At 37.0% G+C, this 72089-nt stretch overlaps 6 protein-coding genes across 15 annotated transcripts in view; 3 read left to right on the top strand and 3 right to left on the bottom strand.

Annotated features, from left to right (window-relative positions):
- The window catches only part of LOC122310807 (DNA polymerase delta subunit 4), an 891-nt gene extending 129 nt beyond the window's left edge, over positions 1-762 (top strand). Inside the window, exons 1-2 of the mRNA XM_043124953.1 lie at positions 1-137; positions 352-762. The exon at positions 1-137 is cut by the window's left edge and continues 129 nt beyond it. Of these exons, the coding sequence (XP_042980887.1) occupies positions 1-137; positions 352-545 (331 nt within the window). The 3' untranslated portion in view covers positions 546-762. The remainder of the gene's footprint in view (positions 138-351) is intronic.
- Positions 763-1488: 726 nt separating this feature from the next.
- Positions 1489-4847, bottom strand: LOC122310806 (probable folate-biopterin transporter 7). The gene is made up of 2 exons (XM_043124952.1): positions 4474-4847; positions 1489-2784 (listed from the first exon to the last, which is right to left on the bottom strand). Exons 1-2 carry the CDS (start codon positions 4730-4732, stop codon positions 1724-1726), a joined length of 1320 nt encoding a protein of 439 aa, XP_042980886.1. The 5' UTR covers positions 4733-4847; the 3' UTR covers positions 1489-1723.
- Positions 4848-30208: 25361 nt separating this feature from the next.
- Positions 30209-38680, top strand: LOC122309869 (pentatricopeptide repeat-containing protein At5g14770, mitochondrial). Of its 10 annotated transcripts, XM_043123609.1 has the most exons (5): positions 30209-33890; positions 35350-35996; positions 36257-36307; positions 36815-36874; positions 38054-38680. In XM_043123609.1, exon 1 carries the CDS (start codon positions 30633-30635, stop codon positions 33759-33761), a length of 3129 nt encoding a protein of 1042 aa, XP_042979543.1. In that variant the 5' UTR covers positions 30209-30632; the 3' UTR covers positions 33762-33890; positions 35350-35996; positions 36257-36307; positions 36815-36874; positions 38054-38680. The 10 variants fall into 10 exon arrangements, with proteins under 10 accessions (XP_042979543.1, XP_042979545.1, XP_042979542.1 ...); XM_043123611.1 differs by lacking the exon at positions 35350-35996; XM_043123608.1 differs by lacking the exon at positions 36815-36874.
- A 472-nt stretch (positions 38681-39152) lies between these two features.
- On the bottom strand, positions 39153-51480 carry LOC122311837 (maltose excess protein 1-like, chloroplastic). Its single transcript, XM_043126558.1, has 9 exons — positions 51087-51480; positions 50030-50203; positions 49485-49775; positions 49254-49343; positions 41428-41529; positions 41215-41333; positions 39912-39974; positions 39743-39804; positions 39153-39606 (listed from the first exon to the last, which is right to left on the bottom strand). Exons 1-9 carry the CDS (start codon positions 51321-51323, stop codon positions 39524-39526), a joined length of 1221 nt encoding a protein of 406 aa, XP_042982492.1. The 5' UTR covers positions 51324-51480; the 3' UTR covers positions 39153-39523.
- Positions 51481-53242: 1762 nt separating this feature from the next.
- Positions 53243-56486, top strand: LOC122310651 (septin and tuftelin-interacting protein 1 homolog 1). Its single transcript, XM_043124741.1, has one exon. The coding sequence runs from the start codon at positions 53386-53388 to the stop codon at positions 56011-56013; it is 2628 nt and encodes an 875-aa protein (XP_042980675.1). The 5' UTR covers positions 53243-53385; the 3' UTR covers positions 56014-56486.
- An 8619-nt stretch (positions 56487-65105) lies between these two features.
- LOC122311135 (RNA polymerase sigma factor sigA-like) lies at positions 65106-71359 on the bottom strand. Its single transcript, XM_043125552.1, has 10 exons — positions 71135-71359; positions 69198-70031; positions 68428-68626; positions 68213-68305; positions 67458-67586; positions 67226-67279; positions 67057-67134; positions 66855-66917; positions 65898-66010; positions 65106-65495 (listed from the first exon to the last, which is right to left on the bottom strand). Exons 2-10 carry the CDS (start codon positions 69890-69892, stop codon positions 65387-65389), a joined length of 1533 nt encoding a protein of 510 aa, XP_042981486.1. The 5' UTR covers positions 69893-70031; positions 71135-71359; the 3' UTR covers positions 65106-65386.
- Between the last annotated feature and the right edge of the window lie 730 nt (positions 71360-72089).

The raw sequence follows: 72089 nt of genomic DNA, 5'->3' as shown, positions 1-72089 counted from the left end.
GAAGAAGAGCGGCGTCACGAAGAAGCCTCTTCAACCTTCTTCTTCAAGCAACAAATCGCCCAAACACTCTCCGACCTTCGGCTCCGATGTCACTCACGCCCCCGCTCTCCTTTCCCACGGCTCCCCTGACCTCAAAGGTCTTCTCTCTCCCTCTCTCTTGATCATAGTGGTTGGGCTTTATTTGGATTGTCGTGTATTGTCTTATGCTCTGTTTGTTAGGGTTTCATCAAATGCAATTGCGGTTTTTTGTTTTAAGATTATTTTATGTAATCAAGACTCGGAAAGTCTTATGGAATCATAGTGGTTTCGTTGTTTTGCTTTTTCAATGTGCGCTTTGTTTTGGTGTGATAGATGAGTATGATGAGAGTGAGGAGGTGTTGCGGCAATTCGACTTGAACATGGCGTACGGACCTTGCCTCGGGATGACCAGACAGGCTCGTTGGGAGCGTGCTCGTCGTCTGGGTTTGAACCCTCCCTACGAAATCGAGCGCCTTTTGAAGGCCGGTAAAGTTGAGCCCCAGTGCTTGTGGGATGGCCGTGTTTAGAAAATCTCGTGCCGCTCTTTATGGGATTTAGAATGCTATGTACTGACGGAGAAGTTTGTACTTTTATCTCTAGTGCGTGTTCAGCCTCTGGCTGTAATGAAGCGTACCGTTTTAGATGATGTTTGTATCTGCTCTGATCTGCTAGACTGTTTCGTAATCTTAACTAAGACCTTTTGTCTATCCAAAGTTGGTTAATATGAATATGATTATGGGTCTATCTGACTTTCTTTCACAAGTCATGTGCTGCATTGCGTGATTGAGAGTATAAGCAAAGCATAAGGATAGTTGTCTCAGGCTTTGGGGCTTCTAACTTTGGAAGATGCCAATGCTTTGCTTGTCTCAAACGTGTAATAAGCAAATTAAAGATGGTTTTGGTTGTCAAAGACTAGTTTATGGTGTTTTGGTTAATTTGCTAGTCTTTCTAGTTCTGGGCCATGGCCAATGATTCATAACGTTATGGATATGTTGCTAATTTCTTTAAAATGATACGAATCTATTGAACTTTTTTTAATGGTTAGCATCTAGCTTGCTTGTTGCTACTAGGAGAATAATAGATTTTGACATTGAAGGTATCGTGATCTGCTCTATAATCTTTGTGAAAAGGCAATGATGATGAAGTCCATCTTGTACTCCAAAAGAATACTTAGTAATTTCTTCCTTCCAATTTTGTATGGACATATTATGATCATGCAGATGTGAACATCCCCGTTAGCCAATAAGCACTTCATATATTTTTGGGTGCGTGTGTGTGCGCGTGTTGTAATATGCACAAGATTGCTAATTTGTTTAGTTTTGCTCTCCAATTCCTGCACTTGAATACACAAGATTTCGATGATATAACATCCGTTGTTATGCCATGGACTGACTATTGTGATGGACTTCTTTCAGCCGCACCCACTAATTTCATAGTTCTCTAAAACAAACGAATACCCCAAATCATTCATTGTCTGGAAACAGTATAATAAAGTTACCTTCAAAATTTTATACACAAATCGTTGCAATAAAATGTAGAATTCTAGTGTTGAACATATTACTTAACACGATTATTTGCTAATTGAAATACAAATGTATTAAGAACTAACATATATCTATATTAAAAGGGGAAAAAAAAGAAAGAAAAGTGAAGAAAAGGATGAACCAAATATGGGTCCCTCTCTTTGAAAAGAAGTGTCACAAAATTACTCCTTTTTAGTCCTGGATTTGGATTTCACATCATCAGGTATATGCGATGACCCATAAAGTGGTAAAATCGTGCATAATGCCTGTATTAGGAGGGCAAGCGGAAAACCTGAAAAGTTATCTTCTGTAACACCAACATATGATGCAAGTGCAACACCAAGATATCCACTCACTATGAATGCAAGGGCTATTGCAGACATAACAAATGCCATTAAAGATCCTTCACACCCTGGAGGGCAGAACTTCGCTATCAGAACACTAAACGGCAGAATCTTGAAAAAGAAGAGAACTTCCAATAAGCCTGAGAAAATCACAACATATACAGAGTCTGGCATACCCATCTTTCTGTAGAACCCCTTCACAAACAACACATCTGATAACATAAATATTGCCATCAATATCTGAATGGCTGAAATCAGTTTCCTTGGTGGGACCGACTTCAATTGACGATTGTAAATGACGCTCCATAACAGCATTGCTGCCTGACCAAACACCTTCGACAGACCCAATACTGATGAGTCCATCTTCAGATATTCTGTCTGGTAAAAGAACATGGTGCCTGTTAGTGCTGGGATTATGGCATAAGATGATGCAAACCATGTTATTGAGTAAGCAATCTCGGGTTTTGTTAATGCATTTGAGAGCTGTAAAAGTTGTCTTCTAATCCCCACATCAGCCTTGATCTTGGGAAGGTTAAGAGAGCTTTCACGAACATTAATGGTGATGAAAAACTGTAGAGCAAGGAGCAGGCCAAAAAAAATGAACATAGCTTGGGGGGAGAACCGATCAATTACAGTACCACCCAGAAGGTTTCCAAGGACCCCACCAGCAGCGGATGCCATCCAAACATATGATTGTAGCTCTCCTGAGGAAGATGGTGAAGAACTTTTGGAAGAGGAAGTGGGTTGTTTTCCTACCTCTGCAACAATGGCATCATTTGCAACCTCAGCTATTGAGGCACCAAGGTTACTAAGGAGGAGATATAGGGTAACAGTAAAGATCGAAACACTTGATGGTGATAGGACTGCTATAGTTAGCCATGAAACTGCTTGTAAGAAAGCTGCACCAACAAAGTTGCTGGACTAATTAGAAAAACAAACAAAATTATATTGCATGGGAAGGCAACATTAGGGAAATTAAAGGTAAATCGCGCGCAAGAGCACCCACACATCAAGGGCATTCTTCTCAAACTCATTAGTTTAGAATTATAAGCAATCACGGTGCTTAATCAGATCTACCTTTTACAAGCACGAGCAAATCAGTACAGGATAAAATTTAGATAATCACTTTTCAAGGTCTATCTCCAGTATAAACCCCTTTCTCTCAGTATCAAACTTCTAGTTGTAAATCAAATTCATGAAGATAACAATACAGTTCCCAAACACGCCAGCATTTGCTCCATGAGCAATGTCTTATTTCCTCTTGAAAAGAAAGGTGACCGAGAGATCAATCCCAAAATAGCTTTTGAGTGAATCAGAAATTGACTGACAGAGATCTCTAGATTGACCAAATTCTCGTCTTCCTTTGAAAAGAAAGGTGATTGATCACTTAATCCAAAAATAACTTCTGAGTGAGAACTTGCCCAAGTTTCTAGCTACTTTGTTTAGTCGGTAACCATGAAACCTAGATGAGGTAGCAATATTAAACATAAAATTTGAGTTTGTGGCACAGGCTAAACCATCTCTAAGAGATTGGGTGGGAACATTTGAATAATGCACATATGTATAGGGTGACCATGATGCAAGGAAGCAATGGTTTCGCTCATGATCTGAAATTGAATACCTGTGAACTTTAATTCAATGTCAAAATCATGAACTACAAAATGTTTACTAATTCACCACTGTGTATCATGGAGTGGTTTGGGCAAATTTTTGCTTTCATATTTTAAGAACAAAAAATGACTAGTTTTCTTATTTTATTTTATATTGGGGGATTTGGGGAGGGGATCGAACCAGGACCTCTCTTATGGAGGCTGGGTCTCATGCCATCTGAGTCACATGCTCTAAAAATGACTAGTTTTAAAAACTAATGAACAACACTAAAATTAAAGGTGGAACTAAAAACATCACTCAACAGGTTTAAGCTGCCAGAATCAACTTTATCATGCTTCTTGGTTCACAGACAAGGTTTAATTGTAGCCCATACTTGGTGTTTTCGAAGCCCTTAACACAATGAGGTATAATTGACCATTTTATCGTGAGGAAAATGCAGAGGCATTTAGGTCCAAATCAAAGATTTGGTTCATCACCAATCAGAAGGCATCCGAACAGAGATCTTCGGGTAGCGAAAAGCAACTAGAAGCCCCAAGCATCAGTAGAAACTAACACTTCAAGTGGAAGATCAAAATTATGCCATTTACGGAGCACTAGGGCACCAGTAAATCGGCTAGGTCTACTGCGCTACGTTATCTAAGTACGAAAAAATGATAAAAATGATAAGAGTAAAAGAGAAGAATCTGCTTTCCATAAAGAAAGGAATTATAAAAAGATTTCATGGATTGCATCTCCGCCACCTTCGCTTTTTCTCAGTGAAGAAAATACAAACCTTTAATCCAAATTAGCATAATAATTTCTATTTTCTTCAAAAACTGCAACAATTAGATTGAAACAGAACTCTAATAGTCATGTCAGAATTTAGAAAACAGAAGAACTTTAATTTCCCCGTAATGGAAATGGGATCATCCTTAATTCTCAAATATCGAAACTTAGAAATCAGAAGCCAAAAAGCGGTCATTTTCATTTTTCATTACCTCCGACAGCGATGTAGGGAATGCGATGCTGGTCAGCAATGTAGACGGCGTCAGAAACGAGACCGTAGAGGGGCTTGGCTACCATGGGAAGGTTGGCTGAGTTCTGGAGGAGCTGAAGCGTGGACGGGTCCACATTGAGGCCGTCCTTGAGAAAGAAGTTCACCGCCATCCAAGGGAAGCACCTAAAGCCCTGAACCCAGAACCCAAGCCCCAGCAGCTTCCGGACCGGGTTTGGGTCTCCACTCTCCGACGAAACCATTTCGGCGAGACCCCGATTTGCTTCCCGTACTCTTTCCTCCGACCAGTGAGAGTCAGTGCTTTCGATGGGGGATTTTTGGTTCGCGCTGTAAAGTTTTTATTTTTCTTTTTATGTACAAGGAAGGATGGTAGCTGTCGCGCGTTGGCTCTGTTATCAAATGACACCTGCCGGTGGTGAGGTGTCCATTTTCTTTTGTTTTCTTTTGAATCTTTGCAGTATCAATGGCATGCAGAATATTCTTCCTTTTGTGGAGGATGTTCTCTTCTCACAAGTATGATCCTCCATTTATATTATAATGCTATTTTGTTTTCTCTTAAATTTTATATTTTTAAAAGAAAATGCAATTTAAAATATTAATTATGTTAATATGTAGCATTTTAAATATAACTACCGTTACTTAAAATATATTATATAACATATATGATAAAATTATTTAAAATGTGTGACATTAGCAAATATAACTTTAGATAACAAGATCGTTACTCAAGATTGTATACTTATTTTCTAGAGAATGGAAGGAATAATCCATATTTTGTATATGCAATCCATGTTGATGAAAATGGATATATGAAAAAAGAAATACTATTTTGAACATATACCAAATCTCGAGCTACATATTAATTTTAGAGATATCGTAACCTTTGATGCTATACACAATAAATTGCTATAAAATAAATTTGTTCCATTAACTAGAGTTTATTAATATCATCAATCAATCATGTTTAGACATACTTTACTTGTAAATGAGATAACTAAATCTTATACATGATTATTGAAAATATAGCTAAGATAAAGTAATAATGTAGTTTTGTAATGGACTTCTCCCACAGAGAAATTTCTCTTTTTATTTTTTATGTTTTAAATAAACCAAAAGAACTTTTGCGAAAGTTAAAGAAAAGAGTCATAGGAGCACGATTAATGATTCCCATATCATTGTGCTCAGGTGGTTTTTTTTTTTTTTTCCTTTTTGGTTTAGGTTTCTAAATGACCTGATGTCATACGCGCGTGTGAATGCAAATTACATTTTCATTAGTACATGATAGTAGGATTATATATATATATATATATATATATTATATATGCGTGTGTGTGTAAAAGTTCCCATCATACACGTGGCCCTATTTCATTAGAGCAATAAAAAGCTTACTATGACAACAACATTCATCACTTTCTGTCGTAAAGGGAACAATAGATGCTCCTTAATCCGAAAGGCACTTCCCCTCCCTTGCAAGGATGGTATCAATCAAAGGTGAGACGGTGGATTCAAAGCTGCAAACCTACAAACAAAGGAAAAGAACATTTCTTTATTTCTTTTTTCTTTTTTCTAATCACAGTAAACAAACAATTAATCATGTAATATGTAAATTAAAAGAGTGAAACCTTATTAATTTCCCATTCAAGAAAATGTGACTAGGACATCCGTTGGAGTTTCAATCTCACAAATATGAACAGAACGACATGAAAATTCATAGACTAAACCACTTCAAATGCATTAATATATCGTAAAAATGCATTAAGAGCTGTGCCTTGAAGAAAGCCTTAACAGTGTTGTGAGGATTCATTGAGCCAACGACCTATGGCGGCAAGTCTGCATCCTCTTGTAGCAGAATCATTGGGTGCATATTTAGCTACACAAGGTTTTTTTTTTTTTATTTATTTATTTATTATTTTTTTTTTTTTTGAGTCGGAGATGAGAAAGTTAGAGTTGGAGGAGGATTCACAGATAGTAGTGAACAATATCCTGAATAGTAAAGAGGGTTGGATTAAGGTTGGATAAATGATCCATGATACTACATGCCATTACAAGAGAATTGGTTTTTTGAGACAAAAATTTTTGTCTTAAAAAATCAAAATTTCGTCCCTAAAAGTTTTTGGAGACAAAAATTTTTTGTTTCAGAAAGACCATCTCAGAAACTTTTCGGAGACAAAAATTGATTTTCATATCCTTAAAGTACTTTTACGAATGAAATTGGGCGGAGCCAGTCGAAACCGTTCTAACAGAAATTTTTTTTTAGACAAAAAAATGTCATCTCAGAATCAAGTTTAAATAAAAAAAATTATATTCGAACTTAAAATTTTGTTCGAACAAAATGAAATATTAATTCAAACCAATAACCATATCTGACCAAAGTCATTCAAACCAACACATTTTTAAGTGACTTTTGTTCAAAGAAAAATATTAACTGTTCAAACAGACAATCTATTTTCAGAAATCTTCTGTTCGAATTGAGTTTTGAAAAATAACGTTATTCGAATAAATATTTAATTGTTCGAACGAACGCACGGATTGTATTTCCCAATACGTTTGAATTGTTTTTTTTTTTTTGTTCGAATAGATCTGTTTTTGTTCGAATGTATGCATAAATGGTAATTTACCATTCAAACGGGTTATTTAAAGTTCGAACGGTATTAATCAAACAAAATGAAATTTAATTAGAAAGAATATACTAATACAAATTGTAATCTATATACATCAATTGTTCAAATGTTTAATAACATCATAAATAAAGGTAATTAAAAAAAATTAAATGAATTGTGATTGTGGTAGTAGTGGTGGCATAAAGTTTTGGGACATTATTGACTAGAATTATTCAAACATTTTTTAGTTATTTAATTGTAGTCTCTCTTCTAGTCTTACCTTTAAATCTGTTGCTTGATCTAATCGGGTCAGCAACTCTTTTTCCTTCAACCTCAATCGTTCTATCTCAAGTGCAATTTCCTCTAATTTCTTAGTCTTATCATCATTCGATTTGGTTTTAAAAGATGATGAAGATGTTGAGGATGGCTTCATGCAACATTCTAAACCCTTCAAATATTAGAACGTGATCCAAGAATTTGAGAAAAGATTTGAGCATCGTTGATAGATGATTCATCATATAGATCTGCAACAATTTCTTTAAGAGATATCATCTTGTCGTACAAAAAGAAAAACATTAAAATTAGTATATGTAACAAAAATATCTTTAGACAATAGAATTAAATAAACTTAAACTTACAAAATTTGCCTCTGCCTCATAATTGCTCCAAACACCATCACGATTTTTATGTACTTTAACATACAATTGGATCAGATCGTAATCAGCAGGACTTTCTTCTTGTTGAAAAATGAAAATCAATATCAGAATTTGAACCAGAAAAATGTATATATTAATATTTAATGTGGACTAAAATAACTAACCATTTTTTTTACAAGCGATGAAAAGATTGATAACCCGCATGATGGTGTATCGTTAAATTTGATCTATTTGCTTTGTTCATCGTACTCCATTGCTAAAAAAAAGTATTATAATTTTATGTTTAATACATCTATCATATATTATTAAAAAATGATAGCAGCGAAATTACCTTATAAGCAGAATCTTCAAACAGATCACAAACTTTCTCCCATTTGTTTGGTTGCATTGCTTGGAATGGATTTTGACGCACATCTGTCGTAGTACTGAACTTCTGATAGTGTGCATGGTATCGACCTTTGTACCTTCAGAATGCATTCAACATCAATTCCTCAATCGTTAGTCGATCCTCTCGCCAGCTAAAATTTAGTTCAAACTCGTCCTTCAAAAAATTATAAACAATTAGCATAATTTCAAATGTTATTTAAATAAAAATGTTATACAAAGTAACTTATTACCATACAACGATTTTTTATGTGGTCTTTCACATTTTGGAAAACTTTAGCCCAGTAGGATGTAGCCATCGGTGCATATGTGCGAGTAAGTGTACCAACGTAAGAAGCAAGCCAAGCTATCGAATCTCCAGAGCCACCGGTGTAATCATCAAGTATATCAATTTTAATTTTACCCACTTTCCTTACTTTCTCTATGCAGACACCCCTCGTAATGCCTCTAACTCGGCGCTGGTTTACAACAGCTATATATACAAAAATCAAAGCATATATTCTAATTAAATTATTTTATTTGAAAGATATACAGTGATAAAATACCTTTATTCTTGTTATGGTGATGTTGGCCCACCATTGTTGGCAAATAAATTACACGGGGAGTTAGTAAGTGGTGGGGATGGTTCATGTGTTCTTTTGCATTTAGGAGGCATATCTGTTTAAAATTATAATAAATTATTATTCGAACAAGATACATTTTATATTTTTATAAGAATTATACCTACACAAATATCTATTTGAAAATCATTCAGTATCAGTTTTCTTGGACCAATCACTCTCATCCTCAGTAGACACTTCAGTTGATTCATGTTCTTCCGACATGTCACCTTCAATTACTTCGGGTTGAACATCTTCTCTGCGCAATGGGACCATATCATATTGGCTTAGATCAATAAATAAATTGATGCCTGATTCATTTTCTTAATATGCTTCTTCATGATCTGGACTATCAACTTTTTCATATGGTTTGTCTACCTCTGGAATATAATCATATACATTTCTTGGTGCAAACTTCTCGACTACCCACCATGGATTTCCGAACTCCGAATCATCTAAATAAAAAACTTGATTTGCTTGACATGCGAGAACGAAAGGATCATTCTCATACCATTTGCGAGATGTATTGACACTTACAAAATATTCATCCTTACGCACTTCCAACTTAATATTTGAGACATCCCACCAATTACATTTAAATAACCAAACCATATATCCCCCACATACTTTAATGCTATGATATATTCCACAATTGCGTAAAAATTGATATTACCATCCTCATGGCTTCCTTCGACTACGACCCCACAATTTTGAGTTTTTCTATATCGTTCTCTGTCTGCTATGTGAAATCTATATCCACACACCAAATATCTTGAATATTGGATAGCCCGCTTAGACGGACCACATGCCAGAGCATATACTTCTTGTGAGATTTCACTTGAATGTTCACTATATTTCGATGCAACCTACATAAATAAATATTATTCTACTTATATCAATATCATATATAAATATGGTGACACTTACAAAATGTATAAAATTCAAAATAATTATGCATGTTTTTTTTAGTAATACCGTATGTTCAAACCACAAGGCAAATTCTTCTTCATGCATCTTTTCTCCGTCAGTCACACTATTTGTGCGAACTAGTTGTATATGTTCGTTGCATATGTTAATATGAGTTATTAATTTATATCAATATATACTATATTATTATAAATGCACTTAAAAATACTATTAAATTAGATGATCATCACTAACCTCAAATAGTGTTCAATCTCTTTACAATTATTCAAGACATATCATCGAACTCTTTCAAACTCTCACCCACATAGGTCATAGCCTCCTTGTGCACCTATGAGACTTACTTTTTGGGAAAATATAGTAAATGCTGATAAAACTCCTATTTGTCCACCTTCATAATTTCAATCCGGTCTCGTAAATCTAGTATCAACCCCACAAAAATACATTGAACAAAATGTATTCCACTCATTATGCATGTATGAGTCTGTGATCGATCCTTTCAGACGAGCCTTATTCCCCACATATCACTTTAGTTTTCCCAAAAACTGTTCAATAGGATACATCCATCTATACTGAACGAGGCCAGCAACTAAAGCCTCATGAGGTAAATGTACAGCCAAATGAACCATTATATCAAATAATGAAGGCGGGTACAAACTCTCCAAATTGCATAATATCAATGTAATGTCAACTTCCATTTTTAATAAGGCATCAACTTTTAACGTTCTATTACAAATACTCCTGAAAAATCACCCTAATTATGTAAGAGTTGTATGAACATCTTGAGTAAGCTTTCCACCAACTAGCAACAATCGCTACAAAAATATATGGCAGTCGTGACTTTTGAGACCAGTTATTTTCGAATCATAAGCTCAGACACATCTTGACATGTTCGAAACATAACCATTGGGTAATTTGATTGTCATGAACCAGTCACAGAATTTCTCTCTCATTACTTGAAAGTGTATACTATCCAAGGGGCATATAAGCCGACGACCCAGTATCTTACAAATGTAACTCCGATCTTATTCCCAACTCCTATCAAGAAACTATTACAATACACGTGTTTAATAACCATATATTTTTAAGGTAGTTGGTCATATCTCATTTGAGAAATTATCATCTATATCGCATATATACTCAGTCCAAAACTCTTTCGGCAATATTTCCCTACAATTCTTCAAATATGCTCGTCACGATAAGTCGTCGACCCTATTCATGGGTCAAAAAACTTATGAACTACATACTTGAAAAATGTAAGAAAATGCTAAACCAAAATTTTAATTGACTAATACATAAGTTTTAACTGAATATATATGTCATATAGATGATAGAATCCCAAACTATCCACTTTTGACAATTCAAGAGTTGTACCCAAACATTCTTTAAGAGAATATTTGGCCACAACTATTGAACGAGTCTAAGGTTTAACTGCATGTAAAATAACTAAAAAATCCAATAGCTCAGTAGTAAACATAAAAATTGTTATAATCACATTCCAAATCACAAATACATTGCAAAATTACATTACAAGTATACATAATGGGCCCTTAAAGATTTTGAAGTAGACCCTATAATTATGTACTTAAATATTTTATAAGTATAAAATGAATTATTAATCTATTTAATTAGAGTACTTAAATATTTTTAATTATAAATTATAATTCTTTGATTAAATATTTTATAAGAATATTTTAAGTGTTAATCATTTTAATTAGAGTTTTTAAATATTTTCAAATATTTAATTATAATTTTTTAATTAAATATTTTATAATTATATTTTAAGTATTAATCGATTTAATTAGAGTACTTAAAAATTTTTAATTATACATTATAATTCTTTAATTAAATATTGTATAAGTTTATTTTAAGTGTTAATCATTTTAATTAGAGTACTTAAATATTTTCAAATATTTAATTATAATTTTTTAATTAAATATTTTATAATTATATTTTAAGTATTAATCTATTTAGTTAGAGTAATTAAATATTTTTAATTATACATTATAATTCTTTAATTAAATATTGTATAAGTATATTTTAAGTGTTAATCATTTTAATTAGAGTACTTAAATATTTTCAAATATTTAATTATAATTTTTTAATTAAATATTTTATAATTATATTTTAAGTATTAATCTATTTAATTAGAGTACTTAAATATTTTCAATTATACATTATAATTCTTTAATTAAATATTTTATAAGAATATTTTAAGTATTAATATATTTAATTAGAGTACTTAAATATTTTCACTAATACATTATAATTCTTTAATTAAATATTTTATAAAAATATTTTAAGTATTAATCTATTTAATTAGAGCACTTAAATATTTTCAATTATACATTATAATTCTTTAATTAAATATTTTATAAGAATATTTTAAGTATTAATCTATTTAATTAGAGTACTTAAATATTTTCACTAATACATTATAGTTCTTTAATTAAATATTTTATAAGAACATTTTAAGTATTAATCTATTTAATTGCAGTACTTAAATATTTTCAATTATACATTATAAATATCTATTTAATTGATACTGTTCAAACAAACACTCCAAATGTTCGAATGGAATTCTGGTCGAGTCAGATTTCGTTCGAACTGAGTAAATTCAATTCGAATGGGATTCAAAGTGTTCGAATGGGACCAAGCCAGAAACCAGTCATTAAACAGAGCAAAAAAACTGAACCACAAAACACAATTTTTACATACATGATGGCATATTTTAATATAATATATTGAAAAATATATGATTATCCCTAAATATGATTATTAAATAACTTAGAAAACTATAAAAACTTACCTCTAATTTTTGCAATCCAATAAAAATATCAATCCACAATACATATATATGCATAAAACACATTAAACATCTGTTCTATCTCAAGAATAAATGTAACAAATATCAAGATACTTGTAAACAAAAATTGGAATGAAAAATAACAAAAAAATAACATATTACCTCTTGTGCTTGTCTTTTCTCTCTCAAGAATCTCCTCTCTCACACTTCTTTCAAGCTCTCTCTCTCCACAACACTCTCTCAAAGCCTTCTGCCATGTTCTCTCTCCCTCTCTCAAATTAACTTCAATCTAAGTGAAAATGAAGTGAAAGGACTGAGTTAATAATATGTGAATTTCCGTTCGAACGAATTTTTTATAAATTCGAACGCGAAAATAAAAAAAAAAACTGCGAAGTTTTCCCACAATATTTTTTTCCGTTCAAACTAATAATATTAGAGTTTGAATAAAAAAAAAGAATATTCTCCAGCATATACCGATAATTTGGCGTGAATTTTTCCTCTAAATAAAAAAAATTCGTTCAAACAGACTTTATTTCTATTCGAATTATAATTATATTCATTCGAACAGATAATTATAGCAATATATTAATATACACATAATACACCCAATATTATTATTAGTATACGTTAAAACTATATACACTATATAATACTGAGTGTCACTAATATTATAATAATAAGTTTTTTATCAATCTATAATATTAAGTATTACTAATAGCATAATATTTTATTTAGTATCACTAATAGTGTTATACTTATAATTAATATCATTATAAGTATAATACTATCACTAATAGTACATTACTAAGTGATATTATAGTACAAATAGCATAAGTATATGAAAACTTTTAGTACTATAATACTTTATAATATATTCTAAGTACTTAGTTTATTTCTAATATACAAACTAAATATATTAGATATATGTATTTTATACTTATATTTAATGCAATGTTTTACTATATACTTAGTATATTACTTTATAATGCAATGCTTTACACAATACTATTTTATACTCATCTAATGCATAATATATATAGTATTATATATATATACTAGTTACTTATAATATATATAGGTTTTTAATTAAATACTCTATACTATATAATATAGTTATCTAATATATATTATATATCTACTATATTATATATACTAGTCCAGAAATTTTTTATTAGTACTAATATTAGTATTATATACTAGTATTAGTAATATAAAACGTATTGTTTTACCTCTTGTAGTTATATGTATATTTTTTCTCATTATTATATAATTCATTCGAACTTATACCTTTTCCGTTCGAACGAAATTACATTATATAAGTCGCGATACAGTTTCTTCTCTGTTTATTTCATGCATCCTCTCATTCGAACCGTCGGATTGAATCCTTCGTCGTTTGCAGCCACAACACCACCACCAACTCCGACCAAGTCCTCAAATCTCCTAGAACAAGAGGTATGGGTTAAATGGTTGTTTCCTTGGTTCTGGGGGGTTGGATTTTGAATCAATCCGACCACATTTTGTTATTTTGGGACCAAATGACACAAAATTAATCGGTAGAAATGATGGAGCGTCACTCCTAAATCATTTCTACCGATTAAAATCTTGGATTATGGTGAAAAACTAGTTTGTAGATTCGGGACTGAGTCGACTTAGCCATGTCTGTTTGGCTCAGTCCCGTTCGAATGAGCCTAAATTCCATTCGAATGGAGTTTTATGAGGTCATTCGAATGAATTTTAAGGTCATTCGAATGACTTTAAATTCCATTCGAATGGACTTTAACATAATTCGAATGGAATTTTAGGCCATTCGAATTGAATTTTAATCATTCCAACTAAAGATGATATTTGGCAGCCCTTATTCGAACGGATTGGAATCCATTCGAATAAGCAGTTGTCAAACACTGCAGCACAACATCATCATTCCTCTAATTCAGTTTAATTAGATTACATAATGATTTTGTAGATCCACAGTATACTAATGGCAAGCAGCAGTGGAAGAAAACGTTCCTGACCCCAGACAGGCCAAAGTAGAGAAACAGCTCCTTCTCAATCAGCCGTGAGGCCTATACTAGTTGAGCAGGAGATCATTCTGGATGACTTCCGTAATCTCACTTGGGAGGGACAGAGCATACATGACATCATCACCGATCGTGGATAGACTCTGATATGTCAGTAGAGGAGCACAACATATCCTGAGATGTTCGGTGAGTTTTACCGTGCCATGAGAGAGCAGTCTGGTGATGCTCTGTGCTACAACTTAGTAGTCCGGGGAGTGAATATTATCTTCTCTACCCACGTTATTACTGAGTTTCTTGATCTACGACAGGAGCCCAGTGCATATCCTGTAGCAGCAGCGAGAGCAGCAACTGCACCATCTAGCTCGGATGATAGTGAGAGCGGCGATGAGGTACCTGATAATGGTCTCACAGAAAATCAGGCTCCATATGATGGCAGTAAAGTGATCTGACAGGCCGTTTGTATAGCATTTTTCAAAATTTTTAATTTGATTGTTGGGTATAATATTGATCCGAAAAAACACAAGACTGATTTCGAGATTGAGCGGGCCAGATTTTTGTTACGATTAGCACAGGGGGAGCCGATTGATCTAGCATTATATTTCTTCCTCCACATTCGAACACAGTCATGCTATTCGGGTAGAGGTCGTCTACCATTTGCACTATTGATATTTAACCTCCTACTCCAATCGAGGGTTACAGTGGCTTTGACTAAGCGGAGGTCGCCACAGATAGGGCTCGTTAACAAGATCACATTTAGCAAGAGCAAGGGTCACTTGCCGAAGACTCGTGCAGTACAGGATCAACCTCCGCCTACTGATCCAGCTTCTATTACTGCTCCCCCTATTGAGAGATAGCCTGCTGGGGCTATTCTAGATGAGGTACGAGTTATATTGGCGGAGCACCACCAAATTATATTCAGAAACTTCATTCATCCCATCATGGAGAAGTTTTAGGACCTGGAAGGACACTTGCATACCTTACAGGAGGATTTTGATTTACTTAATAAATATATATTGTTAGTTATTATTTTACTTTTTTTATGTTGTATAGAACGTCTAACACATTTTGGGATGTAATTAATGTATGGTTTTTATTTTTAGTGTTTTCTAACCTCTTTATTGTTAATTATATTTTCTTTTAATTATACTTAATGTTCACGATAATAGAAAAAATGACACTATCTTTAAAGTAATATTTATTTAACTAAAATATTTTTAAATTAATTACATAAAATTAATTTATGAATTCGTAAGTATTTTAATTCATTGTAAATCATAATATATAATATATAGACATTTTTATTTACTTTGAAAATGATAAAAAATTAATAGAAAAAATATTTATTATTATAATTTTAACAATATATTATTGCAATTAGATAATATCGTTCGAACAAGATAATACTTATTCGAACCAATTATATTACATTCGAATAGATTAATTATCTGTTTAAATTAGATTTTATTAGTTCGAATGGTTTAGGCTTTTGGAGACGATCTAATTCGTCTCAAAATCTCCGGTTCGAACTAATATTTATTAGTTCGAACGGATTTATAAGGTTCTCTATGTTTTGAGACGAAATTTAAATTTCGTCTCTAAAAAATATTTTTTGTGACGAAATAAATTTCATTCCTAAAAATTAAATTTCTTGTAGTGTGCTGTCAAAACTACAAAATGAGAAGATCAAGCATGTTTATAGGGCAGTTGGGCTACAAATGAACTTATTTAAGTCGAATTTGAACAAGGGTACTCGAGCTCGATGAGCATGTTTACTCATTTGAACTCTACTTGAACTTGGATATCTTTGTTCGAACTCAGCTCGTTAACCAATAATGTTGCTTGAATTTGGCTTGAACTTGACTAAAAATAAACAAATGACTCGAGCTTGAACTTTTTTTTTTTAAAAAAAAAAAAAAGAATTCTGAATCTTATGTTTTCATTAATAAAAAAATTTAAATTTTACTCTAACTATTCTAGGAAATAGTTTTGATTAAAAAGTTCTTATAGTATAATTTTTTATGAAATAAATTAACTTATAGTTATAAATTTAAGAAATAATAAATAAGATAAATATAGTAAACTATAGTATTTAATATATATATATATATATATATAATATAATAAATCAAAAGATCTAGTTGTATAATATATTATTATACAAATTATTCCATACACACTTTGGGAACATAATATATATATATATATTAAATAAGGTAAATTAGAAATAAATTAATAATATATAACTAAATATATAAAATATAACAAATATGTAATAAATATAACATATACATATATAACACATATTACGAGTTTCAAAACGAGCTCAAATGAGTCAAGTCGAGTATGAGTTTTGTTCACAAGCCTAAATCAAGTTGAGTTTATAAGAGTTTTACTCATTCAATATTTGAACCTATATTAATATTTACAAGCATGTCATTTATTAAATGATTCGAGGTCGAACTGAGTATACACGAGACGAGCTCGAGCTATTCACAAGATTCTCTGTTCATTTGGAGCGTTATAGGGTAGCTCATTACTTGGTATAGCAGTTATGCATGAGGGTTTTGAAGTTATTATGACAGAGGATTCAAGATATTGTATCTGTTGACTATTTGTTCTGAGACTTTTGAATGCAATTGTTTTATACTTTGATTAAACTTTTGTAAAAGAATTAATAAATAAGTTGTAATAGGGGCTACAATCGTACCTAGTTTTCTTTTTAAACGCCGATCCTGATCAATCAGGATCCTCGAACCGCTCTCTCTCTTTGAAGATGAGTTTTCTTCTCCTCTTAGTAGTTTATACTTTTATGATCCTCACCTAACCCACCCTTATCCCTTTCTATACCCCACCCTCCAGTATCTTCCACCAACCAATCTTTCCGCATCTCCCACCCACCATCATCCACCCATGTCAAAAGAAGAAGAAAAATCAAGTGTTGACCTGCTCGTTGAACAAACGAAAGCACTAACATGGGATGACATCATTCTTGTACCAATGTCCGAGACTATTATAAAGATCTCAAACCAGGCATTGATCGGTAAGTTATTCTAGGCCAAAGCTCTTAATAAACATACTTTTCACTCTACCATACGTGCGGTTTGGAGCTTTGTACCTGGTCTCACCATTGAAGATCTTGGAATCAATACCTTTCTTTTCACTTTCCCATCCCCACTTGAAAAAAAATAGTCTTCTACCAAAGATCCTGAAACTTTAAAGGTTACCACATTGTAATCAAAGAATGGCCTCTAGGCCTCAATCTCTAGGAAATAGACATGTCACACTCTGCTTTTTGGATCCATATTTACGATTACCCCTTGAAATGATGACAAAATATAATATTAAAACAATAGGCAAAGTCCTAGGGGCGTTTAATAGACATTGATCAATCCTATCTTCCCAATACTTGTGTAAATCAATTCCTTAGAATTAGGGTGGAGATTAACACGGCCAAGCCCCTATTCTAACATTTTACCCAAGATCAATAAGGGTCCAGTCAAAGTTAGCTTCAAATACAAGGGCTTATTTGAATTTTGTTATGGATGTGGAAGACTGGGCCACCTTCAATAGGCATACCCCATCTACATTAACTCAGTTGAGGAGCCATACCTTAGTAACTGGATGAGAGCAGACCTTCAGAAACCACAAAGACTGATGCAACCCAAAGAGCCACTAAGGGAGCCACCGTAGTTAGTTCTCCAGGAAGTCCCACAGCTTGAACAAATCCAACAAATCCCCCCTTCCTTCCCCCAGGTTGAACACCTAGTAAAGGGAAAGCTATCATCATCAGTACCAACGAGAGCCATAAGAAGGAATTTTGTATCAAAAAGCTTTTCTCTACAACAACAAGTAACAATAGGGTAAACCTACAAGATGGCACTGTTCATCTCACTAAAAGTCAACCTCTGAAAACTACGAAGTATGAACCATGCAAACCGAACCAATCTCCACGTGGCAACGATTTAGATCTCCATACAAGAATGACTATTCCATTTTTATAGAAAGCGGCAAATTAGTTGCCATCAACAAAAAGGTCTCATTTCTCCCAAAAATTCTGACACCAGATGAAACTTCTTCCTTCCAAGTGTCCCTTTCGAAATCAAAGGAGACAGCGTAACACTCTGAACTATTAAAGAACAGATCACCTCTGACCCCACCCACAATCAATTTGGAGTTCTCCATTCCGATCAACCTAAACGAACTAATCGGGCCCCTCCCAGATGAGTCCAGGCCCTCATTATTTAAACAGTTTTTTTCCCAACTCAAACAAAAGAAAGAGCCATTAGATTTTCACAAGCCCAACCATAATGTATCTCTCTTGGTCAGCCCATCAAGCAAGGCTTGCATAGCCTTCAATACCATCCAACTGAGCTCAACCCAAACTTTCTCTCAAATCCATCAGGCCTCTCCCACAGACTCAACCTCTCCTAAAGACCTTTCCCCAAAGGTACAAGTAGGGGTGTAAGAAAAAACTGGCAAACCGAAAAATCGGACCGAACCGACCCGGACCGGACTGGTTGTGCCGGTTTTAGACAGGTTCGATCCAAAACCGGTTTCCATAAATGGAAAACCGCCCGAAACCGGTCCGGTTTTGATTCCCGTTAGTTTTGGACCGGACCGAACCGGTACTGTTTATATATTAATATTATATATAATATGTTTTATATTATATATAGTTTTTATATAGAATATATATAATAATATAAATTATAATTATATATAAGATAATGTTATTATAATTTATAAAATAAATGTTTAATCTTAAACATGAAAATTTAATTCATCATATGCTTTAAATGTATAATATTACTTATTAATAACATTTTATCATAAGAAGTAAAAACCAAGAAGAAAAAAAAATTACTAATATATAGTTAATAGTTATTATAATCACTATAATGAATACTAATATTTATAATGATACTAATAGTCTAATACAATATTACTATTGGTAATATACTTTAAGTCTATTTATAAAGTAGTATATAAATCACTATACTAAATAATCACATATATACTACTACTAATATTTATAATAGACTATAGTTATACTCATTCTAATATAGTTATACTAAATCATCATAACTAATGCTAATATATAGCTATACTAATAGTCTAATATTAATATTATTATATTGTCTAATATATTATATAGTTATAACTAATACTAATATATATATATATACTAATACTAATAGTCTAGCAGATATTTTTTACACTAGATTTCTTATTTTAGTTTTTGTTTTACAACAGTTTTTTATATAGCAGAATTTTGTTTATATAGCAGATTTCTTTTATAAAGCAGATTTTTTATAACAGAATTTTGTTACATGTCAGATTTTTCTTATAAAGTAGATTTTTGATAGCAAAATTTTTTTACATAGCAGATTTTTGTAAATGGTAATGGAATTTTAATAAAAAAAAATTTTTAAATCAGTGTTTTTTTAATGAAAAATTTGTATTTTATTAAAACCGAAAAATCGGACCAAACGAGACCGAAAACCAGTAAAATCGGAATACCGGTTTAAGAAGGAAACCGGTGCGTAATCGATTTTAAAAATGCAAAACCGATGCCTACCGGTTTGGTCCTAAATTTTGTCCAAAACCGGACCAAACTGGATTGGTTACACCCCTAGGTACAAGCCCTAATCAAGGAAAAGATGCTTCCTCTTTCACCCCCCCGATCAACCTCTCAAATGAGACTATGAAGAAAAGGAAAATTTTGTCTGATGAGAAGAGCAATCCTCCCATCCCCCACGAAAAATGTCATCTCAGTACAACAATTCCAGTGGATGAAGCTTGACTACGGAGAGGACGACATTGGAGCTCATGAGGCAGGGGTTGTGAATGCTAACACGAGAGACACTCCAGCAAAAAACAAGTAATCACAGAAGCCAAAAAAGGAAAGAATGAAAAGGAAACACCCAAAGAATAGCTCAACCATAGTCACCCTAACAACACTAAGAATTGAAGGGATCGGGTAACAAAGTTTAGTCTCAAACTATGAATCTCTTCCCCATGAATCTAATGACTGAGGTGGAAGGGTCCTCATTGCCACCAAATGCTCCATGAGACTGCTAGCTTGGACCTTCTTACCAGTATCACTGATTCCTTTTTTGGTCCTTCCCTAGCTTTAAGAGATTTTAACTATATTCTCACTCAATCCAATAAGGTATGGGCTAATCCTATCGCACAATCTTCAAATTTAAAAGGCCTCAAATTGTTTATGGATAAGTTTGGCTTTGTTGATCTAGGTTCCTCTGGTCCTAAGTTTACCTGGACCAATAATAGGTTTGGTCATCATCTGATTAAAGAGAGACTTGACAGAGGTATAGCCAACCTCCCATAACTTGAACTTTTCCCTCAAGCTTCTCTTACCACTGTCACCCGTGTCTCTTCTGATTATGCCCCAATCCTCTTAGATACTTCGAATAGGAAGAATTGTCCCAAGTCCTTCAAATTCAAAGAATTATGTATTATAGATCCTTCCATTTTTAAAACCATCAAAGAGGTATGGAACTCTCGTTTTACTTGAACTCCATCATTCATTCTCTCAGAAAAACTCAAAATTACAAAAAAAGCTCTTTGGGAATGGAATCTCAATTGTTTTGGGCACATCCAAACTCAACTCAAATTCTTGACTTCAGTCATTTCCTCTTTCCAAGAACAAGACTCTCCTCCACCCTCTAGCAACTTGGAAATTGACTTAAAGGAAAACATCAACGAGTTGCTCTTAAGAGAGGAATCTCTTTAGAGGCAAAAATCCACAGTGACCTGACTCACCTCTACTGACCTAAACACCAAATTCTTTCATGCTTCCACTTCCATTACACGTAGAAGAAACAATATTGAGTGCCTCAAAATAAGTAGAAACAATTGGACAGTAGATCAACCCATCATCATTTCTAAGATCCAAAATCACTTTCAAAACATTTTCTCTACTTCGCACCCTGTCCCTCCTGAGGGAATTGAGAATCTTTTTCCAAGAAAGATAATGGATTTTGAGAATGATTTCCTATGTAAACTTCCACGAGGACATCACTCTCATTGTGAAAAAACTCACTCTCATAAAGGCACAAGGACTTGATGGCTTTACGAGTCCTTTTTATAAAACTTTATGGGAAGTCATCAAAATTGATATGATTGCTATTGTAAAGAGGTTTTTCATCCATGGAAAGCTTCTCAAGGAACTCAATCACACTAACCTGGTCTTAATTCCAAAAGTGGATAATCCAAATAGTCAATCAATTCAGACCCATTAGCCTGTCTAATGTTTGGTATAAAATTGTAACAAAAATCCTTGCTAATAGGCTCAAAGCCGTCCTTCCTTGTATCACCTCCCCTTGTCAATCTGCATTCATCCTTGGTCGACTCATCCAAGATAACACCATTTTGGTCCAAGAGGTTTTTCACAAAATGAAAAAAAGAAATGGCAGATTAGGTCAAATTGCCATCAAAATTGATATGGCAAAGGCCTTTGACTCCATGGAATGGCCCTTCCTTTCTCCTTTCCGTTCTTCATCAAGCTGGATTCAGATGACAATGGATCAACTAGATCGATGAGTGTATTTTAGCAATGTCCTACTCAATCATTATCAATGATGCGCCTCATGGATATTTCCATCCCACAAGGGGTCTCCAACAAGGTAATCCCTTATCCCCTTTCCTTTTCATTCTAGGTACAGAAGTTCTTTCTAGATTCATCACCAAAAAGGATCAACTCAACTACATAAAGGGCATTAAATTGTCAAGAGATGGCCCCTCCATCTCTCACCTACTATTTGCTGATGACTTGTTCCTCTCTGGATTTGCCACAACTCAAAATGCTCAAAACCTCTTAGAATATCTAGAAGTTTACAACTCGTGGTCGGGACAATGCATCAATGATCGAAAATATTTTCTCAATTTCAGTAGGAATACCACTCCTGCCTCAATAATTCATGTCAAAAGCTCCTTTGATTTTAGAGTCTCATCTCCTAATTCTAAATATCTGGGATTACCTCTCTCAAATGGAGTGACAAGAGAAAATTCCTCACTGAAATAATGCATTCAAAATAAGCTTCAAGGTTGGAAAATAAAAATTCTTTCTCAAGTTGCAAAAACAGTTTTGATAAGAGCGGTTGCTAGTTCAATTCCTTCATATGTCTTGTCCTAAACTCTCATTCCTAAAACAATGGCCAAAAACCTGGATTCCCTCTTCGTAAATTTTGGTGGGAAATCGAGGACAATTAAAAAAAATAAAAGAAATTTACCCCCAAGTCCCGGAAGACCATATGTTTACCAAAGTCAGTGGGAGGTCTCGGCCTCAAACGTATGTCCACCTTCAATTCTGTTCTTGTCACTAAATATGCTTGGTTTCTCCTCAATGGGTCAACTAGTCTTTGGAAGGATGTCATCTCTAAAAAATATCTAGAATCCAAATCTTTGCTAGAAGTTCTTCCCAAGTCCTCCAACTCATGGTTCTGAAATAGTCTTCTTAAACAAAGAGATTTTCTATGGTCTAGTGTCTGCTTTTAAATCAATAATGAAATTTTCACTAAGGCATGGACTAATCCTTGGATTCCTACCATCCCTTACTCTATACCTCACCCAAACCCCCATAATATTGTACTAGACCAAAACATGAAAGTCTCTGAGCTCACTCTAGAGGAACCAAGGCAATAGAACACACTTCTCCTTAACACAATTTTTTCAGAAAAATTCTCAAGGGAAATCCAAAAACTTCCTATGGCCAATCACATTTTCCATTATGTCCAAGATAAGATCAAATGGCTTCATCATTATTATGAAAAGAATGAAGAATGGATAATTTTAAAAAGAAGCACACTTGGAATGGGTTTTATTAAGCATCTGTTAATAGAGACAAAGGTAAGGAGGGAGAAACCCATTGTCACATCATAGAGAGAGGTATGAGGGTTACAAAAGAACTAGTACTCAATATGGCCAGTGCTTGTTGGCTGGCAAAGACAGTAGAAGAATGTCTTTTTTAGGGGGAAGCAAGGTTTTTTTTATAAGACCTATCAGGATGGAGCTAAAGCTCTATTTGCTCATAGGTGCTCTAATGCTTATAGGCGTTTCTTGGAAGTCAAATATTACGGTGGTGGCACTAGAGGTCGAGGTTTGTTAGCGATTCCGAAAGGAGTGAAAGGAAATGGTTGGAAGATCCTTTCAAGAGAGTTGATGAATGCATTGCCAAGATGTGTTTTGGTTAAGTAGACTCCATTTCTGGCTTCGATTCCACAACTGGACAGAGAAGAAGGCAAGGGGAAATAGAAGAAGAAGCTTACCTATGTGAAGGTGGCATTGGGTGGTGGGAGGAGAATAGTGAAAACTTTCGGAAAAAATAAAAAGGAGGCAGAAAACACTCAGGTATACATGCAGAGAAAGGTGACAGAACTGTTATACAAGAATTGGGGAGTGGTTCACTGTCCAATGTTTGCACAGAGGAAAGCAAGTTGCAGAAGGCTCTGGTTTGTTTGAAAGAGGAAGTTAACGGGGTGAAGGAGGAACTAACTTCCCTTAGGAAGGAACTAGAAAATCTAAGCTACTAAATTGTGAAAGGTGTAGGCCTGGGCCTAGGCCAAGGTTAGGTTTCTTCTAGTGGGCGAAAGCTCCCCAGGCATATAATTGGTAAGGCAAAGGTGGTGATGGGCTAAAGAGGATCAAATCACATGGGTTGGAAGAGAATATAGGCTGGGCCCTGCTTTAAGAAAGGCTCGTCTTTTGGGCCTGCCTCAGCTGATGTCGGTTAGAGGCCGATTTCGTGGGTGAAGGCTTGTAAAGCTTGAGAGCCCATCCGATGAAGGTTCAACCCCGACATGAGGATTCATTGAGGCTTTTGGACCTACGGCAATGGCAGCTCAACCGACGGTTTTCTGGGGTTGAAGATGATAGAGGAGCCTAGTGTTTTCGAACACGTTGGTTCTTTGGTTCTGTTCACGGCTAATAGGGAAGGGAAAGATGATCCTACTCCTCTCAACTCCTTTCATCCCAACGTGTCAGATTGGGTTATTTAGAGAGCGTTGGACATTAAACATACGGTTGGGATTTCTTACAAGGATTTCAAAGCTAGATTTTTTGCCCCTCTTGTAGCTGTTAAGGCTGCGAACGCCCAATCTAACTCCAATCAATCCTTGGCTACAGTCAAAAAAGGGGAAAGAGAACTAAAAAGGCTAACATGGGCAATGAAAGAGGATGGGGGAGAGAAGGGCTCTAATAGGGAGCGTTGTAAGGGAAGGGGTAAAACGGTTGTTCCATGAAGCCAAAAATATTGTCATGGAACGTGAGGGTTTGCATGATCCTAATAAGCGGCTCTAAGTCAGAAATTTACTTCGTCAATGGAAGGGGGATATCATATGCTTACAAGAGACTAAGTTGGAATCTATTACAAGACAAATAGTTCGCAACCTATGGCGAGGGCAACATGTCAGGTGGTCCTACCTACTATCAAAAGGATCATCTGGGGGAGCTCTAATTATGTTTGACACAAGGGTGGTGGAAAGGGTGGAAGAGTGTTTGGGTGATTTTACCCTCGCATGCTCTGACACCTGAACCACTACCTTCACCGTTATATAGATGAGAAGCATACCAGAAGGTGCCGAGGCACTATTTGAGATACCACTTGCCCTGATAGTCCAGCCGGATTTGTATTCACCACCATCAAACAACTCTGTGTCATCACTGGAAGATCTATTGCCACCTGAAAGTTTGGAGATGAGCTAGAGCCGGCGACAGTCTGTGCCACCGTGGGGTGGGATAACCCACCCATAAGCTCCCTGTGCTTCAACGGAGAGTTCTGGGCTTTCGAAAGGGAGCTACTTCATGAGACGTCGTGAGAGCAATCTTCATCGCCAGCACGTTTGGAAATGGGCCAGAACATGCCGGCGACCCAATCTATGCCGCAGCAGGGGGGATGGCCCACCCACATGCTCCCCGTGCTCCATCGTCCCTTTATGGGTTTGTAAAGAACCAAAGCCATTCTGATTTTCTGTTGTATGGGCTACAGTTAGTTGGCTTTCCGTAATGGAGGCTGCCATTGCATGTTTTGCCGGCACAAGGTTTTTTTGTTAACTTTGAAGACAACTTCAAATGGGCGTTTGCTGGTGTTTATGGCCTAAATATTGACTCAGAGAGAAGATTATTATAGAAAGAATTGGCAGGAATCCTTAGGTGGTGGGAGTTACCAAGTTGCATTGGGAGCGGGAATCCAGGAGCTTATGAGGCACGTTTACCTGGTCTAACAACCAAAATTTTCCATCTTGGTTAAGGATTAACAGGTTCTTGTTAACCCCCGATTGGGAGTCATACTTTTCGGATGTGGCTCAAAGTAGGCTACCTTGTTTATGCTTTGATCACTTTCCCATCATTTTAGACTGCGGAGGCATCCAAGGGGGTAGAAGGTATTTTAAATTTGAGCATATGTGGCTTAAAACTGACAGTTTTGTAGATAGGGTTAGATAATGGTGGACCTCCTACAATTTTTAAGGCTTGGCAAGTTTCATTATGGCAAAAAGGAAGCCCTGAAACAGGATTTAAAGCAATGGAATGAATAAGTGTTTGGCAATGTGTTTCAGTAGAGGTGCTCTCTTGTGGAGGAGCTTCAGGGTCTTAAGGCGAGAATGAGGCCCTAAACCCTTTCTGAACCTAAAAAAATTTGCAAGAGCCAAGTAGTTGCTGAACTTGAAAATGTAACTTTGATGGAGGAGATTTCATGGAGACAAAAATTAAGGGTCTGGCTTAAGGAAGGGGACAAGAGCACAAAATTCTTCCACAGGATGGCTAACTCTCACAGGAGGAAAAATGTTATTGATACACTAATGGTAGATGGGGCAATTTCATCAAATCAGATGGCAATTAATAATCACATTGAACACTACTATCAACAACTCTTATATGAAAAGCACATTTGGCCACCAAAAGTGGATGGGCTTATCTTTTTCTACATTAGACCAGTAGAGTGCAGAATGGTTAGAGAGACAATTCGAAGAAGAGGAAGTATGTAATGTAATCAGAGGTATGGCAAGTGATAAAGCTCGTGGTCCGGACAGGTTTACTATGGGTTTCTTTCAAGTTTACTGGGAGGTGGTCAAGGAAGATTTTATACAAGTCTTTCATGAATTTCATTTTAATGCTAACTTTGAAAAGAGTCTCAATGCCACCTTCTTAGCCCTCATTCCCAAAAAAGTGGGGTCTAGGGATGTGAGAGACTATCGCCTCATTAGTCTTCTGAATGAGGTGTACAAGATTTTTTCCAAAGTGTTAGCAAAAAGATTGAGCACGGTGGTGGAAAAACTAATCTTGAAGCCACAAAATGCGTTTGTCAAAGGTAGACAAATCCTCGATTCAGTACTTATTGCAAATGAAGTTTTGGATGGTCACCTAAAGTCTAAAGAACCTAAGCTACTTTGCAAGTTAGACATGGAGAAAGCATATGATCATGTCAATTGGCAGTTCCTACTCTACTTACTTGGAAGATATGGTTTTGGAAGGAAATGGCATAAATGGATAGAATTTTGTATCTGTTTAGCCTGTTTCTCTGTCTTGGTAAATGGCTCACCGGTGGGTTTCTTCAATTCCTCTTATGGCTTGAGACAGGAGATCTATTGTCTCCTCTACTTTTCTTATTTTTCATTGAAGCTCTTAACAAGATGATTGAGGGCCCGGTGGATGGTGGGTTACTCCATGGTTTTTCAGTGGGGAATGGTAATCTCAACATTTCTCATTTGTTATTTGCTGATGGCACGCTCATATTTTGTGGTGCACACCTTGGTCATGTTTAAGACTTGAGGGCACTACTCCTTTGTTTTGTTGTTGTGTTAGGTTTGAGCATCAACCTTGCAAAGTTTGAATTAGTGTCAGTGGGGGGCTATTAACTATGTGGAGATTTTAGCTGCTACATTAGGATGCAAGATATCTTCACTGCCCATGAAGTATCTTGGCTTACCTTTGGGTGCCTCCTTTAAATCTGAAATGATTTGGGTTGATGTGATCAAAAGGGTGGAGCATAGATTGGTTGCTTGGAAGAGGATATACTTGTCAAAAGGCGGTAGGTTGACTTTGATTAAAAGCACGCTTTCAAACTTACCCACCTATTTCTTGTCTCTGTTCCCAATTCCCACAAAGGTGGCTAACCGCATTGAGAAGCTAGAAAGGGATTTCTTATGGAGTAAACTAGGGGATGAGTTCAAATCCCACCTAGTTAATTGATCAACAGTTTGTACCCCAATTTCGAGGGGAGGGTTGGTGGTTCGCCACTTGATGAAATTCAATCAAGTTCTTTTGGGTAAGTGGTTGTGGAGGTACCAAAATGAAAGAGAGGCCTTATAAAAGTTTGTTATAGATTCACAGTTTGGGGAAGCTGGGGGAGGATGGTGATCGAATGAGGTACAAGGCACTCATGGAGTGGGGCTGTGGAAAAATATTAGGAGTCTTTGGGAGATCTTTTGAGGACACAAACATTTTGTTGTGGGTGATGGTTCTAGGGTCAAGTTTTGATTTGATAAATGGTGTGGCAACCATTGTCTACGTGACACATTTCTTGCTATCTTTGCACTCGTTAGAAATAAGGAAGCATCGATCGCCAATCTTATGGTCTTTTCCAATGGCTCCCCTCAATGGAATTTCGATTTTATCAGGACAGCTCATGATTGGGAGCTAGAGTCTATTACGGAGTTTTTTGCGGCACTACAGTCCACAAGTATTTCAGGTGGCAACATAGACAAGATATATTGGAGTCATTCTAAGAAAGGTATTTTTTCTATCAATTCTTTTTATCAAATGCTTACGAACTCCGAAAAGTCTAGGTTTTCATGAAAGAGCATATGGCAAAAAAAAGCTGCTAAAAAAGCTCATTCAAAAGCAACATTTTTTGTTTGGACAGCATCTATGGATAAGATCCTCATTATCGATAATTTAAGGAAAAGATAGGTAATTGTGCTAGATTGGTGTTTCATGTGTAAGAAGCATGGGGAGTCAGTTGATCATCTGCTTTTACACTGTGAGGTGGCCAGGATCATGTGGGATGATTTTTTCTCAAGAGTTTGGTTGTCTTGGGTTATGCCTTGTAGATTGGTGGATTTTCTCGCAAATTGGAGAGGAATATATGGCGATTCACAGGTAGTGGCAATTTGGAGATTGGTACCGATATGCATGTGTTGGTGCATTTGGAAGAAGAGAAATGCTAAAAGGTCTAGGTTCTCATGAAAGAGCATATGGCAGAAAAAAGCTCATTCAAAAGCAGCATTTTTTGTTTAGACAACATCTTTGGATAAGATCCTCACTATCGATAATTTAATGAAAAGATAGGTAATTGTGCTAGATTGGTGTTTCATGTGTAAGAAGTATGGGGAGTCAGTTGATCATCTGCTTTTACACTGTAAGGTGGCCAGGATCATGTGGGATGATTTTTTATCAAGAGTTGGGTTGTCTTGGGTTATGTCTTGTAGATTGGTGGATTTTCTCACAAATTGGCGAGGAATATATGGCGATTCATAGGTAGTGGCAATTTGGAGATTGGTATTGATATGCATGTGTTGGTGCATTTGGAAGGAGAGAAATGCTAGAAGTTTCGAAGATCAAGAGTGAACTATGGATGAGCTAAAAGCTTTCTTTTAAATTATTGTTCTTGTGAGTGGGGGTCACAATTTGTAACAAACTAAGTGTCCATGATTTTCTTCTTTCTATTGTTGCCTCTAGATAGGTGTTTCCTCATGTATACTGCCTGTGTACCTAAACTTTGCCCATTTCTTTGAATATAATATCTTTGATTACCTATCAAAAAAATCATTATTCTAGATTTTTTTTTTGTCAAATCAGCTTATGCAGCTCTTGTTAATGAAAACAACACCTCCAATTCCAACAATCATTCTCTAAATTGTGGGCTTTTATGGAAACTGAAATTGCAATATAGGCTAAAATTAACTCTCTAGAAAACAAGCCATAACATTCTTCTCAAAAAAACTTTGATCAATAATGTCATTCATCTAAATAAGGAACAACTTGGTTGTCCTTTGTGTAAAACTGAACTAGAAGATATCTCCCATCTTTTCATCAATTGTATTTACTCTAGAGTAGTGTGGAGACATTCAAAATGTCCAATTGATACCACCTTCTTTGCAAGACAACCTTTCTCTAATTGGATCAAAAACATTCTCAATCCTTCAGAGATCCTCAAAATTCCTGAGGAAAAGCACCAATCCTTTCAAATTTTTGCTATCATTGCCATGTATAATCTTTGATTCCTTAGAAACAAAATGGAGCACAACCAAGTCATTCCCTCTCCCTCTATTTTTGTTGAGTCGGTACTCAAAATCTTCCAACAACATTCAAGAGCGTGGTCCATAAAGAATAATTAGATTGGAGTGAATGAAGAATGGCATCCAGGTGGTTATCATCTCATCATGTTTGATGTGGCAGTAAGAAAACACGGTAGCATCCTTATATTGGAAAGACTCAGGAGAAATCATTTTCGGAAAAACAAATTTCATCAAAAGTGTGAACCCAAACCTTGGGAAAGCTACAGCAACTTTGATGGCCATCAAAGATGTGAAAAGACGTCTAGAAAAAATAATTCTAAAAGGGAACTCAAGCATTATCATACAAGCAATCTCAAACTCCTCCCCCGTACTGGATTGGACCATAAGCTCCATCATCAGTGACATTAAATACCATCTAGATTCTTTTAAAGAATGGATGGTGAGGAAAATCTATTGATCACATAATCGATATGCACACAATTTGTCGTAATGGGCTACGGCAATGCAAGTTTTTGACATCATCCATTTAATCCAAATCTTCCATTCTTTTTTGAATTTCTACAGTAAAAAAATCCGCTGTAGTCAATTTCTTGCTAAAGGTGGGCAATAATTCTATATTGATCCGAACCAATATAGAATTATTGTAGAGGCATACAAGTACTGTAAGGTGCGGCCGATAATTTCTTCCCACGTTAGCGCATTGAATTGGGCAAGGGCTATTGGCTGCGAATGGAGGCGGAACCTGGCGGTGGTCAAAGATGGCTGAGGCGATGAGCGGTGCTAGGGCAGTTCCCTATTACTGGAGGATGGCTAAGTCACGTCCACTGTGGTGGCTTCGGGTTGCAGCCGAGAGAGTAGAGGTGAGGGAGCTTCTGTCTTGATTGCTGCGAATCAAAGCAAAATGGTGCAGCTCTTGAAGAAGCAAACAAAGACTCTCCCCTCCTTTACATGTCTCTTTCAGTCTTTCTCTTTTTCTTCCTCCACCAAGCACCCCAACCCTTCATCAGACGTAAAACCCAATCAAAACCCACTTTCCTCTCTCACAAACGTCCCTCCTTATCCCTGTATCGACACAAATGTCATCCCCTTCTCATCATCGAAGACCCATCTCTATGCCTCCTTCTTCTGCACCCTCATCCACCTCTACTTGACGTGTGGAAGATTTTCTAAAGCGTCTGAAACCTTCTTCTCTCTGCGAAACCACGGTATCGTTCCCATTGTGCCCCTGTGGAATCGGCTACTATGCGAATTCAATGCCTCTGGTTTGGTTGATCAGGTATGGGTTCTTTACAATGACATGCTCGCTTGTGGGGTTCTGCCTAATGTTTTCACCTTCAACATATTGGTTCATTCTTGGTGCAAAGTGGGGAAGTTGGGTCTGGCATTGGATTTGCTTAGGAGTGGGAGTGCGGAGGTTGATACTGTTACCTATAATACTGTCATTTGGGGGTTCTGTGAACAAGGATTGGCTAATCAGGCTTTTGGGTTTTTGTCAGAAATGGTAAAGAAGGGGGTGTATCTAGATTCTATTACTGTAAACATATTGGTTAATGGATTTTGCAAAATTGGGCTGGTAAAGCATGCAGAGTGGGTCATGGATGATTTAGTAAGTGGGGGGATTCATCAAGATACTATGGGTTTGAATTCTTTGATTAATGGGTATTGCAAAGCGGGGGAAATTGACCAAGCACTCAAATGGGTGGAGAATAGGAAAAATAACGGTTTTTTTCCTGACATTGTTACTTATAATACTTTGATAAATGGGTTTTGCAAGATGGGTGATTTTGTTCAGGCCAAGAGTCTTATCGATGAGGTTTTGGGGTCTCAGACAAAGGAGTGTGCGGTTTTGAAAACTGAGGATATGGAGGATGGGGCTGACAGTGTGCATTTGAAGCCGAACCTTATTACACACACTACCCTCATCAGTGCATCCTGTAAGCAGCAAGAGCTTGAGGAAGCACTTTCTGTGTATGAGGAAATGGTTATGAACGGGTTCTTCCCCGATGTTGTTACTTACAGTTCCATTATGTATGGCCTTTGCAAGCATGGGAGATTAGCTGAAGCAAAATCTCTTCTAATGGAGATGGAGAAGATGGGTGTGGATCCCAATCACGTCTCATATACTATTCTTGTTGATTCTCTGTTAAAGGCAGGGAGAGATGTCGAGGCTTTTATTTTTCAGAACCAAATGGTAGTTCGTGGCATTATTTTTGATGTGGTCACACTTAGTTCTTTTATGGATGGACTTTTTAAGGTTGGGAAAGCCAGTGAGGCTGTGCGCATGTTCGGAACATTTTTGAAGCTTAACGTAGTTCCAAATTCTATCACCTATTCTGCACTAATTGATGGGCTTTGCAAGTTAGGAGACATAAATACTGCGGAGTCTGTGCTGCAAGAAATGGTGCAGAAGAATGCTTTTCCAAATGTTATTACCTACTCCTCTATCATAAATGGGTATACAAAGAAAGGAATGCTTGGTGAAGCTGTTAATGTACTGAGGAAGATGGTGCAGCAAAATATCTTGCCAAATGCTTTTGTTTATGCAACACTAATTGATGGCCATTTCAAGGCAGGTAAGCAAGCAACTGCTCTTGATCTGTATAATGAGATGAAAGTGGGAGGATTAGAGGAAAACCATTTTATACTTGATGCTTTTGTGAACAACTGGAAAAGAGGAGGAAGCATGGTGGAGGCTGAGGGACTATTCAAAGATATGATGTCTAGGGGTTTGTTGCCTGACCATGTTAACTATACATCCTTAATGGATGGCTTCTTCAAAGTTGGTAAGGAGTCAGATGCTCTTAACATGGCCCAAGAAATGACACAGAGAAATATTAGGTTTGATGTTGTTGCATATAATGTTTTGATTAACGGTCTATTGAAGCTGGGAAAATATGAACTACAATCTGTTTATACTGGAATGAGAGATTTGGGTTTGTCTCCAGACCATGCTACTTACAACACCATGATTAATGGTTATTGTAAGCGGGGGGACTTAAAAAATGCTTTTGAACTTTGGAATGAGATGAAGAGCCAAGGCTTAATGCCAAATTCAATCACCTCGAACATTCTGATTATGGGGCTTTGTGAAGATGGTGATATCAAGAGAGCAATGGACATTTTGAATGAAATGTTGATGCTGGGTCATCATCCTACTTTAACCACTTATAGAGTTCTGCTTGGTGCATCTGCAAAGAGTATGAGGGCAGATTCAATTTTGCATATGCATGAGCAACTAGTAGGTATGGGGCTTAAACTTGATCGGGCAGTTTATAACACTCTCATCACTACCTTATGCAGGCTAGGGATGACTAGGAAAGCTGCTTCAGTATTGAAAGATATGACACAAAGAGGGCTTGAAGCAGATACTATTACTTACAATGCCCTTATACGTGGGTATTGTGTAAGCACCCATGTAAAGAGGGCATTCACTGTGTATTCTAGGATGTTGGTTCAAGGAGTTTCTCTGAATATTGCTACATACAATCTCCTTCTAGGAGGTCTTTCGGCTGCTGGTTTGATGAGAGAGGCAGATGATTTATTTGGTGAAATGCAGGAAAGAGGATTTGTCCCTAATGCTTCTATTTATGATACTTTAATTTCTGGACATGGCAAGATTGGAAATAAGAAGGAATCAATAAAACTTTACTGCGAAATGGTAACTAAAGGTTTTGTTCCCAAAACTAGCACCTACAATGTGCTTATTAGTGATTTTGCTAAGGTGGGGAAGATGGACCAAGCTAGAGAGCTTTTAAATGAGATGCAGGCAAGAGGGGTGTCTCTAAATTCTTCAACTTATGACATACTGATATGTGGCTGGTGCAATCTATCTAATCAGCCAGAGTTGGACATGGCATGGAAAGTGCGATATCGAGCTGAGGCAAAAAGATTATTCACAGAGATGCAAGAGAAAGGGTTTGTTCCATGTGAAAGTACCCTTTTACGAATTAGTGCTACATTTGCTAGACCAGGAAAGAAGGTTGATGCTCAGAGACTGGTAAAGGAACTGTATAAGAGAAAGAATATATGATAGATTGGCTCAAAACAGAAGACAGGAGATGTCTAGTGTGGATAGCCAACCACTTGAGCACTAATGGAATTATGTGTTACTGCAACATTCCAATTCTATATTTAGACACTTGGTCCTGAAGTACTTTCGGTATGCATTCTTGCTGCCTTTGTATTGGCCTAGAGCATTTATATTATCACATCGCATTTCTTCTAAACTGATCAAAGTCTGTTAATATATTTGAAGAACATTTTTTTACCCCCAAAAAAATAAAATTTTAAGAGAATTAGAATTCAGCCATTATCAATTCTTATTTGGTGTTTTTCGTAATTAACACTAACAATAAGCTGAACAGTAGAGTTCTGAACTGCATTAATGAGTATAAAAATATTTTATTCTTTTTTTTAGGAAAAGCATTTAGTGCATTAAATGAGGAAAAAGCAGCTGCAAGGGGAAGTGGCCTGCTTGTTTCTTATATTTTTACCTCCCTTTACTTATCACCCTTGTATTGGAGCCTCACCTCCCTTCCCAATTCCTCATTTGGTAAGTGTTCAGAAACAACTGCAGCCAGTATCATTTTCAGCAGCATTGTGACCACTATCATGTCGTTCTTCAAGTCCTCCTTCACATCCACTTTACTGTACCAAGACTGCTATTCAAAGTACCTTGAGTTTATTTGTATTCTTGACAGTCAATTTCTCTTTTACTGATTTTCGGTCTCTTTAATTCTAGGACATCTGAGGTGTACAGTTGTTCATCACAAAGTCCAAATATCATTAAATGTTGTAATCACAAGGACAAGAAAGGCCAAAGAAAATGTTGTTTAGGACACTAACAAAAAACAATACGACTATAATTTACAGAGGGCATGGCTCTATCCTATTCTGGATATCTTCATCTTGCATGGCAGGGATGATGGCTCCTAAGTTTTGTAGTTTCCCATTGAAGTTCTTATGAACTGAACGTACTGAACCTTTATGCACTCAATAGATTCTTTAGTGGCACAGGATGCTCATTTATGTCTTTCATCTTCTTCATTTTTATCATCACATTCATTATGCTGTTCTAGCTATAGGCATGGCCTGTAGCCAGGACACTTTGACTATCTGTGCATGGTTTCTTCACTGTTATTTTAACATCCACTGATACCATCCCTTTCTTTAATGCTCTCTCTCTCTCTCTCTCTCTCTCTCTCTCTCTCTCTCTCTCTCTCTCTCTCTCTCTCTCTCTCTCTCTCTCTCTCTCTCTCTCTCTCTCTCTCACTACACACACATTCACACTGATGCTTCCTGCTTTGAGAAAGGAAAGCACCAATTCTAGATCCCTGTCATTAATTTTGATTTATTTTTGAAATATTTATAAGTTATTTTATATTCCAGTTTTCTAATTAAAATCCAAATTATTGTACCTGACTACTTTGGTTAGTTGTTGATTCTTCTAGCTTTGATATGCCCTGTATTTTAGTGAAGTAGAATCATTGCAGTTGAAAGAGTAGTTTCTGCATTCATTCCTTTTGAGTTCGTCTCCCAGAGACATGGTGAATCGTTTCAATTTTTGCTACTTACCCTCTACATTTTACAAATAATATCTTTTTCCGTTAACTTTGCAGAAGTTCTTCATCCCTTTCTGGCAGTCTATAGAAAAAGGATATTTCCATTTCTCTGGGTTCTTGGATATCAAGGGAAGGAAAAAAAATGTTGAACTACTAGTCAAAGCTTCAGAGCAGAAAGAGAAGTTGAAAGTTGACCTGCCCTCCTAGGAGGGGAAAATATTCACCCTGGAAAACATAGTTTCCTAATTAGAATTAATTATTTCCCATACTGTGTTTTGGGACCATGAATAAAAACAAAAATAAAAAATTAAAAGAAATTTAGGATCAAGGAACACTCCTTATGCTCACAGGATTCACTATTTTCTGCTCTTGATTTTTTCACTATAGTCTTGACAAAGATCCACAAATCATCATTTCGGAAACATATGGTCTCTACCCTGCATTTTTGAAACCTCCTTTCATTATGTTTTAGGCTGCACATACCTCTATAAGAAGTTTTTGGTCCTTTTGTGCGTTTGGCATGATCATGAAACCAATTTTGACATAATGCCATTATTTTCTCCCCCTTTTAGCTTCATGCATTCCCCCCTTCCATGGGTATCTGTACCCTTTGTACTTTGTGATCAGCAGATGCAAATAGTGAAGCGTCAATTGCTCTGCCACTTTGCAAAGGACACAATACATTATACAGTATTTAGTTGCTTGTAAGTGTTATACCATACAATCTTTAATAAATTACTTATTTTAGTGCTCTAGAGATTTTGTTCCTTGATTTCTTCACTTTGCTTTAGGTCATTTCTGGCCTTTCAGCATAATCTTTCCAGCCATGTTGTGCTGGTTTAACGGTTGGAGAGGAAAGATAGGCCCTGAAAAGGAGCCACTGAAAGCCTCATATACTGGCATATCAAAAGCTCTAAAAAGCACTCGTATAATTCAAACCTTGTTGTCTTGTATGGATTTTCAGTACTGGTTCAAAGGGCACAAAACGGGACTAAGGTGACATAGATGCGAGAAGGTAATACAATGATTTATTCATTCCACTATTTTGTATATCTTTGTTAACTGGATATTTACTGCTGGTTAGTTAAATAATATTACACTTCCGTATGAAGCCGTCCATATCTGTAGAAAGCAGTCTAGCTCCATGATTTACACCCTTGCCTAGCGTTTAGTGAATTTCCTTTTCATTTATACTAGTAATGTGGTTGCCGTATTTGAAGTTGATTCTATGCATTGCTTTCTTTTAGTTGTTGCTTAGTAAAATAGATGAAGATTCAATATTTATATGCTAGCTGTTTTTCTAGTTTCTTATACCGGGAAATGATTCATACAATTGGTATACAGACATGGAACAATAATGATAACTTGATGTGCTATGGACTCTTATGTTTACTGACAGTAAATACAGAGTAGATGTGACTGTAATAGATCTCTACTTTTTATGTATTGTGTATTATACTGTTCACATCTATCAGTACAAGGCCTCAATTGTTTGATGTCCTCACTGCCTCTGTCAAATAAGGAACATGTACACTTGGAAAGAACGAGGAAGCTGAAAGAGCTTTCCAGAATCATGGATACGGTAATTAGTGCATGTTTGGGATTTGGTGGGAAATATAGCTTATGGCTTTAAGACTTATAACTTATAACTTAAGTAATAAGTTCTATTATTAAAAATTTATTTACTGTTTGGTAACCATATATTTAAAGCACTTTCAAACACGTTGTGATTGTTTAGAAATAAATTTAAAAAGTGATTTATGAGGTAGAAATGACGATTATTTGAATTTTTAAAGATTATGACCATATCCTTGAAAGTTTGAAAGTTGTAATTTTCTTAAAATTGTATGAGTATTTTCGTCCATTGACAGTCTTTTTAAATTCGAATTACGTTCCATATTATCTGGAAAAGTACGTTTGAGTAAAATTATCATTTAAAAATGCTTTTTCTTAAACTTATTATTTAACTTATTTGAGATTAAAAGTGGTTTAACATGTAACACTCAAAACAACCTAATTTTTCTATTAAAGACCTTTTAAGACTATATAAACACTTTTTAAGACTCATACTGCAATCCCAAACAGGCCCTTAGTAGTATTACACTCTTGGCGTTATAACCATTTCTTTACAAATGAAAGTGGTTATTTGAAACTTGAAATCTCTTTATTCTCTTGTTAGCATCAAACGCGCACGAGAGTTATGTCAGATTTGGGAATTGGTTACAGCAAAGACCTTCAGAAACAGGCCTAAGGCACTAAAATCGTGCTTCTGACATTTTATTCCTATATGACCTTCTAGGCTTCTGCCAACTCTATCTTCTGTCTCAAAAATTTGTCCTTAATAAAGTTCCCGATTTTCTGATCGCAACTTATGAATTGAAAAATAATATAACTTTCTATAATTGATTGAAGTTTTGTTGATGCCAAGTGTCTTTTTCTCCATATAATTCCAACCCTAGTTTCTGGTTCAATAGGTAAGAGTGAATCCTTGATTCATAGTTCTCAAGTCGACAAGAATACCCATCATTAATCCTCAAGGGATGGAAGGGGCAAAATAAGGAAGACTTGATTGCTAATCCTCTTACTCATGTTATATTTGAATCTTTGCTATCAATTTTGAATTGAGATTAAACCTACGTTTAGTTCAATCCACCCATAGTTTAAAGTTTAAAGTTCATTGTTGATTATTCTCTTTATGGATCGCTTTAGTTGTCCATGGATATTGCTTCTCATGGTGCGCTTGACATGCATTGTTTTGCAGAATCATCTTGGGCTTTTTCACTTTGGATCATGACCCGAAGGTTTCGAAAAAACTTTGATTTATGGAAAAATCATTATTGGTTTATTTCAAGAAGACAGGGTCTATGTGGTCTTGCATGCATTCCCACTTCTGCAAATAGGTCAACGGCCACTTAAGAGTCCAAACATCTTGGAAGGGGTTTAGTACCAACGTAAGAGCTGTCTGGACTAACAGAGAGAACGCCGAGGCATTTTCTTGGAGCTGCCTTCCAAGACTTTGAAGACTTCCTCCAGAGATGAAAGGGACACTAGGGAAAAATTTTCCCGTTAGAAGTAGTTGAATTGGGCAGTTCTGATATTATACCTAACATTATGCTTCTAAGAAATGGGCTGAATTGCAAAGGATGATTAGAGAAAAGAAAATCAAGGTACTAAAAAGATTTTAGAAATTAAGGTGCTAAAATTCTTCCTCTAAATGTTTTGTTTATTGCATAATGGCCACTGGTAGGCGAACATAATTACTTACATTTTTCTGTTTAATAGCTCTAACTATTCATATACATTGCGTGGGAATACAAGTAGTTAGCTGCAACATGCAAACACATCTTCGTTTCTGATGATCAAATTTTATTTTTTCCCATTGAAAATATGCAAATGCATTTTGCAGGGCATAAGATAGTTCATATGTAACACTTCTATTTACTTTCTTTAAAAAAAAAAATTCTTTATTTTTTATGTTTATATATTTGTGTTTAATGCAGCTTTACTTATGTTTTTTTAATTATTGATAAGAATTCTCTTGTTAAGACCCTGTGGAATCGATTAAAACGTCAGATTCATACCACAACCATGATTATTGAATAAAACTTCAGTCCAACAATTTCCCGAGTAAATCATCACACTGTTTGATGTAAAGAAGCATGCAGCAGGCATTCCTCTCCAACGCACATGGCAAAAGGAGCAAATTTTTCACATTTGCAAAATTTTTGAGTATAATTCTTGGATTTGGACTAATAATGTTGTCAAAGAGCAAACTCCTCCTCTAAGACAGAGATAGAAGATGTATGAGAGAGAGAGAGAGAGAGAGAGAGAGAGAGAGAGAGATTAAAAAACAAGCAGGGTGTGGAAATGAACAAATAATTATAAGAGATTATAACAATGTTACATGAAACTGCACGAAACAATTTTGAGGACAAATGTCTTCCGAGTTCAATGTGGTTTCATAATTGATTAAGAATAACTATCCCTATATAACCAACCTGTAAGAGTTCCAAGGTATTCATTCATTCCAGCAAAATCCTGGAGATAAAATTCTGGCAATAATTATGATATGAGAGACATGCTTTGTACTTGAACATTCTAGTGTCGCAGATGTCTGTCAATCAAGCACTGGCATCGCAGCGGAGGATAATTTGCTACATTTCATGCTCAGGATTTAGAGGCCAGGTCACTTCTGCATCAGTTGGGATCTATTTGCAGCAATCACCTTGGATTAAGATCCAAAAACCAACTCTTTTAAAGATGTTAGAGGTGAGCCATAACCATAAACTACGGTGTCCCTCCACAGAGCCATTCCTGTTACAAGGATAATTATATCAGAGATATTTTCCACCTGAAACACTATAATCAATGGATGGGCCAAAACATATTTTTCTGTATATAACTCTAAAAGAGTAATTGGCTTGTTGTACTGCTGAGGAAGAGGGACAACCTATCCACAAAAACAAACCGGTTGATGCTGCAAAGAAGAATTCCTTACTAATAGCTTTGAAACTGCAATCACAATACAATACCTTGTTTCAGTTTGAGATCCAAATGGCTGCTCAAAAAACATTAAAGATACCAGTAGAGACCATCTCTTTTAGTTAGGGTTTTCTTACCAGTACAAGCATAAAATATTCCCATATCCATAAAACAAAGAAGCCCAAGATGAACCAAGGAACCTGCAATCAGAGATGAACCATCATTTTGTTAATGTGTATATAGCAATAATTCACCTATACATCAAAGAATAAGCTCAACAATAAAGGGTGTTAAACCAGGTTGAGAAGAAGTTCATGAAAATCTATTGGTTGGTATATAACCTCCTAGCAGTCTAAAGAAGCCAAATGATATATGTACAAGAATTCTGCGATACTTCCCATTTCAATCAAAAAATGATAAAACAATATTTGACACTGATCATAGATAATTTATGCATGGAGATTTTCTGTTGATGGAGAGAGCAGCCATTTGGACAGACCACTCCACTGCAACAACCTTTCTTTTCTCACAAAAAAATGGATTCCACCAACAGATTTGGAGTCAATAAACATAAGAATCACAATTGCTTCATAGGACTGCCCTTCTTTTAACTGCAAGTACTAAGGTATATAGTCTTTGCAATATATGCCATGCTAGGCGTCATTATAAACAATACCATGGTAGACGGCAAGCATAATTATTTTATTAACTGGTTGAAGGACCTACGTGATATGTAGGAATAGCTAAATTTATTAAATAAAAATAGTGGAGGTAACTAAGTTAGCACACCTTGAACCATTATGCAATAAATAAAACCTTTAAAAGAGCGTCAATGCTAGCATTTTGATCCCCAAAATTTTGGTTGAGAACTTTGATCTCCTCTCTCCTTATCATCCATTGTTTCTATCTTAGAATTGAGAATCTTCACAAATCTTACTTGAGTGAAGGGAAGTACTAACAGTAATTTATAAATCCATTTGTTACAAAACTTGAAAAAAAAAAAAAAACCTAGGTTGAGAAAACCAGAAAGACATCCCTTTTGAAACTAAAAGTCCAGTACTCCCAAATAAAAGTTATTAATTAAGTAGATACAATATTTGTCATTAAATAACTTTAACTTAGTAACATATTTTATTTAATTATAATTTAAATAACAATTCTCATGTGGAGGAATAATCAACCTGAAATAGCAAATGACTTCTAAACTTCCAAAATTTCTAATGGATTAAAGGTTGAGTGATTATGATTGAGTTCAAACCTTTTAGCTTCCAAAATTTATAATTTGAGTAAGGATGTGTGGTTTCATACAAAGCGAGCTGTTTCCAAAAGATAATAATAGATATAGATGTACCGTATGAAGCAAGTTTTACAGAACAATGACTATCTTATTTCACCATTGAAATCACAAAATGAAAAAGGCTAGAGGGACAAGAGCATTACCACATAAAGTCACGAATGAAGAGTGCACGTGGGATCATAAGTCCATTTCCCATCATAGCAAGCAACATTGAGAAAGCTGATAAGCCCTTGATGTTATCAGGATTTAGGAAATTTGTCCACTGAACAGGAGTACAAAGTCTCAGTATAAAAATGAAAGAGATTTCCCTGTTAGATATGTTGCAATTCTATAACAGCAAGCCTAGCTTAGCTTACCACTTGTGAAACTGGCATCCACATGAAGAGAAGGGTAGCTGTCCACCCAGAAATTGCTCCAACAAACTTCGCACCTTTCTCTGAAAGTTTTCCCAGTCTTGCCTGCAAATCTTAGCAACTACACGTTTAGAAACGACACAAATTTCCAATTTCTCTTATAAAGAAATTTTAAATATGAAAAATCATTTGAACACAGACATTTTTACCAGATGAAAAACCGTGAATTGTTCATGTTCATATCAAAGGTAACTGCCTAATCTCACAGTACGTTTTGAGATGAATTTGTCTGGATGGAAATGTACCGAGATAAGCCCTTTTGATTTTAATTTGTCAATTGTGAAGAAAAGAAGTGATGAAAAGGAAGAAAAGAGAAGTAATTTTATTAGTATTTTCTTTTGTTTGAGTAATGAAAGGAAGAGAGGAGAAAATAAGTGTAAAGAATAGAGTCCACTAAGGGTGTGTTACACTTACCTAGTGTTGTAAAGCATAGAGAATAGAAACAAGAGGGGAAAACCATTTGTTCAAAACCCTACTGTTTATTCATTACTGTTCTCCTACATATACTAAACATGCAATTGACAATTATACCTTCATGAGTTGTACTTATTATAATAATGCCCTCTAACACCTAGTACACAATATCCTTCCAACTCTCACAAATCCTTCCAATTTTGACAGAAATATAATGGAGCCTTTTTCACTTCTCTCATTAAATATTCGTAGAAGAAATGTGATTAAATTTTATGACACAGTTACACTTCTCTTTGTTCCACTTCAGTTGATCTAAACCAACTGAAATACATAAAGGACCCTTCTACTGTGCCGCCTAACTCTTACCGCTGGACTAGTGCAATCTGACTTTTTTTCCTAAACATTTTTTAAACATCTTTAAACATTTAAAAATAATACACAAATTCACTAGTAGTAACTTTTTTAAACATTTAAAAAAAAGGAAAAAAATTCATATGCACTAGCGGTCAAACCCAGGGACTAGCATTCTCGATACATAAAACACGTGAGGTTTGAGAGTTACACTTTTTTAAAAACCAACTGAATTAATGTGTCTGGTCAAGGTTCATTTCATTGTGGGATCATCAATACAAAAGATAATAAATTTTAAAAATGCAGAATGTCACCCAAATATTCTAACTGTAGCAACGGAGTGACAATTGTAGGGTGGTTAGCTTTCTCTTGAAAGGACATCTCTCTCTCCGTAGACTTTCTCTCCATACTCTTTCTCCTAGTGATGGTTAGCTTTCTTTCAGTTCTTTAGTTTAGGTAGTTAACGACGGTTCTCACGGCCGCGTTTACTGGGTTATACTGATACACTATGCTGTGGTTTAAGGAGTTAGTTATAGACTCAAAATGCTTCACTCTTGAAAAGGAAGGGGGTAGGGTGGTTATCACAGAAAAAACATGGAAGATGGTGGCAAAGATAATCCTGGGCCCTTCAGCAGTGCAGTGATTGGCTAAGGCAATGGAGGTCTGCTCAACGGAAGAACAAAAGGAATTCTATACCACAAAAAGGGAAGGCATAGTAGCTTCATTGTTCAACGGTGCTCAAACTCGAGAGGGCGTTATTTGGCAGTGGCAGAATATGGAGGTGGAGGGAGGAGGAATTTCATATTTGTACCTGAGGAAGAAGGAAATGGATGGAATAAGATGGGGGAAGCGTTATGGGACCTCTCTGATGAAAAGAGGAAAGTGCACATCGATAGCAATCGGAAAAGGATGATGATCAAGACGCAGCCACAAACTTTGTCTTATAGGGAGGCTCTGATGGTGGAACAGCCACGAGCACAGCGGACTGAAAACGAAGGCAGGCTAGTACAAATGGGTAAGGCAATGGGTAAGGCCCCTGACAGAGAGACATGCAATGTACAGAGTCAGGATAACAGTAGACAGGTAGGTGGAGTGACAGACGGGGAGACGTTGAAAATGCTAAGGGAAGTGAAGTCGCAGATTGAAGATCTGCAAATGACTATAGAATTATTAATAAAAAAGGAAAGGGGGCATGATTATAATGGGCCGGGTTTGGGCTTGGAAGGGGGGGCGAATCTGGCCCAGAGGTCTTTAAATCTCGGCAAAAGTGGGCCTGCGGTAAAAGGCCCAAGCAAGAGGCTAAGTGATCCAGCCTCAGGCCACGGGCCGTTAGTAACAAAAAACTGGAGGATCCGTAACCCGAGACCCGATCCAGCTACGTTGGGAGCAGAGAAACTGCGACCTGATCCTTCTACATCGGAAGCAGAGAAATCGAGACCCGATCCTTCTACCCATGTGCAGGCCGAACTAACAACGGCGAAACTTGCGCCGGTAACACAGACAGCGCCGGCGAAGAGGGTGGAGCAGATCCTGCCGTCACGGGTGGAGGAAAACGAGGAGATCCAACCCCCGATGGCACTTTTCCCAGATTTCTTTGCACAGAACTCACCGATAATTAACACGGTGAAGTTTGTTGCTCAAACGGAGGTACATGGTACAGAGGATGATCATTTAGACTTATTTTTTGAGTATGGGACTGAAAGGAATCAGGAGACAGTGGAGGAAAATGAAGAAAATCAACTCTCAAGAGCATCCCCACCTACGGGTTGTGGACAGAACTTAGTTGGTAAAATAGTTTCATTCATTGGTAACCAAAGTAATGAAATAAGTATGGTTCCTGCCTCTCAAGAGATATATCAACCGAATGCCATAAGGGAGATAACTGGTATTCCATCTGAACACATATCAGATGGTGTGGAGGCAGTGAACACAATGGTAGAATGGGAAGGTCATAATCAGGGTGTAGGGCAGGGGGACAAGAATCCGTTCCCTCTAGACTATCTTTTACCAAATGAGTGTGAGATATCGGATTGGGTTTTCAAAAAGGTGAAAGATATTCAGCATATAGTGGGTATGAAGTGTGTGGGCTATGAAGAACAATTTCTGGCTCTCCTCACGGACATTGAGGCGGGTCACTCGCATTCTAAGAATAAAGGAGCCAATAAACAAAGGGAGCTTAAGAGATTGGATTAGTTAGTCATTGAATGAGGGTAGTTCAAACCGAGATAGGACCAAAGGGAAGGGTACATTTGTTTCGTTGTGAAGCCAAAAATAGTGTCTTGGAATGTTCGAGGGCTAAATGAGTATAACAAGCACTCTTGCATAAAAACTTATTACGGAAATGGCGGGCGGATATTGTGTGTCTACAAGAAACCAAATTGAAACTGGTGACCAGAAAAATAGTGAAAAGTGTGTGGCATTGCCCTTATGTAGATTGGGTCTATTTGGCTTCGAATGGGGCTTCGGGGGATATCCTTGTGATGTGCGACAAAAGGATGGTGATGAAGATTGAGGAATTTATAGGGGAATATATGGTGGTTGTTTCTTTAAAGATGGTGGAGGATAACTTCTTATGGGCTTTTGCAGGAATCTATGGACCAAATGTTGACAACATCAGACACCATCTATGGGAGGAACTTGCGGGGGTTCACAACTGGTGGGACCTTCCGTGGTGCATAGGAGGGGACTTTAACATCATAAGGTTCCCCAGTGAAAGATCGGGTGACAGTCGTCTACGTCCAGCAATGACAGAGTTTTCCGATTGTATTTTTGAATTGAACCTGGTGGATCTACCACTCATTGGTGGCCCTATTACTTGGTCCAATAGCCAGACGTGGTCACGGTTGGATAGATTCTTAATATTGCCAGAGTGGGAATGTCAGTATCCAGAGGTCAGTCAGAGGAGATTGCCGCGTATATGCTCAAATCACTTTCCAATTTTACTGGATGGAGGAGGCATTCAAAGTGGGAGGCGGTACTTCAAGTTTGAAAACATGTAGCTTAAAAGCGAGGGCTTTGTGGAAAGGGTAAGGCATTGGTGGTCCTCTTACCAGTCTAATGGTACTCCTTATATTCTTGCAGGCAAACTAAAAGCTTTAAAGGAAGTTTTAAAGCTCTGGAATTCCCAATCTTTTGGTGATTTAGGGGAGCAAAAGAAAAACATGATGGAGGAGTTACAGGTTCTTGAAAGGATCAATGAAGGTAGATCTCTCACCACAGAGGAAAGATCAAGAAAGGCATAATTGACCTCAGAGCTGGAAAGAGTTTTATCACTTGAAGAGATATCTTGGCGACAGAAATCAAGAGCATTGTGGTTGAAAGAAGGGGACCGAAGTACAAAATTCTTCCATAGAGTGGCAAACTCTCATAGGAGGAATAACACCATTGAGATGCTGAATATCAATGGTAGTGCCACTCTTATAGGAGGAATAACACTATTGAGATGCTGAATATCAATGGTAGAGAGTACAATGAGGCACCTGTGACGGGAACATGTGCTGAATTTTTTCGAATAGCTATTTACAGAAAGAGAGGGATGGACGCCAAAAGTGGATGGACTTGTATTTGATTCCATTGAGTCACAGACCGCGGCATGGCTGGAAAGAGCGTTTGAGGAAGAGGAGATATATGAAATGTTCAGACGTATGGGGCAAGACAAAGCACTAGGACCAGACGGCTTTTCGATGGGGTTCTTCCAAACTTCTTGGGAGGTGGTAAAAGAGGATATATTGAAGGTATTCCAAGAACTATTCTCGTCTGGGAAATTCATGAAAAGTTTAAATACGACTTTTAGTGCATTAATTTCGAAGAAGACCGAGGCTGTGGAAGTGAAGGACTTTAGGCCCGTTAGCCTCATTAACGGGGTCTATAAAATTATCTCAAAGGTTCTGGCAAACAGGTTGGGGGCGGCCATTGGTAAGATAATCTCAAAACCACAAAATGCATTTGTTAGGGGTCGTCAAATACTGGATTTGGTATTAATAGCCAATGAGTGTTTGAATAGTAGACTAAAATCTAGTATTGCAGGGATTATTTGTAAGTTAGACATGGAAAAGGCATATGACTATGTAAATTGGGACTTCCTGATTTACCTACTGATGAGGTGTGGCTTTGGAAAAAAATGGTGTAGGTGGATCAAATGGTGCATTTCAACGGCAAAATTTTCAGTTCTAATTAATGGCAGTCTAGAAGGATTCTTTAACAGCTCAAGAGGCTTAAGACAAGGGGATCCATTGTCCCCACTCCTCTTTGTTATCATCATGGAGGCCTTAAGTAGAATGTTAATGGCGATTGTTACCAATGGTATGCTAGCTGGATTTTCAGTGGGTGATTTGAATAGGGGCTTTACCTCGATCTCTCTCTTACTTTTTGCAGATGACACTCTAATTTTCTGTGAGGCTGAACAAGAACAACTGAGGACACTAAAAACGCTACTATTATGTTTTGAAGCAGCATCGGGTTTGAGAGTGAATTTTGATAAATCAGAACTAGTCCCAGTTGGGAATGTTAGTAGAGCTCGACAGTTGGCTAGCATACTAGGGTGTAAGGTAGCCACCCTTCCTATGACATATCTGGGTTTACCATTGGGGGCAGCTTCACAAGCCATAGCTATCTGGGATATAGTTATCGAGAAAATAGAAAAAAGATTAGTTGGATGGAAAAGATTGTACTTGTTGAAAGGAGGCTGAGTGACCCTGATAAAGAGTACTCTCTTTAACTTACCCACTTATTTTCTGTCTTTATTCCCAATTCCAGCTTCTATGGCTACAAGGATCGAAAAACTGTATCATAATTTCCTTTGGAGTGGGTTGGGGGATGAATTCAAGTTTCACCTAATCAGTTGGAATAAGGTGTGCAGACTAATTTCTTCAGGTGGATTGGGGATAAAGAACTCGAGAACCTTCAATCGGGCACTCCTAGGGAAATGGTTGTGGAGATATAATATGGAGTCGGAAGCATTATGGAAATTAGTAGCGGATAGTAAACATGGCAGTCTATGGGGGGGCTGGTGTACTAGAGAGGGGAATGGATCGTATGGAGTGGGGATCTGGAAGCAAATAAGAAGAGGGTGGGGGATGTTTGCCAATCATACTAAACTCTTGGTGAGGGAGGGCACACGTACAAGATTTTGGAGAGACATTTGGTGTGGGGAGGAGGTACTAAAGGATTATTTTCCATCGGTATACCAAGTGGCTTGTGATCAAGAAGCTTCGGTGGCGGACCTAGTGGTTCACTCAAGGGATCAAGTTATTTGGAACGTCACTTTTTGTAGAGCAGCACATGATTGGGAAGTAAACACTTTCACGGAGCTTTTTAACCTACTGTATTCTATGAAGCCAAATGGTTTGTAGGAAGATAAGCTATGGTGGAAACCTACGGGTAAAGGTACTTTCTCGACTCGCTCTTATTATAAGGCTCTTACAGTTATACCAAACTCTTCGTTTCCATGGAGAAGATTGTGGAGGAATCAGGCACCTCCCAAAACACTTTTCTTCATTTGGATAGCAGCCCTGGGTAAAATATTGACTACCGATAACTTGCGAAAGCGTCGGGTAATCATTACTGATTGGTGTTGTATGTGTAAGAAAGATGGTGAGTCAGTGAATCATCTCCTGCTACATTATGAGACAGCTAGAGTCTTGTGGTGTGAAGTATTCAGCCGAGTAGGACTAAATTGGGTGATGCCGAAGTCAGTAGTGGAATTATTAGCCAGCTGGGTGATGCCGGGAGGAGATCCAAAAATCAAAGTTGTGTGGAAGATGGTACCGATCTGCATTATGTGTGGCAAAAGTATAATGAACGAACATTTGAAGATAAGGAGCAGACTACGGAGGAGATTCATATCTTATTTTTCAATACTTTATTCATGTGGTCTCTAGCTATAGACTTCAATGGACAAAATGTACATGACTAGTGACTACCATAGCCAACTAGATAGGTCTTATCTCTTGTATACCATCTTGTGTACTTGGGCTATGCCTATTATTATTAATAAGATTGTGCTTACTTATCAAAAAAAAAAAAAAAACATTGGCACATTACCAAGCATGACTATTTGAGAATGACAGCTTTTGTTCCTTGTATTGGGGAGCTTGATCCACATTACATAGACAGCAGTTATGGAAACCTTTGAGTGACTCAGGTAAACACCCAGAGGGAAAGACCTTACAGATCCTTTGGGGCTCTAGATCACAAAAATAAAGATCAACGCGCACGCGCGCACACACACACCCCTGCATACTATGCTTAGAACTGCACTGGACAAGGCCAGGTCACATTAGCGTGTGCCTGATTTGGCTCACAAAGGGAAGGTAGAAAAAAGAATGAGGCATGTATTTGTAAAAATCTATTATTAATGATCAAAAAAATATAGTTTACCGATAAAAAATCTATTATTAATGAATTTAATTTTAGTTTGAACACATTTGAAATTGAGCAATATTTCTTTGTGACTGATTATCTACAAATCATATCATGCATTTTTCTTTGGTAATCTTTGACATGAAATAAATACGTGATAACAAGAAGTACATCTATCCATGATTCTATTCGCATGACAGGGAACAATATTGAAAAATCCCTTTGAAAATAAGAAAGGGAAGGAACTCTTATGGTTTGGAAAGTGACTCTAAAGTACGTCTTGGTCGATGAGTTCAACAATGTGAAAAGTTAAGGAATCTAACAATGAAGAGTTATTAAATGTATTGATTGTTTTGGTGAAGAGTTTCACTCATTGTCCAGCAAAAAAAGTTTAATCATGTTGGAAGACAGTGTCCACAATGTCTCTGTCAACTCTTAAAGCATGGTTTCTTAGGGATGGGTTTCTCTCCTCCTTCATGAGTAAGAATATTAATTTACCAACACCATAGACAAAAGAAAGGAAACTTTATGCACCTAGAATTAAACTGAGCTGTGTGCCAATGCTTTCCTCATGTATGACTCATAACCCATCAGTTTGACGTAAATAAAAACAAATAAACAGCCCACAGGTAGTGTAAACTTACCATAATAACGGCCGCCACTGCTATAACAAAAGCTATTGCCCCAGGCAAGATACTGTTTGGTATATATGGGACAAAGGTAGACCACATAATCTGCATTAAATATTTTCATTGTCAATATTGAACCCAAATTTTAGAAACATCATCATTATCTAAATACCAAAATAAATACTTGATGTTCGTGTGTTTGGGGGTGCTAATAGAGAGGTTGATAGAAAGAGGGGGGGGGATTACTTGGGGAAGTGCAGACAGCCCGCCAATAGTAATAAAATCTTCCCAAAGACGCCATAATCCAGAATTGAGCCATTCAAAATAATTCATGAAATTCAATACAAGTCCTGCTGCGACAACAACTGAAGTGACCACAAAATAAGGCAGAGGCATGGCTTCAGCCAGTGCAAGCTGTGCAAATACCACATATTGTGATAGCACGCCTAATGTTTGTACAACGATCACCTCATTCTCCTTCTTCTTTGTAAAATATGAGAGGAGTGAAAGGTTTCCCAGCAAACCAGTAAACATCCCCTGCATTTGCAACATTAGGTTCCTTAAGTTCAAAGGCAAATTATCTGCCTGGTTGATTATAAAAAATAGCAAAATAAAATTGTTTGAAGTTTTGAATCTTGGACTCTCCATGATGTAATAATGGAAGAGGATTGAGACATCACTCAGCTGAGCATAACAAAGCCATGGAAGAGGATTGAGACATCACTCAGCTGAGCATGACAAAATTACATAGTATTGCTATAAATAACAAAGACACTGCTGTAATGATTTACCAGCCATGGGACGGCTAAAAGGGCTGTTTTGTTACCAGCCAAAAGATTGCGAGCGTTAAGGATGATCTGAGGCATTTGCAGTAACAGAAATGGGATATTTGATGCTCCAGAGAACTTTGCAGTTAACGAATCCCATTGCTCAAAGCTCTTACTGCCCCCATATTTCACTGATCCCTTTCAAAACCCCCAAATGGAATCCATCAGTAAATTGAATTAAAACCAAGGGCTTATAGCTCAGCCATAGGATAAGAGGAAAATGAAAAATGAAAAATGCAACATCATAGGAGCACAATTTGTTTTTGGTTCTAGAAAATGTGAGTATTAATTGAGCCTCTACTCATTTTTCAGCTCAACTAAGTTGAGCTTCTATTAGGAAAAAGAGAACACAAGATGTAAGGCCTCAAATTAATTTCAACCAAATACAGTACTGAGAATTAGAATTTCATTAACATCTTATACAATGTTATATATCAAAGCAAAAAGCCAAAAAAAGAACAAGAAAATTCCTATAACCAAAGCTTTAGTTGTTATAACATCATATCTATTAGCTTTTCCTTTAGCACCAACTGTGAAAAAGGAGATAGGAAATTGAATCTTTTGAAAAGCGAGATCCTACTCAACTAGGTGTCAACAATCATTTTGCTCAACTGACCGGTCCTGTACGTACCCCTCCGCCACCAAAAAGAAAATCTCAACCAGAAATTTGCTTAGGTATTAATTTCTTGAGATTAACCAAATGGCTCTTCCACTACGCCACGTTAACTAAATCGAATCTTTTGGAAAAGTGAGTACAACGATTATTCAGCTGACTAGCTTGGATTAATGATATCGGTCTTCTGTAAACTGTCTATCCCCCAACCACGACAAAATAAATACCGATTATCTATTGATTTTGCTTGAAATTGTGAATTAGAGAATGAGAAATGGAAAGCCCGAAATTGTTCGGGATTTCTCTTCTTTATCGGTAAACTCATTCCATTTTCTCGGCCCGGCAAACACTGCATTGGCTAAACCTGTAGACTAAAACACAAGGAGCTCGGAGTCGGAGTGGAAGTACCTCGTGAAGGGGATGTGGGACGTCGGAGTCAAGAGCGGAAGGAGCCGGAAAACGGATGAGTCGGCGGTGAAGCAAAGGAGTGAAAGAATCATACTTAAAAGAGAGGGGGCTTTGGAGAGTGGAAGAGAGGAAGGGCTTTGGTGGTGGCAGCGAGTGGCAGTAGTTTGGGGACAAAGAAGGATGTTGAGGACCAACCGGCGCCTGACTACCAAAGGAAACCACGAGAGACTTGGCCATTGAAGAAGTATTAAGGATAGGATTATGTCGTTCGATACAGAAGAACGAACGGAGATTGATGGAGAGCGAGAGAGACAGAGAGAGGGAGAGAAGGGTGGCAGCGGGAAAAGTTGTTCACTGCAGATTGGGTAGCGAGAAATGTGGGAGTGCGGAGAGGACACGTGGAAAGAAGTCGTTAAAATTATATATATTAAACAGATATTAATTATTATAGGAAAATATTTTGACAATTAAAAATTATATAAAAATAAATTTATAAATTAACAGATTTTATATTTTAAATTGTAAAATTATTTTTATTATAAAATAAATTTAACAAATTCTATAAAATTATATTAATTTATAGATTTATTTTATATAACTTTTTTATATATGTAACAATTCTTTTAATTGTATCGTGAAATCTTAACTTTTTTATTTATAATTACTTAATACTAATATTAGCATAAAGGTATTGATGAGGGAAGATCTAAATACAAAAGTTTTTAATATTAAGCCTTAATTGTTTAATTAAAATATCTCATCTTATATCATCTCATTATTATAATTTTTATAAATTTTTACACAAAATATAATAAACAATTCAATTTTTTCAAATTTCAAAAAAAAAAACTAACATTAAAAAATTATATTATAATAATATTTTATTTAACTTTTAAAAAAAGAGCATTGCTACTCATAAGTCTCATACACCACACACCTCATATTTTTTATTTTTTAAAATTTTTTAAAATTTTGTTTTAGATTTATTCTTTTTAAACTAATTCAATTTTTCTATTTATTATTCATATATCAAATATTTGATAAAATAAAAAAATCTAAAAAAATAGATAGTGTGTGGTGTATGGACTTATGTTTAAAATTTTTCTTAAAAAAAATTTCATCTCATCTATGTAATCAAATGGTACCTTAGTGAATTTTTCACACTTTTGTACAGTAGGATCCATTTTTTTTATAAAAAAAATTGCGTAAAAATTGTACATTTAGAACTTGTACGTAGCATTATTCTTAAGATATTAATATGCTACTATTAATGGTTACCCGGTAGTATTTATTAAATTTATCGCCTACCATTTACTTGATGCACTTGCATATCTTAATATGTAATAAATACTACATATTATATAGTACTCATTAATTAAATGATATATTAAACCTTAAGTTATATAAGTATAACTCGACTTCCATTATATGCTCCTCTACATATTAGTAATTTAATATCTTAGAGAGTATCATGAAATTAACATATTATTACACACAATTAGATTAAGAAACTTCATTTATACAATGTAAAAACAATTTAGGAGAAAAATGAAAAAATGCATAAAATTTGAACCAAACCGAACTAAAAATCAAAAATCAAAGCATTCGATTCCCTTGATAAACCAGTAGGTTTCAATTTTGATTATTATGAAATAAATTGATTTGTTAGAGAAATTTAAAATTTATTTATTTATTTTAACATGTTATATGTATAATGTGTTTTTCATACTAACTTGTAAATGAATTAATTGTCTCATCACATCAAATATGTTATTTATCATTTCATTATTATTTTATAATTTCTTGACGTAACGTCAAATGGTTGACAATTAAACAAATTATATAAAAATTTTACAGTACATACTTTCACCTAATTGTTATGAGATTTATTATTTTTATTATTTTATATTAATGGTTAAATATATGTGTATTTAAATAAAATAAAAATAATAATAAATCACATATTAATTAGATTGATGTGTATAATATAAAGCTGTCTTATAACATTTCATTTAAAAATATTTAATTATTTTATAACTGTGATGAATAATATAGAAGACAATTATTATATTTCAAGCCCAAGCCCAAAGGCAAGACGAAGCCCATTTCACACGGTAGTCGGTTTTGGATCAGCTGGATCCGCATTATTCAAGACGAAGAATACTATAACAATCCATTTTCAGGCAAGAAATCTGATGAAGCCGAGTGCCAATCTCCGGCTCTGCGTACAGAATTAGGGTTTTGGTTTGTAGGATATTCAAGTCCTAGATCTTTTTCTTGTTTTTGGTTTTTCGTCAAGATGGATGATTACCAGGAGATGGAGAGGTTCGGGACGGAGAACGACTTCGAGGACGGGCAATGGATCGGCGGCGAGTTCTACTACAGGAAGCGCAAGGAGAAGCGCACTCAGACCAAAGACGACGTACTCTACGGTGTCTTCGCTGACTCCGGCTCCGATTCTGACGGTGATTACTCCACCAAAAAGCGCCGTAGAGATCCCAATCTCTACAAGAAGGCCGACCTCTCCAAGCCCGTCAATTTCATTTCCACCGGGACCGTATTGCCCACACAGGAAATCGATCAGAATTCCAAGAAAGAAAACAACGATGATTATGAGAACGACGACGACAAACCTGGGTTGGGGCTTGGGTTCGGTTCGGCTAGCTCTGGGCTGGGTCTAGGGTTCAATTCGAGTTCTAACGGGGTTCGTAAGAATGAAGAGTACGGTAATGGTAACAAGGGTAATAGTGGAGGTGAAAATGATGACGATGACATTTTTTTGCCATCGGCGTTTGGGAAAAAGATTAAGGAAGGGGCTATGAGGAGGGAGAAGGAGAGAGCGGAGAAGTCGAAAGTGGATAAGGGTAAGAGAGTGAAAGATCAAGGGTTTGTAGGTGGGAGCGATGTTGGTGGGTTTGAGAAGCACACGAAGGGGATTGGGATGAAGTTGTTGGAGAAAATGGGGTACAAGGGCGGTGGGCTAGGCAAGAATGCGCAAGGGATTGTGGCGCCAATTGAGGCGAAGTTGCGGCCTAAGAATATGGGCATGGGGTTCAACGATTATAAGGAGACGAAGTTGCCGCCGGCGTTGAAGGAGCTCGAGGAGAAGAAGGGTTCGGGGGGTGTTGCTGAGAATGTGGGGAGAGTGAAGGAGAGGCGGTGGTCGAAGCAGGCCAGGAAGAAGAAGGAGGAGTATGTGACTGCCAAAGAGTTGTTGGAAAGGAAGGCGGAGCAGGGGTTCGGTGAAGTGGTTCAGAAGGTTTATGATATGAGGGGTCCGCAGGTCCGGGTGCTTACTAATTTGGAGAATTTGAATGCAGAGGAGAAGGCGAGGGAGGAAGACGTGCCGATGCCGGAGCTTCAGCACAATTTGAGGTTAGTTGTGGACTTAGCGGAGCTCGAAATTGAGAAGATTGACAGGGACTTGAGGCACGAGAAGGAGGCGGTGGAGATGCTGAGCAATCAGAAGGAGAAGTTGGTTGTTGAGGCCGAGAGGCAGAAGCAGCAGTTGGGTAGTATGGAAGAGATATTGGGCGTGTTGGACCGTTTAGGAGATGAGAATTCGATGGGAAAGTTGACGTTGGACTCGCTTGCGAAGTGTTTCGGGGATTTACAGAGAAAATTTCCTGATGATTATAAGATATGTAACTTGTCCTGCATTGCATGCTCATATGCTTTGCCTTTGTTTATTAGAGTGTTTCAGGGATGGGACCCTCTTCAGAATCCCTTTCACGGGTTGGAGGTTGTGTCTTTGTGGAAGACTTTGCTTCAGGGTGAAAATTCTCACGATATCTGGGATACTGGTTCTTCGCCTTATGCCCAATTGGTATCTGAAGTTGTGTTACCGGCTGTGAGAATTTCTGGCGTCAATACTTGGCAGGCCAGAGACCCAGAACCGATGCTACGGTTTTTGGATTCCTGGGACAAGTTGTTACCTCCTTCAGTTCTCCAATATATCTTGGATAACATTGTGATGCCGAAATTGAGTAGTGCTGTGGGCTCTTGGGAACCACTGCGGGAAACTGTTCCGATCCACATTTGGATGCATCCATGGTTACCGTATTTGGGACACAAATTGGAGGGTATGTATCAGACGATACGTGTCAAGTTGAGTCAAATTCTTGGTGCTTGGCACCCGAGTGATGTGTCTGCGTATACTATATTGTCACCTTGGAGGACTGTGTTTGATTCAGTGAGTTGGGAGCAGCTTATGCGTAGATTTATAGTTCCAAAGTTGCAGCTTGTTCTTCAGGAATTCCAAGTAAACCCGTCAATTCAGAAGCTTGATGAATTTTATTGGGTTATGAACTGGGCTTCTGATGTACCAATTCATCTTATGGTTGATATGTTGGAGAAGTTATTTTTTCCCAAGTGGCTACTGGTCTTATATCACTGGTTACAGTCGAACCCAAACTTTGAGGAGATTACAAAATGGTACCTGGGCTGGAAGGAACTTCTTCCAAAGGAGCTGCTGGCCAATGAAAGCATCCGGTATCAGCTTAACCTTGGTCTTGAGATGATGAACCAGGCTGTAGAAGGTTTGGAGGTGGTCCAACCTGGTCTGAAAGAGAATATCAGCTACTTTAGGGTACTTGAGCAAAGGCAATTTGAGGCTCAGCAGAAAGCAGCGGCACAGCAAGCAGCTGCAAGCCTCAGTGGTGTTGCAAATATGGATGGTATGGGTGGTGCCGTTGACATGAGCTTGAAAGAAGTTATTGAGGCCCATGCCCAACAGCATGGATTACTGTTTAAGCCTAAACCTGCCAGGATGCACAATGGTCACCAGATATACGGTTTCGGTAATGTAAGCATTATAATTGACTCTTTGAATCAAAAGGTGTATGCCCAAACCGATGAAGCGTGGTCCCTTGTATCCCTTCAAGATTTGCTGGACAAGCACAATAGTTTTCTTACAAAGAGACGCTGAGTTGTAGAGTGCCCTTCAAAAAGTTGTTAGGTTGTGAAGAAACTCTGTGCTGAGGTGGAGCAGTGTTTCTGATTTGTAGGCCTTATTCATTATGCATAGATTCAGGACTTAAAAGGTTAGCTTGTCCTGATTCTTCCAGCTTGTGGTGGCTAGGATTTTTGTTGTACGAATTGAAATTGCAAGTCTAATTTTCCTTGACACCAGCATAGTTTTTCTCTTTTTTTTTTTTTTTTTTTTTTTTTTTTTGGAAAAGTGACTTTAACATAGGTTTTCATTTTGCTTTTGTCCCTTTTTCTGGTCTTGTAAATACGGATCTTCTTCGTGTTAACGATATTAGGTCTTAAGGTACCTTGTTTAATAGATAGTAGATACATTCATTGAAATGCATCCATAGTTGTGACTGGATCGTCATCTGTACAATTTGAATACTATTTCAATAGAGATGGTTATGTAATACTGGTATTAATTACTAATTTATTGGGAAGCATACTACGCAGTATATATTAAATGAATACCGGAAACACCTCACCACCTCACCATGGGAGTTTCATCTACACCTCCATATAGCACAGCAAAAAGGACTTCCCTGACCCATAGGAAAGGTTACTACAGAGCCTTTGTAGTGCGTTTTTATCGTTCTCTAGAAGCTTTAGAATCCAAATATTCACCAAAAATATCAACTTTTAAGAGCAAGAAGTCTTTAAAGTTGAAGGTGATGTTGCTTTCAACAAAGTTGTAAAGTTTATCTCCTCCAGATATCGATGGCATTCTTTGTTGATATGTATCATAAATAAGGCCAAGTTTGATGTTTCCCAAGACGTCTGCATATCTTCTAGCAAATGATTTACTTTATCCGCTATATTTCTTATTCAATATCAAACTTTGAACCTTGTGTTGGTAATTGAAACTTATTATGAAGTATGTTAGTTGAGCCTCTTAATAAGAACAATCTGTTGTCAACTAGAGCAAAATCACATTGTCGTGCATTTGCATTTGACCTTCCTAGGAACCTGTATGACTGTATTTGTGGCGTGGATTGGTGCCATCATTAGCAGATTATTGAACTTGGGCATTTTCTGTCAATACAATATTGCAATATTGTTTTGTGAATTAAAAAGTATTTTTAATGATATTTTAAGAGTTAATGCATATATGTCCAAAAAAGTGTCATTTTGAGTTATATACTTGGTTATAATTAATCAATTTTTCGCTCTAAATTTACCCACTGCACTAAGCTCACTTAAAATATGTGCCTTTTCTTTATTTTTTATCGGTAAACAAATATTATTAATCATGAAAGAATAGGCAAGAGCCCAAGAATACAGGACATATATAAGAGCATTATCTCAGCTGCTAATCTAGTGACCTTTTCTTTTTATAGCAGGCTGGGACTTGAAACGTGCTTGTTTTAGCTAAATTTTCGTGATAAAAAGCTTTTGCTTGTAGTCATTTACTGGGTTAAGCAGATATCATTTTGTAAGGCTCCTTCTACTAGAGGAACCTAGACTTTGTGAATGTAGTTTGTGCCCCCTTGATGCCTCTCCCAACGAAGGCACGAACTTCTTTTCACGGTCGTGGCATCGTCCTGTTTGTGAGATGTGCATTACATGCAGTACTTTACTTTCAAAATATATTCCCAATATTCTGGAATTCTTGTTTATCTACCTGGATGCTAGTTGGTCAGCACTTATGTCTAGAGGTGATAAAGCCACAACAAACACAAGCATGTAATTATTTTTTGTCTGCGTTATCATTGAAATTGACATTGCTTTGAAGATCAATGAATAAATTGCCATCTTCGTAGTTGTGATATACATCATATCATTCTTGGAAAAGTACAGTAGGTGCATTTACATTATAGGTGGTAGTAATGCTAATAGGAAAGATAAAACAACTGCATTGAAGATACATTTTTATTTTATTGGCACCGGGTGTCCAGGATCAGCATCCCAACTAATCCCAAGGGCATACAGGCCCTCAGCAATGAGTTTTCCGCAAGTGCACCTTGGGTGATTCAAGGGAAAAATCCCCTAGTCCGATAGTCCCTAGAGATTGTTTACACCCAAGGAAATTTGAATCGTAAACCTGGGGGTAGCATGCCCCCAACCCCAAGGCCTTTACTACCTGAGCCAACCCCTAGGGGTTAACTGCATTGAAGATACATAGGCTATAGAAAATGAAAAATGAGGCTCTCCATGTGTTGTACCTCATAGACTCCGGAGCCACGAATCATAGATGATTGCTGTTTTTCCTGTGCATAGCCCTGTAGTTGAATAAAACTCGGAAGGGATTTGGTGTTATATGTTAATTTGATATGGGAGTTCTACTCTAGTTGGTTAGACTTCCTCTTTGGAAAACATAAACATAGTTTTTCGAGAAAATATTGGGAGCAGTCACTATTAACCACTGCACACCACACACCCTATAAAAAACATCTATATATCTTATAAAAAGCATCTCTACACCCTATAAAAACCTATAAGTGTGTGGTGTGCAACATGAATAGTGGTTGATCCCTATCAAACCTCTAGTTTTTCAGTTACTTGATCATACAGCCCATCTTGAAATGCCAAGAAGGTTTTGGTATGACATTATCCCTGTTACCATTGGCACTAGTTTTTCAAAACAATCCTCTCCTCTGAGACTAAAGGAGAATGCAAAAATTGTAATAGCACTAACAGATTATATATATATATATAAATGTTTTCTCTCCGTACACCCGTTCTCTCCCTTTCCCTCATCTTTGGCGCTTCTCGCCAGAGGTGATCCTTTGGTTTACGTACTTTTTGTGTTAGATTTTTATTTGTTTTAGAGTGGCATGGATTCGATTAGGAATGTCACTATAGATCAGAAATGCTTTGAGTTTAAGAAGATGAATGAGTGGTTGTGGAGGTGCACTGAGAGTAGCTGTCGCGCTGTGAACCACATCTTAATAAACCAAGCTTCTATGGGGTGGTTGGCTGCCATGGTAAAAGAAGGCATAGCTGATGGAGGAACTGCTAACTTCTTTAAAACTCGGAGAAGAGGACCTCATGTCCTGGTGCTGATGAGACAGAGAAATTCTTATGGGAGATTCTTCTCCATTTTAGAATTTGGTCAGGTTAAATGCCGCGGAATGATCATAATTCCTGAAGGAAACAAGGGTGTAGGCTGGAGGAATTTTGGAGAAATGCTGCAGGAATTATCGACAGAGCATCATGTTCTGGGGGGAAAAAACAGAGGAAGCAGCTCAGGGAAGGCCTTACCTCCGTCACAAGAATACCACAATTTTTCATACAAAGAGGCGTTGTCTCAAGCGCCAAAAATCACAGAAATTGCAAAAGATCTTTCGAATGTGGGCAAAGATCAGATGGGTGTTACGGTTGGCAGGGGAATGTCGGGGCCATTAATGGGAAACCTGTTGCATGCTATTGCTAAAATGGAAAAGCAGGTGAGTGTTCTACAGTCTAATATGCATCTACTGAAACGATGCGTTGAGGAGAGCAGTAGTTATGATATGGGCTTGGGCCAATCAGAAGGCCCGTCGGTTCTGAAGGCTCATGGACCTTCTAATCAATTAAAGGGCCCGTTACAGCCCTCTCAGGGCCTCTCGGTCCAGTTACCTTCGAGCCCAGTTAGGGCCCAACTGTTGAGCCCACCCCCATCCCAGGGGCTGTCCAACGAAGAGGGTGTTGTTGTCGGGGCTCCGGGTTCTATCTTAACGGGTAAAGACCCAGTTCTCAACCCAGATACGTCGGAAATAGGGTCAGATAAATCAGGTCGATCGGAGTTTTCCCCTCAGGCGAAGCAGACGACACCGGCGAACTTGGTGGAGCAAATCTTGCCATCGCGCGTTGCTGAACAAGGTGTTTCCATCTTAACGGGTAAAGACCCGGTTCTCAACCCAGATACGTCGGAAATGGGGTTGGAGAAATCGGGTCGATCGGAGTTTTCCCCTCAAGCGAAGCAGGCGAACTTGGTGGAGTAGATCTTGCCGTCGCGCGTTGCTGAACAAGGTGAAATCCTGCATTTTTCTCCTTTCCTTCCAGAGATTCACGCACAGACCAGATCGATGGAGGCTCCTAGTGCAGCATTTGATATTCCCTCTATCTCTCACCCACAGAACAACTCGGTTTTGGGTCCTGACCCATCGCATGCTCATCTGGGCCCTAACTCGACGCATGCTGTAGTTGTTCTGTCTTCGGAAGATATCCATGTAGCTTCCGATAAGCACGTGGAAGGTGTCCCTCATGTATCTGTCCCAATAGTTTCGGAGGACCACTTGGAGCTTTGTTCGGAAGATGGAGTTGAGTCAGTTATGGAGTTTAGGGAGAAGGCTGTACACTTCGAGGAATTTTCACAACAGCTCTCAGATATCAGTCTCATTCCTGATACACAACTGGTTACTGTTGAGATTGAGAATCAAGTGGGTCAGGTGATCGAGTGGGGAGGTATTAAGCTGTTTGGAGATGACTCGGATGGTGGTGACAGGAATCCTTACCCGCTGAACTGTTTACTACCCAGTGAGTTTGAGATGTCAGACTGGGTTTTCAAAAAGGTAAAGGATATCCAGCATATTGTAGGAATGAAATGTGTAGGTTATGAAGACCAATTTATGGCACTTCTTACGGCCATAGAGGCGGGTCATGCACAATCTAAGAAATTGGGATCTAAAAAATAGAGGGAACTCGAGAAACTTAATTGGTCTCTGAATGAGGGGAGTTCAAGTTGTGATAGGAGCAAAGGAAAGGGTACTGTTGTTTCCTTATGAAGCCAAAAATTGTGTCTTGGATTGTCAGGGGGCTGAATGAGTTCAATAAGCGTCTCCGAATAAAAAATCTACTTCGAGATTGGAGGGCGGATATAGTTTGCTTACAAGAAACTAAATTAAAATTGGTGACTAGTGTGACGCCCCCAAATTCCGTTTGGGATCGGACGGACATTTGAACCGTCGAGACATACAACACAAGGTTACCTGCCCCCGTTCATGACATATAAGATGCAATGTTCCTAATATGCATCTAACATTATGCAATATTCGCAGCGGACAAAAGTGAGGGCTTCATGGAGAGGTTAGGGAGTTGGTGGAAAGCTTATCAGTTTCAGGGTACTCCATCCTATGTTTTTGTAGCTAAATTAAAAGTCTTAAAGAATGACTTAAAACTTTGGAATTCTCAAATCTTTGGAAATGTAAGGGTACAAAAGAAATCCATGTTGGAGGAGATTCAAAACTTTGATAGGATCTCCGAAGGTAGAACTCTCACCCTTGAGGAATTATCGCGTAAGGCAGAGTTAGGATCAGAATTGGAAAGGATATTATCTCTAGAGGAGATCTCCTGGCGTCAGAAGTCAAGAGCCATTTGGCTAAAAGAAGGGGACCGAAGTACGAAATATTTCCATAGTGTGGCTAACTCTCATATGAGAAACAATACTATTGAAATGCTAAAAATCAATGGTAGAGATTGCACAGACGCGCATATGATCCGGGAACATGTGGTGAGTTTTTTTGAACAGTTATTTTCAAAACAAGAGGGTTGGTGACTATCTGTGGATGGACTTGGTTTTGATTCTATTGAACTTCAGTCGGCATTTTGGTTAGAAAGAGCTTTTGAAGAATATTAGGTGTATGAAGTTGTTAGGAGAATGGGGAAAGATAAAGCACCTGGACCAGATGGTTTTTCTATGGGTTTCTTTCAAACTTGTTGGGAGATTGTGAAAGAGGACATCATGAATGTTTTCAAAGAATTTTTCTCCACTGGGAAATTTAAAAAAAGTCTGAATTCTACTTTCATTGCTCTTATTTCGAAGAAAACTGGGGCTTCGGATGTGAAGGACTTTAGACCCATTAGTCTCATTAATGGGATCTACAAAATCTTGTCTAAGGTACTAGCTAATAGACTAGGGGAAGTCCTAAGCAAGATAATCTCAAAGCCCCAAAATGCCTTTGTAAGGGGCCGACAAATTTCTGGATTATGTGCTAATTGCTAATGAATGCCTGGATAGTAAATTGAAATCTGGTGTGGCTGGGATTATTTGCAAGCTAGATATGGAAAAGGCTTATGATCATGTTAATTGGGACTTCCTCCTTTATCTGTTGCGGAGGTGTGGTTTTGGGGAGAAATGGTGTATGTGGATCAGATGGATGGTGTATTTCAACAGCAAGATTCTCAATTTTGATCAATGGCAGCTCGGAGGGTTTCTTCGACAGTTCCCGAGGTTTATGACAAGGAGATCCTTTGTTCGCACTTCTTTTTGTTATCATCATGGATGCCCTAAGTAGGATGTTAACAACACTGGTTACTAATGGCTTTATGACTGGTTTCTCAGTGGGTGATGTGAATCGTGGCATTATCTCTATTTCTCACTTGCTTTTTGCATATAACACATTAATTTTCTGTGAGGTAGATAATGAACAACTTAGGGCGTTGAAGGCCCTTTTTCTATACTTCGAAGCTGCATTAGGCCTGAGAGTGAATTTTGATAAATCAGAATTAGTGCTCGTCGGGAGGGTCAGAGATACTTAGCAGTTGGCTAGCACACTTGGTTGTAAGGTTACTTCCCTCCCTATAACTTATCTGGGATTACCGTTGGGAGCTACTTCACGATCCTTATCTATCTGGGATCCAGTCATTGAGAAAGTAGAAAGAAAGCTGGCAGGGTGGAAGAGGCTTTATTTGTCGGAAGGAGGGCGTGTGACTCTTATCAAAAGTACTCTTTCTAACTTACAAACCTACTTTTTGTCTCTATTCCCTATTCCAGCATGTGTGGCGGCACGCATTGAAAAACTTTACAGAGATTTCCTATGGAGTGGGATGGGGGAGGAATTCAAATTCCACCTAGTCAGGTGGGATAAGGTGTGCAGACCACTACAATCAGGGGGGATGGGGATAAAGAATTTAAGAACGTTTAACCGGACACTTCTTGGGAAATGGCTTTGAAGATACAATATGGAACCAGAAGCACTATGGAAACTAGTAATTGACTGCAGGTATGGCAGATCATGGGGGGGTTGGTGTACTAGAGAGGGGACTGAGCCTCATGGGGTGGGAATTTGGAAACATATTAGACAAGGGTGGGGTGTATTTGCTAATCACACTAGATTCCTAGTGGGGGATGGGACTTGTATAAATTTCTGGAGGGACATCTGGTGTGGGGATGAGGCGTTGAAGGAGACTTTTCCAGCTGTGTTCCGAATGGCTTGTGAGCCAGATGCTTCGGTGGCAGACCTTTTTATTCGTTTAGGGGATCAAATCCTTTGGAACATTATCTTTAGTAGAGCAGCCCAAGATTGGGAAGTTGATAATTTTGAGGCTTTTTTTAGCCTACTTCACTCTTTGAAGCTAAATGGCCGGCAGGAAGATAAGTTGTGGTGGACACCTGCGAGTAAAGGAATTCTCTCGGTAAGATCCTTCTACAAGATTCTTTCAACAACACCAAACTCACACTTCCCTTGGAAAAAATTATGGAGGAATAAGGCATCTCCCAAAGCACTTTTCTTCACCTAGACGGCAGCCTTGGGTAAGATTTTGACTACCAATAACTTGCGAAAGCGTCGGATAATTATTGCGGACTGGTGCTGTATGTGTAAGAAAGCCGGTGAATCAGTTGATCATCTCTTGTTACATTGTGAGACAACTAGAGCTCTGTGGTGTGAAGTGTTTAGCAGAATTGGGTTAAACTGGGTGATGTCTGCTAGGGTAATTGATGTTTTGGCTTGTTGGAGGATACCGGGAGGACTACCACAGATTAAAGCTATGTGGAAGATGGTCCCTATATGCATCATGTGGTGCATCTGGCGAGAGCGCAATGAAAGGACCTTTGAGGATAAGGAGTGGGCAATAGAGGAGCTTCGCTCTCTTTTTTTCACCACTTTATTTATTTGGGCCATTGCTTTAGATTTTAATGGCCAAAATGTACGCGAGTTTCTTCTTTCTTCTTTAGTGAACTAGATAGGTCTTATCTCTTGTAATACATCTTATATACTTGGGCTTTGCCTATTCTTATTAATATTACCATTTACCTATAAAAAAAAAAAAAACCCATTGGCGCTACATCCACGGGTGCTTTGTGGCCTTTTATCTACTATGCTGTCATTTTAATTGGTTTTGCAGTTGAAAATGCTTTTAGCAATTTTGTGGCTGTCAAGTATAATTGCGTGGATTCCGTTCTTGGAAATGGCCATTTTCTGCCCAAATCACTGTCACTTAATGGTAGGACCGTATCTAGTTTCCTCATCCTACGACTTTGCTTCGGCTAAGCCAACACTCTGGTCATATGACTGTTTATCGTACAGAGAGCAGTGCCGTCTAGATAGATGAATAGGAGACTTTGGAATCTAGTCGTATTATGCTATTCTATAACTTCTCACACACTGTTGGTTGTGGCCATCGCTCGAGTCTAATGACTATGATAAGACGATGGCTTAATACCTTTGTGGGATGTACAAAAGAGTGTAGTCCATGGAGGACCACTTGCATCCTGAGTCTTTTCTTTTTAGTTGAAGGTGCATTAACATGTTTATATGAATTTACCTTGTGTCTCGACATTCTCTTCCTTCCAAGACAATCTGTATAGCATAGGAGTGGGCTAGATGCTTCAGTTCTTAGTGGTTTGAATCCTGTTATCCAGTGTCAACTTGTTGAGGAACTTGATCGAGTTGCAATAAGAATGTGTTGCAAAGTATCTTAAATAGTTGTCTTAGCCTTAGTTTAGAAAATAATTGAGTGAGTGAGTGATCATCTGCAAAATGAACATTGTTTCTATTGATCCAAACTATGTTCTATCCATGGTAGTTTCACTTTCCTAGTTTGCGATGCGTTTGTGCAAATCTGAGGCATGACAAGCACTCATTGAGCAAATCTGCTCCATTCCTCGGCTCCAACCATGACTGGACTCAGTTTAAGTTTATAGAGTATTTTTACTGCATCAAAAAGGTAAGAAGAACTCTACCCACAATGCTAAATGCCCACTGGTCATTCAATAGATCTCTCTACTTTGTGAGCATTACATTTGAACATTTCCAATGTTGGTAAAGGAGTGCTTCAATAAAAGAGATTGATTGCACAAAGAAAAAGAAAATAAAAGTAATTAAAGAAAAGTAATTAGACTTGTAGTTCAAGGTCCTCAATGAAATTCTTGGTTTATTATCGTCACCAAAGATAATGAGATGTGCTTCACATAAGAGATTTTGTCTCTTAAAATTTGATACATAAAGAATTTCCGCTCCCAATTACAAGCTCTTAATTAGTGTTTTGTTGTTACAGAAAGTTGGCAACTTGGCATAATCTTCTATAATTTTTTTTTTTTTTTTTTTACCTGATGGGAAAAACAAATTGTTTTCTCTCTATATACAGCCATGCATCTTATCATGGCGTCTTTGATGAAACACAGCAAACTAATGTTTCAACAGCATAGCCTCCAACTTGCTCTTCCTCGCGGCATGTTTTAGTCTTTCAAATGCAACAAGTCCGACTTGCCTCACCCTTTCTCTGGACAAACCTATGCTGAAGAGTAAGCACAATATATATTCATCAAAACCAACTGGAGAATATTAATAATGCAATTCTGCATGCAAGAAAAGGATCCCAGAAGCATACAAATCTTCAAACCACAATGGATGATAGTGATCTAAAACATGTTTTCATTTGAAAGACACTCGTGTCCAGAAATTGAAACCGTAATCTTTCAATCAGAGAGCTACAGGTCATCTGTTTGATCCGATTTTAAGGCCACGGGATATATACCATTGGTAAACATGTGCAGTTTATTTTTGAAAAAACATCCACATGTATCTGAAGAGTGGTCAATAGGAAAGGATTTTTGGTGACTAAAGAAGATAATGATGCAGATTTTAGCTGTGCTTGTTTAGTGTTTACTATGTAATACTGTCTAGTTTTTGCACTTACCGTTTACTAATATCCTCCCATGTAAGACATTCATTATCCAGACCATGGTAAAGACGTATAATCTCTCTCTCCCGTTCCCCAAGTGTCATATTAATGAGCTTGTTTACTTCATCCTGCAAATACATTTCAAGTAATATTATTTACTTTTTTCTTCAGTAGCATGGAATATGAATAAAGTCTCTGTTTAAGCAAACAAGCACGCAAACACCATACACAGAAAGAGGTCATGCACTTTGCATATAATTCATCTTGGATTGCATGATAAAAGTTGTAGCACAATTATTTGGCAAAGGAGATCCTTAATCATCATTCCCCTATTCTATTTGACTAAATCTTCATTGCTAAAAGTAGATGTTAACATAAATATCATGACATAAGTATCACAAGTTTTACTTAAGTAGTCTGAAAACAGATAGTACTCCCAAATATTACTAAGGTTATTTAAGAAAACTTTGAATGCGCCCAGAAACTTGATACAAAGTTTCAGCTTTGGAGTTAAAACATTTTCTGTGGAGAAATGATATGAGGTATTAGTATACTTTAAAATAAGATCCTCGGTAAAGGGCCAATAGGCCATTGGCCTAATGGTACTTATGGTGCGGTTGGTGTAAGGGTCTGGGCGTAGAAACCCCCATGCACTGGGGCTATACATGACTCAAACATTGCCTAGGAACAATAAAGAAAAAGACTCGGTAAAGGGATGAGGATTGTGACTAATGGTGTTAACACCTAGATGTTTGGGTGACTCAAGCTCCAAGATTGTGCCATAGGGTTTAAGATGAGGCCCTGAGAATAAAATTAAAATGGATTTGTAAATACTTTGGAGATTACAATAATTAATATCTACAAATCCAGTTTGATTTGGAACACCTTCAAGAGAATCATTAAAAGGTGTTTGAATTACCGCTTACTTACATACATTCTCACTTGTATATTTTCAACTTTTAGTTTATTTACCTTGAGTGCCCACTCGTCTACTCCATGCCATGGGTTATTCTCAGGGCGATTATCTGCAATGTACTGAAATGGTAAAGAGGACAAAAAAAAAAAAAAAAAAAGAAAAGGAGGTCAACGAAGAGCATAGGGAAGCAGTTTTGCAACATTGGAAAAGTTTCCACAATTGGGTTTGCAGAAGTAAGGTTTCATCAACAATACTTACACTATGATGCGTTTCTCCTGGAAGACCATTCAGAGAGGGAAATGCTTCCCTATCAAGAGAGATGACCTTACTCATTGCCTGCATGAAATGACACCATACAATGAGCATGCTTGTACAATTTAACCAAGCATGATGTATTAGACAATGTACAATTTCAAACATTTAGTACCTGTGTAGCATTCCTGACTTTCTTTTTTGACATGTTCAGGCATTCTGCAATCCTCTGTGAAAAAGGTGGAAACAACAAGATAATTGGTAGGCAAGATGAAAATAACAAACATGTAAAGCAGCTTATATTGTGCCTCATTTATGATAGGTGGTATCAGGCATGTTGATTGATATTTTAGTATGCAAAGGTTAAAATGTAGTAAATGTAATTCTTATAATGGTAGAAAACTTACATCAATTGATGGAGTTATTCCTTTCTCTTCCAGTCTAACTTTTGCATTCCGGATTAAACCTAACCTTTCATGCAAATGGGTAGGTAATCTCAAGGTCCTGGAATTCTCAACCAATGTTCGTGAAACCCCCTGGTAAGAAAGCCGGTTTTAGCTTTTCCATAACTGATGAAGGAATTGGTTTTGAAGCCATGAGCAGGAAGACATAATTTATACCAGTAATCGACTTATACTACAACAAAAATGTCATATAACAGATATTCCTGACTCGATATATAAAATATAAATTCCCAAGGAAAAAAACAGAAAAGAAGCAATTTGATTATTTTCTTCCTCCAAAATTTGATGTGATCAGCATTTTGCACTGTACTGCTCTTACACATCAGTGTCAAATAAGATGATCAGGAGTAAACAACTAGAACGTCGACTCAATAATTAAGAGCTTTTGTCAGTATGAACTTTAAAAATGGACGTGTATCCAAATCTTGAGGTAGATAATATTCTCATATGGTATCTGTTTTTGGAATATCTATGCATCTTGATTGTTTTAGTGCGGATGGTCTAGGCATGGCTATCTTGAGCTGTTATTGTTTCATCCATGATAAAATGGAACTAGAAACTATACTTGGTTAACTCCTAAGGGTAAGCAATTCAACACAGTTGATTGCATTGAGTTCTAGTCTCTAACACATGACAATTTTTGAGTTTCTCCGTAGGTTGCGTTAATTACAATCTAAGCAGGGAAATATTAGCCCTACCTGACGTATCCACCAATAAACATAGGTTGAAATTCTGCACCCTTTTGAAGAATCAAATTTCTCAATTCCACGCAGCAGTCCAATCAGACCACCCTACATAAAAAATAACAATATTTATCTATAATAAAAATCCACATTACATGCTGTAGTTTAGTTTATGATACATCAAAAATTGATATGCCTGATTTGAAGTCATACGAGAACCAGAAAATCACCTGAACAAGGTCAGACATTTCTACGCCCATGTTTTCATATCTTTGAGCAATAGACATGACCAGACGAACGTTGCTCATTGCCAACTTCTCCCTTGCTAAAGAACACTCCATGAATTTTGACCGTAATTGCGTGAGAGGAATCCTCAAAGAAGTTGCAAGTTGGTCATCAGATGGCTCACATCCTAACCTCTCCTTCAATCTGGATGTTCCATTTATAAAAATTAGAAGAAAGACATAAGAGATTTCCTCCGGCCAGAAATGATGTAAAAGTATAAACTAATGACTCTCTCTCTCTCTCTCTCTATCTCACTCACACACTTGTCTCATTCTCTTTCAATCTTCTATTTGTGATTATGAATGCCATAATTTGACGATTTTAAGGGCTTCCCATGGAACTAGTTAACAGGTGTAATGAATTCTATTCACATAATGTTGAAGGAATAGAATAGGAACAAACAATGTTTTGTTATGCAAAAGATAGAAATAAAAAGGGAAGAATGCAAGCACACTTGATATTGTTATGCAAATGATATGAACACATTGGAATTATTCAAATATCATACCATCATCAGTTATTCTACTATTGGGAAAACTAAATGTATCCTAAGGTCAAATCTTCATCACTTACTATGGGTTAAACTTCTCAACGCGTGGATCAATAAGTAAAGGAGAAAACTGATCGTCTTTCTTGAAAAAGGCTAATGTCTTAAATACATTAAGAAAGTTCACCAAATTAGAATTATTCTTCAGATAGAGAGATATGTAATCACCTCAATTTGTGCTCCTCTAAGGAAAGACCAACACTAATTTTCTTTGACAGGCATACTACATCTGCATGAGTAAGCAATTCTTCACTTACTACACCCTTGACATAACCCTTTGAATGGCTCTGAAGCAGCTCTGGACTGATCATGGATCTCAACTGCTTACCGCTAGAAGGTTGCATCAGACAACCATTTTTGTTCAGAATTTTATTCCTAGTATTCACTCTCCTTTGCCGAGCAGATACTCCAGAACAAGTGACGGGTATCTTCCTATGATTTTTTCCTGTTGGTGAATCAGTTAGTACCTTCGGCTCGAAAGAAAGATTCCATTGCTTTTCCAGCATAGACTTTTGCAGCAAAAGAAGTGCCTCCATTGAATAATGAAGATCAGAACTTTCCTCTTCAAGTTCAATGGATCTCTGCAACCATGGCTCTGCAGTTGAAGGAGAAGAAGAAACAATATCCACATGTTCTTTGACAGCCTTGATAGACTGTGTTTGTTGAATAGCTGACGGAAAACCAGGAGTAAAATTAGCTGATTTTTTTGCACTTATCACTTTCTTGGATGAAGTTATTTGATAGTGCGCTCCTGCATGATCATTGGCATACGGGATCTTTTCCACGAGATCTGAGTAATAGTAGGAGGAACTCAAGAGCCTCTTCCCTGAACTAAGCCCAATTACTGCAGCCGCGGCCATCATATGGCTTCTTCTGACGTATGTACAAATAACATAACACGTCTTTAACAATTTTGTCAAACCAAATACACGCAATTATTTCTTCTACTGTGCTTCCTTCAACAGCCCCGGTGAATTGTTAAGATTGCTCTCCAATATGTACCTATAAAGAAGGAAATATTCTTGGGTAAAACTGTCGTGTGTATATGATCAGAATTTACAGATTTATAGACTAAACTAAGTACAACTGATTCTCCTAGAATCATGCCCAGAACATATCAATCAGACCAGATTTACAGGGATCATAATGGACCATAATTACAGGGATTACAAACAAGGATGCAGCTGCTATCGCTGCGTGAGGTAAGGACCTAGAATCACGTTGCACTCTGCTGGTATTGTGGGCTGTCACGTTGAGTATCATAAGTTTCCTTAATGGTAACCGTTTTAACTCTTTTCTCAAAGAACTGGTTTACAAAATTGGTTTAACGCATAGGGTATAAGGAGTGTATCCAACTTATGCAGACCTCTATGAGGTGAACTATGAGTTTGATAACTAGGCAAATATCCTTTTCTTTTGATAAGTACAACCAGGCGAATATCATATTGAATAAACTAAACATCTTTTTCACAGCATATTTAGCTTCTAATAAGTACTGATGATCGAGGATTTCCTCTTTCTTTGTGAAAGAAAAAGAAAAATTACATATAATGTATATCCGTCTATATCTGTCAAGGAACTTTCTCCCTCTTCCCATAAGAGGAACACCAATTCAGCATTTCATACATAGATATGATACAACTCATAAATGTAATGCGTCTCATGAATTGCAGAATAACAGGTATCCAAAGTTCCAAACATATGCGAATACTAAACTAAATTCTGTACAGAAACCAATATTTACAGCTTAGATTCCATGAATGAACAGTTTTGGTATTAAGAACGAAGGGTCGTTCTATCTGAAATGAACACATGGGAATGCCATATTCTAATCATATGGTTTCTCTGTCTGGGATCCCTTCTCTTTACGTCCCAACTGGATCGTGAACCCAAGGAAGAAGATCCAATCATCCAACTAGTCATTAACCAAGGAAAACGGAAGACGATGATTTAAGCTTGCAACAGTCTCAACATTTAGGATTGTAATTTTGAAGGCAGAGCAGCAAAGTGGTTCCAACTGAATTAAATCTAGTTACTATTTTAGAAATATATCCATTAAAGGAAGGAAAAAAAAAAGGCTCTGTGGGTGTTCAAGAATGGCATACCGGAATCCACGATAGAGAAAGGCAGAGCCCAAGATGGAAACTTTTTCAGCCAGTCGAGAAGAAGGAGAAGAAGGAAGAGACGATGAATCCGAAGTAAGGAGAAATAGTAGGACAGCCAGTTAAGCTTCAACCGACTCTGCTTTTATTTTATTTTATTTGCATGAATGAAACTGAAAACTTTTCTTGTTTCTGTCATCTTGTTTTCCGGTCATATATATTATCTTTAACAATATTTGTATTTTATTTTTGTATTTGTTATGGAAAAATGGAAATGGGTAGTAGAAGAAAGTTGAAGATATGGAAGGGAGAGATGCCATTGGCTGGAAGAGATATTGGGTCCAGGTTCGAGTGGTGCAGAATGTGCCATTCTATGCTCTTTCCTCTGTCTCTCTCTCCCAATCCAATCTCAATTTGGGTTGATTTTTTGGATGGGTCACTTTCTTTTTTTCTTGTTTTGCAAGTCTCTCTAATATTTGCCTATTTTCTATGCAAAAATGTGTTTGGGATTTGGTGAGCCACTCGCCACCTAACTGAAACACAAAAACCAAAGCAAAACTGCTTGCATTGAACATTCACTCAATTTCGGAGAAATAATCTAGGAAGTGTGGGACCTACGTGACTATGTCCACCATCTTGATACGTCACCGTTTAACGATGCATTTCAACCGACGTGTCTGAAAAAATGATTTGTGCATTTATCATTTTCCTTGATTAAATTTTTTTTTCTTATTAATTTTTATTTTTTAAATAGACATCAATACAGTAAAAGATGAATGAAATGAGTGTAATATATAGTTGAAAAACTCTAAACATAAGTCAATATATCACATTTTTTTTATTTTTTATTTTTATACCAAATTTTTGGTATATGGATAATAAGTAAAAGAATTCAATTAGTCTAAGAAAAATAAACCCCAAAAAATTTAAAAAATAAAAAAAGATAGTGTGTGATGTG

This window comes from Carya illinoinensis, chromosome 5 (genome assembly GCF_018687715.1).
Source record: "Carya illinoinensis cultivar Pawnee chromosome 5, C.illinoinensisPawnee_v1, whole genome shotgun sequence".
Taxonomy (NCBI): domain Eukaryota; kingdom Viridiplantae; phylum Streptophyta; class Magnoliopsida; order Fagales; family Juglandaceae; genus Carya; species Carya illinoinensis.
Note: the sequence above shows the minus strand (reverse complement) of the source record. Positions and strands in the feature narration are given on the sequence as shown.

Excerpts from the sequence above, each read along its gene's own strand:
- LOC122310806 (XM_043124952.1), bottom strand. The coding sequence starts at position 4,732 with ATGGTTTCGTCGGAGAGTGGAGACCCAAACCCGGTCCGGAAGCTGCTG. Across the intron at positions 2,785-4,473 it reads TCCCTACATCGCTGTCGGAG|CTTTCTTACAAGCAGTTTCA; the intron begins GTAATGAAAAAT and ends TTGTTGGTGCAG.
- LOC122309869 (XM_043123610.1), top strand. The coding sequence starts at position 30,633 with ATGGTGCAGCTCTTGAAGAAGCAAACAAAGACTCTCCCCTCCTTTACA.
- LOC122311837 (XM_043126558.1), bottom strand. The coding sequence starts at position 51,323 with ATGGCCAAGTCTCTCGTGGTTTCCTTTGGTAGTCAGGCGCCGGTTGGT. Across the intron at positions 49,344-49,484 it reads GGCTGTCTGCACTTCCCCAA|ATTATGTGGTCTACCTTTGT; the intron begins GTAATCCCCCCC and ends TATTTAATGCAG. Across the intron at positions 39,975-41,214 it reads TTCATTCGTGACTTTATGTG|GTTCCTTGGTTCATCTTGGG; the intron begins GTAATGCTCTTG and ends CTCTGATTGCAG.
- LOC122310651 (XM_043124741.1), top strand. The coding sequence starts at position 53,386 with ATGGATGATTACCAGGAGATGGAGAGGTTCGGGACGGAGAACGACTTC.
- LOC122311135 (XM_043125552.1), bottom strand. The coding sequence starts at position 69,892 with ATGATGGCCGCGGCTGCAGTAATTGGGCTTAGTTCAGGGAAGAGGCTC. Across the intron at positions 67,587-68,212 it reads TTTATTGGTGGATACGTCAG|GGGGTTTCACGAACATTGGT; the intron begins GTAGGGCTAATA and ends CTTTCTTACCAG. Across the intron at positions 67,135-67,225 it reads AAGTCAGGAATGCTACACAG|GCAATGAGTAAGGTCATCTC; the intron begins GTACTAAATGTT and ends CATTTCATGCAG.